Below are 61,289 nucleotides of genomic sequence, written 5' to 3'. Positions count from 1 at the left end.
AGAAACCTACTCAAGTAAAGACTTCTACTCACGTGGAAGAAACCTACTCAAGTAAAAGACTTCTACTCACGTGGAAGAAACCTACTCAAGTAAAAGACTCCTACTCACGTGGAAGAAACCCACTCAAGTAAAAGACTTCTACTCACGTGGAAGAAACCTACTCAAGTAAAATACTCCTACTCACGTGGAAGAAACCTACTCAAGTAAAGGCTTCTACTCACGTGGAAGAAACCTACTCAAGTAAAAGACTTCTACTCACATGGAAGAAACCTACTCAAGTAAAGACTTCTACTCACGTGGAAGAAACCTACTCAAGTAAAAGACTTCTACTCACGTGGAAGAAACCTACTCAAGTAAAGACTTCTACTCACGTGGAAGAAACCTACTCAAGTAAAAGACTGCTACTCACGTGGAAGAAACCTACTCAAGTAAAAGACTTCTACTCACGTGGAAGAAACCTACTCACGTAAAGACTTCTACTCACGTGGAAGAAACCTACTCAAGTAAAAGACTCCTACTCACGTGTAAGAAACCTACTCAAGTAAAAGACTTCTACTCACGTGGAAGAAACCTACTCAAGTAAAAGACTCCTACTCACGTGGAAGAAACCTACTCAAGTAAAGACTTCAACTCACGTGGAAGAAACCTACTCAAGTAAAAGACTCCTACTCACGTGGAAGAAAGCCGTGCAAGAGAGAGAGAGAATGCTCTTCACGTCTCACCAACAAGGAGGCAACAAGTTCGTGTCTAAGAAGAAGGTACCATTAAGTTTGTACGAGAGAAAATTGTTACCAAGGGTGAAAGGCAAGCAAACGTTAATGAGTTACTGAAGCCTGCTAGTTACATAAACAGAACTGTGAGCTGTTTTCGCTTTACCAAGCCAAGACAGTGCATATTTTAGGAACGGATCTGCAAAAGGTTACTTAATTGAATAACTCTTGAGAGTTTTGAAGCCTTTTGCATCTCGTTGTGCACTGAGGAAACAAGATGGCGGACGGCATGGCCAAGTCGGCTACAGTACAAGGCAGCACAAAGACGCGAAGCTGCGTGAGAACCCGTCAAGCAGGAAAGCGCGGTGGTGGCGGGACAGCGGCGGTGCAGGCACCTAGCCAGGGTGCCTATGGCTATATAGAGTCAGAACAGCCCATGGAAAAGCAGATCGCAGAAGTATCTGAAGATACAAGTGAAGATAGTAAAGATGAAGATGATGTTGATCCAGGAGACAGCATATCAGTACTATCAGTTCCACGGAGCAAAAACACAAATGAACAACGCTCCGTAACTGGAAATGACTCAATAGTTTCCTCTAAAAGCTCCACAATTTCGGCACGTGTACTAGAAGAAGCCGAACACGCAGCTCTGTTAGCCAAGGCAGCATCTTTAAAGAAGAAACAAGAAATCGAGCTTGAAGAAGTAAAGCTGATGACAAAGTTGAAAGCTCAAAAGGAACATTTGGAAGCAGAGACTGCTATTGCAGTATCCAGTGCTAAGCTAAAGGTGTTTGGTGAATATGTGGACACTTTGGATGGCAAGCATGAGTATTTCAAGACCAAGACGAGATCCAGCAGAACCTCAGGACTGGAAAAAGTATAGAGACAGAGCATTTGAGAAAGCCCAGCCGGCTCATGCTATTGGAGCATATGAGGACTCTAAATCAACTCCTTCAAGAGGTAGAGAGGCTGGTACAAGTACAGCATACTACAGACCAGATCCAAGTCAACACCACCAGATGCCTGAAAGGAATGCAATAGATCTTTATCAAGTGATGCAGCGTCAGAACGAGATTACAGAGATGCTTGTAAAACAGAAAAATTTGTCTCACCTTCCTCAGAGAGACATTCCTGTGTTCAAAGGTGATCCACTTGTCTACAAGTCCTTCATCAGAGCTTTCGAGCACACCATTCACAGTAAGACAGAGAGTAGCCAAGACAAGTTTTATTACCTGGAACAATTCACTAGTGGAGAACCACAATCTCGTGCGCAGTGATGAACATATGAGTCCAACCAGAGGCTACCAGGAAGCTACTTCAGAAGCACTATGGTGATGAGCTGAAGATAGCCAGTGCCTATATGGAGCAAGCTTGGCAGTGGCCTCAGATCAAAAATGAAGATGGAAAAGCATTGCACACATGCATTGTTCTTGATTGGATGTCAGAACACCATGGAAGATATTGAATACATGTATGAAATGGATAATCCCACGAACATGCGAGTGGTCATTTCAAAGCTTCCATATAAGATGAGAGAGAAGTGGAGAGAGAAGGCCTTCAATGTTCAAGAAAGACGAGGAAGAAGAGCCAGGTTTACAGACTTGGTGGACTTCGTCGACAAGCAAGACAAAGTTGCAATGGATCCGCTATTTGGAGACATGCAGGACACCAACAGAGGTATTGCCGGAAAAGGAAAAGACAAGACTGCAGACATAAAGACCCATCAGAAGAGTGGCCTTAAAGGAAGCAGTTTTGCAATAAGCGTCATGTCTTCTGAAGAGAGGAAAGCACAAGACTCTCCTCAGAAAAATAGTCGAGACAAGTCTGCTATTGCCTTCCAGAAACCCTGCTTGTTCTGTGAGAAGAATCACACACTGGACTCTTGCATTAAGATCAGAGAACAGCCACAGAAAGACAGAATTGAGTTTCTGAAGAATAAAGGACTTTGCTTTGGATGTCTTATACAAGGGCACCTCAGCAAGGAGTGTAAGAAAAGAATGACATGTCAAGAGTGTAACTTGAAGCATCCAAGCATGCTGCATGTCATTAAAGAAAACAGTGTCACCTCTAAAACGAATGAAGATGGCACCACTGAACAGAAGATAGCCTCAAGTGCTATTGCGTCCCTTAAGCATGAAACTTGTGGCTACACCAGGGCTGGAGACGGACATTGTATTATCGCCATCGTTCCAGTGAAAATCAAATCCAAACGAAGTGCGAAGAGTGTGGAGACACACACATTCATGGATCCAGGGAGTTCAGCGACGTTTTGTACTGAAACCCTGAGGAAACAACTCAACGTCAGAGGCAGGAAGACCGAAATCTTTCTGAGAACCATGGGTCAGGGGAAGTCGGTACACAGTTATATCCTGTCAGACCTGGAAGTGAGTGGACTTTAGGAGGGAGATTATTTTGACCTGCCAAAGGTCTTCACCCACAGTGACATTCCAGTGAAGAAAGAAAACATACCACTACAGCATGATGTCGAGAGATGGCCCTATCTGAGAGAAGTGCACCTCCCATGCATTGAGGCAGAGATAGGCCTGCTGATAGGAACTAATGCACACAAAGCAATGGAACCATGGAAGGTGATAAATAGTGAAGGTGATGGACCCTACGCAATCAAGACCACTCTTGGCTGGGTAGTGAACGGACCTATGAGAACAGGAGATGCCAATGGAAAATGGCAACGTTTCACAGCAAACCGTATCTCCATCTCAAACATTGAAGAACTGTTAGTCCAACAATACAACACAGACTTCTCAGAATGCTGTTGCGAGGACAAACCAGAGATGTCACAAGACGATCATCAGTTCATGCAATCTGTGACAAGGTCAGCAGAGCTGGTCGATGGACACTATACCACTGGTTTGCCATTGAGAAGTGAGAAGATGGAAATGCTGAACAACCGCTGCGTTGCAAGGCCGCGCATCAGCAGTCTCAAGAGAAGGCCGAGCAAGAACCCAGATTTCCATGAGGACCACAAAGGCTTCACGAGAGACATTGCAAAGGGCTTTACTGTGAAGGTGCATGGGCAGCTGGAACGAGAAGATGGAAGAGTGTGGTGTATTCCTCATCATGGGGTGTATAACCCGAAGAAAAAGAAGATCCGTGTAGTCTTCGACTGCACTGCAACATACCAAGGAACCTCATTGAATGAGCAGTTTCTCCAAAGACCTAATCTCGCCAACACTCTCAATGGTGTGTTGACCAGATTTAGAAAGGAACTTTGGGGTATGATGGTGGACATCGAGTGGTGGCCCGATGGCGACCTGAGTCAAGCCACAGAGGAGTACAGAATGACTGCGCACCTGTTTGGAGCCACGTCATCACCCAGCTGTGCATCCTATGCACTAAGAAGAACAGCCAAAGATGGAAGAACCGAATCAACACCAGAGACGGTTGACACAGTACGCAGAAACTTCTACAACCACGACTGCTTAAAGCCTGCGTCATCTGAAGACCGTGCTTCACCCTGTCAAGGGATCTCCGAACTGTGTGTTCTAGTGAGGGATTCAACTTGACAAAGTGGGTAAGCAACAGCGGAGTCGTCATCCCGTCTGTCACAAGAAAGAGCCATAAAGGTGGATAAGATGCTTGGGCAAGAACATCAAGTGCCGCTCAAAGAGTCTACCTTTTGGATGGATAGCACTACAGTGCTGAAGTACATAGAGAATGACTCCAGTCATTTCAAGACCTTTGTGGCAAACAGGATTGCTACAATCCGTGAGACCACCACACCTACCCATTGGAAGTATATCAGTACCTTTGTAAACCCAGCAGATCATGCTTCAAGAGGTTTGAAAGCTGATAACTTCATAAAAAGTGAAAAATTGATTCAGGAACCCGAGTCAAAACTCAGATGATATTAAGAAGTCGGCAACATTCAATCTCCTCAGTATCAAAGATAACTCTAATCCAGTGAACAGACTTGTCAATCACTACTCAAGTTGGTATAATCAGAAGAGAGCAATGGCATGGTTTTTCCAACTGAAAGTGATTCTGCTGCATTGAAGGAATCAAATAAAAGAGTATCGAGCTACAATCAGTAAGGCAGAAAGTAACCCCGAGAGGCAGAAGATACTTCTCAAGCAGTGCATGCAGAAACTCAAAGCAACACTGGAAAAGGAACTGCTTACAGTGGAACATTGGACCCAGGCTGAGATCGACCTAATCCGCTTCAGCCAGAAGAATTATCAAGACCATGCCAGACTCCAACAGTTCAGTCTGTCGTGTGTGTGTGTGTTAAAACTAAGTTCAGCACACTAGAGCGACCTATTACAAAGCTTTGTTACAAGAAGCAGCATGAAAGTATACGGATAAGATAAAAAGAAGGCTCAAGAAAGCCAATATGTGGCAGAAATACAAGAAATTATTATTGTTATAAGTATAGATTATTATTTAGAGTTTGTGGCTCTTAAGGTTAAAGTTAAGAGTAATTGGTATGCTCCCTTCCCTCGCCAATTAGGGGCTGGTAATGTAAGAGCCATAAGACATGAAGTGAGTGTATTATTTCTGTATATACATTTGATGTACATCCATCATACATTTGTTGACGGACTCGTTATATTTGATTTGGAATATCCCAACTGTGTAGAAACCCCCCTGTGGTTAGACGCTCCGTTGGTTGAACCAATGACGTCACTTCCGGTTTTTACAGTATAAACGGGGAGCTACGAGAATAGCCGGGGGGAGCGAGTGGATACAGTCTTTTGACCGTGCGACGGGGTGACAGTGCGTGCGACGAGGTGACACAGTACGTGGTGATAGAGTACGTGAACAGGCGATGATATAACTTTAGAAAACGCTCGTTTTTGTGCAACTAACAAAATAAAGAAACAGTTTGATTTAAGACACCTCAAACACGCGTCAGGCTTTTTACTCCCACAAGTTAAGGCGTAGCTTATTTTTTTGGTTCAGGAAAGCTGCGCCTACAGTCGGTATGCACTGCTGTAGTCATAGAAAGTACCACCATAGTCAGTATGCACTGCTGTAGTCATACAGTAGCAGGATACCAGCATAGTTTGCACTGCTGTAGTTAAAGCAGGTTACACCAGAGTCGGTATGCACTGATAAAGTGATTGTACATTCCACCACAGTCGGTATGCACTGCTGTCATGATAGCTGGTACCACCAGAGTCGGTCTGTAGTCATAGCAGGTACCACCACAGTCAGTATGTATTCTCTTTGGTGTTATTCGGTAAAGTCACGTAGGTAAAACAAATGAAAATAAAATAAACAATTTAAAAAATACGACGTTTCGGAGGCAACGCAAGCCACTTGGTGCAGCGATTTTGGCTGTGACTGGTCCCACCTGAAGACGGAAGCTTGCGTTGCCTCCGAAACTTCGTGTTTTTTAATTGTTTATTTTATTTTAATTAGTTTTACCTACGTGACTTTACCGAATAAAACCAAAGAGTATGAATCTTTGCAGTCACGAAAGCTTCAAATCTAGAATCGGTATGCATTGCTGCAGTGATAGCAGGTTCCACCACAGTCGTTATGCACTGCTGTAGTGATAGTCGATACTGCTATCGAGTTGGTAGATACTGCTATATAGAGTTAGTAGATACTAAAACAGTCAGTATATACCACTATGGTCAGTCAATACTATTACAGTCAGTAGATACTGCTATACAGTCAGTAGATACTACTACGGTCAGTAGCTACTGCTATAAATCAGTAGATACTAGTGTAGTGTTGTGAATACATTCACTACTGTAAGTGTAGAGACACAGATGTCTCTGGGTCGCACCAGCCACAGTGCTGGAGGAGTGCCGGGTGCCCCGATTGGACGAGCTACGGGCACGCGACCGGAAGCGGGCCTCGATTGGACTAGCTAAGGCCAAGTGACCTGAAGTGGTGTCTGATTGGACGAGTCAAGGACACGTGGCCAGAAGCTCGGGCACCATCCTTGATACAGCAGGGGGCAGGGCCGGGGCCAAGGGATGAAGGGGGATCGTGTTCGGGGATTCGGGGCTCGTTCGTGGGGATCAACTCAAGGGGTCGTTGCTCTTCGGTCATCGCTCTTCGCTCCTCGTTCGCCGTAGAGTCTTAGCTTGGGATTGTGGGTCAGGCAGTGCATATGCTGACTGGCCTGTTCGTTCAGCTAACTCACACACACATAGTGAAGTCAATTAACAGTATAGCCACACTGAACTGTAAAACTCAGTGATTAGTGAGGTTTATAATGATTAGTGAGGTTGTTTATTAAACGCGTTGCCTCAAACAATAGTGTGTGCGCCTCAATAATTACACACTACACTACTATAGAGTCAGTAGACACTGCTATAGAGTTAAGAGTTATTACTTTAGTCAGTGGATACTACTATAGATTCAGCAGATACTACTATAGAGTTAGTAGTTACTACTATCAAGTCGGTAGCTACAACTGTAGGGCCAGTAGATACTACTACGGTCAGTAGTTACTATAGTCAGTATATACTACTATACAGTCAGTAGCTACTAGTGGCTCAGTATATACTACCTTACAGTCAGTAGATACAACTACAGAGTCAATAAATACTACTTTGTTGTATATAGTGTGTACGTATATATAACTATGCGGAGGTTAAAAAAAATGAAGGGGGAGGTTCGACAATTTTCAGAAACCTATTATATCAACTATTTGACCCCCACCACAGTCAGTATGCACTGCTGTAGTTGAAGCAGGTACCACCAAAGTCGGTATGCACTGCTGTAGTCATAGAAGGCACCACCACAGTCAGTAAACACTGCTGTAATCATAGCAGGTACCACCAGAGTCAGTATGCACTGCTGTAGTCATAGCAGGATACCACCACAGTCAGTATGCACTGCTGTAGTGATAGCAGGTACCAACTCAGTGGGTATGCACTGTTGTAGCGAAGCAGGTATCACCACATTCGGTATGCACTGTTGTAGTGATTGCAGGAACCACCACAGTCGGTATGCAATGCTGTAGTGAGAGCAGGTACCACCACAGTCAGTGTGCACTGCTGTAATCATAGAAGGTACCACCACAGTCGGTATGCACTGCTGTAGTGATATCAGGAACCACCTTAGTCAATATGCAATGTTCTAGTTAAAGCAGGTACCACTAAATTCGGTATGCACTGCTGAAGTCATAGCAGGTATCACCACAGTCGGTATGCATTGCTGTAGTGAAAGCAGGTTCCACCACAGTTGGTATGCACTGCTGTAGTTATAGCCGGTACCACCACAGTCGGTATGCACTGCTGCAGTGATAGCAGGTTCCACCACAGTCGGTATGCATTGTTGTAGTGATAGCAGGAACCAGCACAGTAGGTGTGCACTGCTGTGGTTAGAGCAGGTATCACCACAGTATGCACTTCTGTAGTGATAGCAGGTACTACCACAGTCAGTATGCACTACTGTAGTGAAAGCAGGTACCACCACAGTCGGTATTCACTGCTGTAGTGAAATCAGGTACCACCACAGTCAGTATGCACTGCTGTAGTTAAAGCAGGTTCCACCAAAGTCGGTATGCACTGCCGTAGTCATAGCAGGTACCGCCACAGTGAGTATGCACTGCTATAGTGAAAGCAGGTGCCACCAAAGTCAATATGCACTGCTGTAGTGAAAGCAGGTACCAACTCAGTGGGTATGCACTGTTGTAGCGAAGCAGGTATCACCACATTCAGTATCCACTGTTGTAGTGATTGCAGGAACCACCACAGTCGGTATGCAATGCTGTAGTGAAAGCAGGTACCACCACAGTCAGTGTGCACTGCTGAAATCATAGAAGGTACCACCACAGTCGGTATGCACTGCTGTAGTGATATCAGGAACCACCTTAGTCAATATGCAATGCTCTAGTTAAAGCAGGTACTACTAAATTCGGTATGCACTGCTGAAGTCATAGCAGGTATCACCACAGTCGGTATGCATTGCTGTAGTGAAAGCAGGTTCCACCACAGTCGGTATGCACTGCTGTAGTTATTGCCGGTACCACCACAGTCGGTATGCACTGCTGCAGTGATAGCAGGTTCCACCACAGTCGGTATGCATTGTTGTAGTGATAGCAGGAACCACCACAGTCGGTGTGCACTGCTGTGGTTAGCGCAGGTACCACCGCAGTATGCACTTCTGTAGTGATAGCAGGTACTACCACAGTCAGTATGCACTGCTGTAGTGAAAGCAGGTACCACCATAGTCGGTATTCACTGCTGTAGTGAAATCAGGTACCACCACAGTCAGTAAGCACTGCAGTAGGTAAAACCGGAAACCACCAAAGTAGGTATGCACTGCTGTAGTCATAGCAGGTACCACCACAGTCAGTATACACTGCTGTAGTGATAGCAGATACCGCCACAGTCAGTGTGCGCTGCTCTAGTGAAAGCAGGTTCCACCAAAGTCGGTATACACTGCCGTAGTCATAGCAGGTACCACTACAGTCAGTATGCACTGCTATAGTGAAAGCAGGTACCACCAAAGTCAATATGCACTGCTGTAGTGAAAGCAGGTACCACCAAGTTTTCATTTATTAGGTATAGCCCTGTGAGCAATGCGGCTCTTAAGTCGGGTGCAACCACAACAAACAAAATTTGAACACAGAACATCCCAAAGCGATGACGCGCAACAGAAACATCCTGGAATAAACCAGCAAATATTCCACAAAAAAAAGTATTAAAACGCTGTGTGGTAATGTGGTGCAAGCCAACAACAATAACCATGAAACAATTTAGATTAACCATATGTTTTCGAATCACCAAAATAAAGCTATAAAAACAATGTAACAACAGTAATCATAGGAACTGTGATTTTAAATTTAACAATAAACGATATACATAACACGTACAACAAAACCTGCAGCCATAGCTGGCAGCACGACACTCCCAGTGTATGATGTGTGAGTGAGTCAGCAGCAGCGTGAGTGAGTGTATGATGTGTGAGTCAGCGTATGATGAGTGAGTCAGTAGTAGCTTGAGTGAGTGTATGATGTGCGAGTCAGCGTATGATGTGCGAGTCATCGTATGATGAGTGAGTCAGTGTATGATGAGTGAGTCAGTGTATGATGTGTGAGTGAGTCAGCAGCAGCGAGGGTGAGTGTATGATGTGTGAGTCAGCGCACGATGTGTTAGTCAGTGCATGATGAGTGAGTCAGTGTATGATGTGTGAGCGAGTCAACGGCAGTGTGAGTGAGTGTATGATGTGCGAGTGAGCCAGCACATGATGAGTGAACCTGTGTATGATGAGTGAATGAGTCAGTGGTTGTGCGAGTGTATGATGTCTGAGTGAGTAAGCGCATGATGAGCGAGTCAGTGCATGATGTGTGAGTGAGTCAGTGCATGATGTGTGAGTGAGTCAGTGCATGGTGTGAGTGAGTCAGTGTATGATGTGTGAGGAAGTCAGTGTCGGCTCCCTCTGCTTGCGCCATTGCCCCCCCTGGCTCCGTCGCCACCCCCCCCCCCGGCTCCGTCGGCCCCCCCCCTGGCTCCGTCGCCCCCCCCCCCCCGGCTCCATCGGCCCCCCCCCCGGCCCCGTCGGCTCCCCCGGCTTCCCCGGCCGCGTCGGCTCCCCCGGCTCTGTCGGCCCCCTCGGCTCCATCGGCTCCCTCCGTCGGCTCCCTCGGCCCCCTCACAAACGGCCCCTCCAGCCGCTGCTGGGAGCACGGCCCGGGAGCGCCCCGGGAGCGCGCGCGCCTCAGGCAGCCATCTTGCTAAGCGTGTGAGATGGAACACCACGACCTCATTCAATCTGTGTGACTTGGAATCGAACTCTTGAAACGATCTAGAAAGTTGCCCCTCATGTGCGTCTTAAAATTACAACTTTTTTGCCCCCCCCGGCCCCCTCACAAACGGCCCCGCCAGCCGCTGCTGTGAGCACACCCCGGGAGCACGCGCGCGCCTCAGGCGGCCATCTTGGGGCACATCTAAGTCAATACAGTGAGGGAAAAAAGTATTTGATCCCTTGCATGATTTTGTACGTTTTCCCACTGACAAAGAAATGATCAGTCTATAATTTTAATCGTAGGTTTATTTGAACAGTGAGACAGAATGATAACAAAAAAATCCAGAAAAACGCATGTCAAAAATGTTATGAATTGATTTGCATTTTAATGAGGGAAATAAGTATTTGACTCCTCTACAAAACATGACATAGTACTTGGTGGCAAAACCCTTGTTGGCAATCACAGAGGTCAGACGTTTCTTGTAGTTGGCCACCAGGTTTGCACATATCTCAGGAGGGATTTTGTCCCACTCCTCTTTGCATATCTTCTCCAAGTCATTAAGGTTTCGAGGCTGACGTTTGGCAACTCGAACCTTCAGCTCCTTCCACGTATTTTTTATGGGATTAAGGTCTGGAAACTGGCTAGGCCACTCCAGGACCTTAATGTGCTTCTTCTTGAGCCACTCCTTTGTTGCCTTAGCCGTGTGTTTTGGGTCATTGTCATGCTGGAATACCCATCCACGAACCATTTTCAATGCCCTGGCTGAGGAAAGGAGGTTCTCACCCAAGATTTGACGGTACATGGCCCCGTCCATCGTCCCTTTGATGCGGTGAAGTTGTCCTGTCCCCTTAGCAGAAAAACACCCCCAAAGCATAATGTTTCCACCTCCATGTTTGACGGTGGGGATGGTGTTCTTGGGGTCATAGGCAGCATTCCTCCTCCAAACACAGCGAGTTGAGTTGATGCCAAAGAGCTCCATTTTGGTCTCATCTGACCACAACACTTTCACCCAGTTGTCCTCTGAATCATTCAGACGTTCATTGGCAAACTTCAGACGGGCATGTATATGTGCTTTCTTGAGCAGGGGACCTTGCGGGCGCTGCAGGATTTCAGTCCTTCACGGCGTAGTGTGTTTCCAATTGTTTTCTTGGTGACTATGGTCCCAGCTGCCTTGAGATCATTGACAAGATCCTCCCGTGTAGTTCTGGGCTGATTCCTCACCGTTCTCAAGATCATTGCAACTCCACGAGGTGAGATCTTGCATGGAGCCCCAGGCCGAGGGAGATTGACAGTTCTTTGGTGTTTCTTCCATTTGCGAATAATCGCACCAACTGTTGTCACCTTCTCACCAAGCTGCTTGGCAATGGTCTTGTAGCCCATTCCAGCCTTGTGTAGGTCTACAATCTTGTCCCTGACATCCTTGGAGAGCTCTTTGGTTTTGGCCATGGTGGAGAGTTTGGAATCTGATTGATTGATTGATTGCTTCTGTGGACAGGTGTCTTTTATACAGGTAACAAGCTGAGATTAGGAGCACTCCCTTTAAGAGTGTGCTCCTAATCTCAGCTCGTTAACTGTATAAAAGACACCTGGGAGCCAGAAATCTTTGTGATTGAGAGGGGGTCAAATACTTATTTCTCTCATTAAAATGCCAATCAATTTATAACATTTTTGACATGCGTTTTTCTGGATTTTTTTTGTTATTATTCTGTCTCTCACTGTTCAAATAAACCTATCATAAAAATTATAGACTGATAATTTATTTGTCAGTGGGCAAACGTACAAAATCAGCAGGGGATCAAATACTTTTTTCCCTCACTGAATGCACTGCTGTAGTCATAGCAGGTACCACCACAGTCAGTATGCACACCTGCAGAGATAGCAGATACCACCACAGTCGGCATGCACTGCTGTAGTGATAGCAGGTACCACCACCGTCGGTATGCACTACTGTCGTGATAGTAGACACTGCTATCGAGTTGGTAGATACTGCTATAGAGAGTTAGTAGACACTAAAACAGTCAGTACATACCCCTACGGTCAGTAAATACGACTACGGTCAGTAGCTACTGCTATAGTCAGTAGATACTACTATAGAGTCAGTAGATACTGCTATAGAGTTAGTAGTTACTACTATCGTCATTAGATACTACTGTAATGTAGCTCTCAGAGACGCCGTCTTGTCTTCTGTATATTTATTAAGAATAAAGTCCAATGACAACTCAACACGTAACCGCGAGTGACTCCGTACACTTGGGTATCGACACAACTCTATTCTGAGACAACATAGCTTCCAGTCTCAAGACAACTTGCAGACAATTGAGACGACCCGATCCAAGGCGACGACGATGGCAGTTCCCCACACCAAGCAGCCCGAAGCCTCCACTCGCGCTACTACTTATCCTCCACGTTCTGGCCACGCCCTTATTCCCGAATTCTCCTCACCGCACCTGGCCCTGCCGTTCACCGCCCTTATTACACTTTCCAGCCATTGGATCCCATGCCCCCCCTCACGTGACCCTGTCAATGCTTGTCTCATTCATCATCAGCCCGTCCATTACACTACTATAGAGTTAGTAGTTACTGCTATTGAGTATAGCTACTGGAAGGCCAGTAGATACTACTACGGTCAGTAGTTGCAACAGTCAGTAAATCCTACTATACAGTCAGTAGCTACTATTGGCTCAGTAGATACTACTGTACAGTCAGTAGATACAATTACAGAGTCAATAAATGCTACTTACTTTGTTGTATGTAGGGTGTGTACAAATATATACCTACGCGTGGGTAGGTAAAAATATTTTTTAAGGGGGCGGTCGACAATTTTCGGGAACCTTTTATATCAACTATTTACCCCCCACTTTCTATAACTTTTTGGACTTCTGCAAGGCTCTCATAATTTTGTTGTTGGAGAAATGGATAGACAAACGGTCCACCGGGCTTTCACAATAGCTTAGTATCTGTGTATGTATATGTAATATTTTAAGTGAAGTTTTGAAACATATATTTTCGCCCGGGCAATGCCGGGTACTTCCCGCTAGTCTTATTTTTTAACCTATAAATGTCATTGTTTGGCTGTCTGTGTGTGTGGCCCAAACTTGTGAAGGATTTGGCTCGCAAACCATGGGGTTACATACAAAAATAGTAGCCTGGTACTACGCCATGAGCCCCGTGCTGAGGCAGTGCTATTCCGATTTTGCGTCCGTCACATTTAAGGTAGTTTAATTAGCGATTTAGCGCTGTTATCGGTTATTTATTAGCTAGCGCACCCGACCATACCAACTCACACGCGGTCGATGGGGGGGTGGGGGGGCTACCAAGTCACACGCGTTCGGCGGGGGTGAGGGGCCATTTCTCTTTTGTGTGGACACTGAGCGAGGTAATACACACGAAATTACAGCTCCCTTCAAACATACATCTATCTTATGTCTCTCATTTCTAGTACTGTTTTTCATAATACAGTGTACACATTAGCCAATGTTTTATGACAGTAAATATACACAATGTAACATGTTTTTTTCCCTGCGTACTAGCTGTTACGTTAAATTTGCTTAAGACAACAAAGTCCAGCCAATGCGTCTTTTTGCCCGCATACTTTCCTGTTGCGAGCAGGACTTTAAGTCACAAACTATTATTACTTTGTTTACATTTATATTTCACTTCTGTTTGCCGCAAATTTTATAAACAAGATGTTTCATTACAGCAAATATACACTATGTAACACGCTTTCTCCACCTGCATACTCACTGCTCTTTCATTTCGCTACAACAACAAAGAACAGCCATTGTGTCTTTTGCCTCACAAATTTTCCTATTGTGAGCAGGACTTTACTTCACGAACCATTATGAGTTTGTTCTTATGGTGGGCGAGGGACATGGTACAGTGAGGGAAAAAAGTATTTTATTCCCTGCTGATTTTGTACGTTTGCCCACTGACGAAGAAATGATCAGTCTATAATTTTAATGGTAGGTTTATTTGAACAGTGAGAGAATAACAACAACAAAATCCATAAAAGCGCATGTCAAAAATGTTATAAATTGATTTGCATTTTAATGAGGGAAATAAGTATTTGACCCCCTCTCAATCAGAAAGATTTCTGGCTCCCAGGTATCTTTTATACAGGTAACGAGCTGAGATTAGGAACACACTCTTAAAGGGAGTGCTCCTAATCTCAGCTTGTTACCTGTATAAAAGACACCTGTCCACAGAAGCAATCAATCAATCAGATTCCAAACTCTCCACCACGGCCAAGACCAAAGAGCTATCCAAGGATGTCAGGGACAAGATTGTAGCCCTACACAAGGCTGGAATGGGCTACAAGACCATTGCCAAGCAGCTTGGTGAGAAGGTGACAACAGTTGGTGCGATTATTCGCAAATGAAAGAAACACAAAAGAACTGTCAAGCTCCCTCGGCCTGGGGCTCCATGCAAGATCTCACCTCGTGGAGTTGCAATGATCATGAGAACGGTGAGGAATCAGACCAGAACTACGCGGGAGGATCTTGTCAATGATCTCAAGGCAGCTGGGACCATAGTCACCAAGAAAACAATTGGTAACACACTACGGCGTGAAGGACTGAAATCCTGCAGCGCCCGCAAGGTCCCCCGGCTCAAGAAAGCACACAAACATGCCCGTCTGAAGTTTGCCAATGAACATCTGAATGATTCAGAGGACAACTGGGTGAAAGTGTTGTGGTCAGATGAGGCCAAAATTGAGCTCTTTGGCATCAACTCAACTCGCCGTGTTTGGAGGAGGAGGAATGCTGCCTATGACCCCAAGAACACTATCCCCACTGTCAAACATGGAGGTGGAAACATTATGCTTTGGGGGTGTTTTTCTGCTAAGGGGACAGGACAACTTCACCGCATCAAAGGGGCGATGGACGGGGCCATGTACCGTCAAATCTTGGGTGAGAACCTCCTTCCCTCAGCCAGGGCATTGAAAATGGGTCGTGGATGGGTATTCCAGCATGACAATGACCCAAAACACGGCCAAGGCAACAAAGGAGTGGCTCAAGAATAAGCACATTAAGGTCCTGGAGTGGCCTAGCCAGTCTCCAGACCTTAATCCCATAGAAAATCTGTGGAGGGAGCTGAAGGTTCGAGTTGCCAAACGTCAGACTCGAAACCTTAATGACTTGGAGAAGATCTGCAAAGAGGAGTGGGACAAAATCCCTCCTGAGATGTGTGCAAACCTGGTGGCCAACTACAAGAAACGTCTGACTTTTCTGTGAATGCCAACAAGGGTTTTGCCACCAAATACTAAGTCATGTTTTGCAGAGGGGTCAAATATTTATTTCCCTCTTAAAATGCCAATCAATTTATAACATTTTTGACATGCGTTCTTCTGGATATGTTTGTTGTTATTCTGTCTCTCACTGTTCAAATAAACCTACCATTAAAATTATAGACTGATCATTTCTTTGTCAGTGGACAAACGTACAAAATCAGCAGGGGATCAAATACTTTTTTTCCCTCACTGTAAGAGAGACATTGTGCTTCGATACTAAGACAACATCATCAAACGAATTCCTGAGACAAACAGAGCATATGATGCCCTACAATACCCCATTACACTGTGGCAAGGCCAAGATGGGTACCACATCCAGATTTCTCAAATTATCAAAGCTACAGGACAAAGACATCCTCACAAAACTGTATCCTTTAAAGACTTCTATTCCTTCATGAGCATGGACAGAGAAGGAGGAAACCACATATTACGGTGTGCCAACCTCTTTCCCCAGTATGTTGTCGATTAGTATGCCAAAATTGAGAGTGAGCGACTTCTTTACATTCAACTAAATAAAAACACGCCTGCGTGTAGAACAGTATGCTCATCTCAGGGACTCTATCAATGCTGACGGAGATGCAAACGCTCAGAATGTGGGGAGATGAGTTATTTTGCCTTCATCCTTAACAGGTGGACCAAGATACATGCATGAGAAGACTCAGGATTCCATGACGTACATCAGGCAATATGGCAGGCCCGATCTCTTTGTCACCTACACTTGTAATCCTAAACGGAAGGAGATCCAGGTTGAACTTGATCCAAACCAAAAGCCAATAGACATACATGACATCATTGCAAGGGTCTTTATACCCAAAGTTGATGAACTCATGAGGCTTATTACGACTAAGGAAGGCAGCGTCTTTGCAAAGACAAGATGTAACTTGCACACCATTTAGTGGCAAAAACGTGGTCTACCTCATGCTCACATTTTGCTATGGATGAGGGAAAAAAATTATGCAAGTGACATTGACACATTTATCAGTGCTGAGCGACCTGACCCCCATCAAGACCCTGCCCTATTTGATGTGGTCTGCAAGCAAATGGTCCATGGCCCATGTGAGGAGTTTAATCCAAATTCGCCATGTATGCAAGACCACAAGTGTACCAATAAGTATCCACAAAACTTATTGAAAGACACTCAGTCAGGGCATCATGGCTATCCTCTATATCGTCGCATAAATACTGAGGATGGTGGATTTGAAACGACATAGCTCAGACGTGGCACTAACTCTGAAATGAAGGTTGACGACCAGTGGATCGCTCCATACTGCCCTCTTCTGTGCAAGATCTGCGAGGCCCACATTAATGTAGAATTCTGCAATTCTGTGAAAGCCGATCCTCTTTGTTCTTTCGGTAAAGTCACGTAGATATAAAACAACAATCTAAATTAAAAGCAAAAAACCACGATGTTTCGATTGCAACACAAGCGGTCTTCTCCAACTGAAGAAGACTGCTTGTGTTGCGATCGAAACGTCGTGTTTTTTTGCTTTTAATTTAGATTTTTGTTTTCTATCTACGTGACTTTGCTGAAAGAACCAAGAATATGAATTCCTGCAGTCACGAAAGTTTTAAGTCTAAATCTGTGAAAGCAATCTAATATGTTTGCAAATACATCAACAAAGACTCTGACATGGCTGTCTTTGCCTTACAAAAAGAGGGGCAAAGTGTGGATAAGGTTAAACTTTTTGTCCAAGCAAGATACATCAGCAGCAGAGGCCATTTGGACAATTATTGGTTTCCCCATCCATGAGCGTTCCCCCACAGTCGTCCATTTGGCAGTTCACCTCGAAAATGGTCAACGTATCTACTTCACCAAAGGAAATACCCAACAACAGGCCCTGGCTCCAAAAGATACCACCCTGATGGCATTCTTTGGTTTGTGCCAAAAGTGACCCATTTGCTGCCAACCTGCTCTACCATGAAGTTCCCTCCTACTATACATGGACTGCTAAAAAAAATGGAAGCGACGTGCTGCTGACGGTGAATCTGATGCCTTAGGAAGAGTTTACACGGTTAATACCAACAATCAGGAGTGCTATTTTCTCTGAATGCTTTTCCATGTTGTCAAAGGGCACAAATCTTTCTAAGACCTCAAAACAGTGGAAGGAGTTGTCTGTCAAACATATAGGGAAGCTTGCAATCTTCGTGGAATTCTTGAGAATGATCATTATCTTGATAAAGGTATGACAGAAGCTTCTGTTAGTCCCCTTCTCAACTGAGATTGTTCTGCATAATTCTTCAAGTTTGCAGCCTAACCCCATGAGACTCTGGCAAAAATACAAAGAGGGCATGAGTGAGGTCATCCTCCACAGAGCTCAACGAGAAAATCCAAACCTCGATGTCACCTTTTCTGATGTCATCTTTAACCAGGCCCTCATCCTCCTTGAGGACCAACTTCACTCCATTGGTGAAAAAGACCTCACGTCTATCGGACTGCCAACACCCTACAGGGATAACCTGCATGCCCTTGCTCAAGAGATTCCCCGTGAAATATCCTATGATGGAAAAAGAGCCAAAGCTGATGGATGCACAAAGAGAAGCCTACACGAAAATCTTGGAAGACATTGAGACTAAAAATGCAGGCATATTTTCCCTTGATGCACCTGGTGGTACTGGGAAGACCTTTGTTCTCAACCTGCTCCTCGCTAAGGTTCGCCGGAGGGAGAAAATTTCTCTAGCTGTGGCATCATCGGGGATTGCGGCAACTCTGCTTACTGGAGAAAGAACTGACCATTCCACATGTAAGCTTCCATTTGATCTATCCCGACAAGAAAACCATGTTTGCAATATTTCAAAGGGGACTGCCCTTGCACAAGTCCTGGTTAATTGTGAATTAATAGTGTGGGGTGACTGCACCGTGTCCCACAAGGGAGCATTTGAGGTTGTCAACACAACTTTGCAGGACCTCTGTGACAATTCCAGGATTATGGGTGGTGTAACTTTTCTCATGGCTGGTGACTTCCAACAAACCTTACCTGTTGTACTTCGAGGAACCAAAGCTGATGAGTTAAATGCCTGCATCAAGTCATCATTCCTCTAGAGGCACGTGATGAAACTGAGACTAACTACAACATGCGTGTATATCTCCATGGAGACCAAATGGCAGGCAACCTTGCTGAAGCTCTTCTTGACATTGGAAATGGCAGTATTGTTGCAGACGGCACAGATGGACTTATCACCATGTCTAAAGGCATCCTTTTCACTTCAGAACAGGAACTGGAGGAAAAAGTGTACCCAAACATGCAACAACACTTTCAAGATGTTATCTAGCTATGGGAGAGGGCCATTTTAGCTCCCAAGATATGATGCTGTTCACATAATTAATTCCATGCTGTTGCACAAATAACCTGGAGAGAGCAAGTCCTACAAATCTATTGACTCGGTGTTGGACTATGATCAAATTGTTCACTATTGAGTTGAATTCTTGAATTCTCTGCAGCTCCCCGGTGTTCCTCCACACAACTATCTACTAAAAATTGGGGTACCTGTCTTGCTATTGAGAAACTTGGAGCCACCTAGACTATACAATGGCACAAGGTTAATTGTCAAAGAATTACATTCAAATGTTATCGAAGCTACAATCATTACAGGTAATTAAAAAGGTGAAGACGTCTTTATCCCCATCCAGCTCAGCTTTGCAATGTCTATTAACAAGGCGCAAGGACAATCTTTAAAAGTGGTGGGACTGAATTTGTCAACTCCATGCTTTTCTCATGGCCAACTTTATGTTGGATGCTCTCGTTTAGGCAATGACAAATATTTACATTACTTTGCACCAGCAAGCAAGACCAGAAACATTGTTTACAAAGATGCTCTTTGATAGCGGGTACGGCTCAGCAATAAGTGGCAGTTTCTTTGTTTTGGAGAGGCCCTATTTTGTGTTTCATTACTTTGGAGAGGCTCTTGCTTTGGTTGGGGGCGTGACTCCCCTCCCACGTGTGCTGCTTTACCCCGCGCCTGCTGGGGGGCAGTTCGGCTGTCAGCGGGTGCTCACTGAGCCGCGCCCACACCTCGCTGCCCTGTGCGGACTTCACATCGCTTTCTTCCCGGGTCTCCTGCCTGCACCCGCGCCTGCCGGCCACCATTTCGGCGGCCTGGCTGCTGGCGACTGTTGGTGATGGCGCTCATGCAGCGTGGCTTCCTCGCCGTCCCACATCTCATCGCTCCATCCCCAAGTCGCCTGCCTCCATGCCTGCCACGTGTCATGTCGGCGGTCTGGCTGCCAGCGGTTGTTTGCGGCACCGCCCGCATGCTGTTCTTATTTCGCCATGGCCATGACCTGCCCTACCTCCCTTCTCCCCATTTACCCGATTTATCTAATACAAATTATAGACCGTCTGTGCTTCCTCAAGTGCCTTACTACAGTACTATTAAAAACAACAGTAATAAAGACTACAGTACAAATACTTCCGTCGTTTTATACCATTAACCATTTACTTATGACTCATAGCATTCAATACAAGACAAAGGCATATCATATAAGTTAAGTATGACCTTTACCTTTGATTACAGTGTGCTGATCCTCAAAGGTGCATTAACAATTGTTTGCATTTTGCCTCTTCATTGGTTCTTTACCTAACATGATACTGATTACTGCTGGCCGCTCTCCGGATGACGTGATTGCTAATACTCCAGGGTGATTTCAACAAACTACAACATCAGCTAGTTGCTCTTAAACTAGTCCTAAATACCTCCAAAACCAAGGTGCTATTCTTCTCACCGGGACTAAAGCAGGAAGTTATTTTTCCCAAATTACATTCCTTAAATAATGATCAAATAGAGCAAGTCAAGATCTATAAGTATCTTGGGGTCATCCTGGATTCAAAACTGAATTTTGAAGATCACATTGATTATATTGGTAAAAAGACAAAAATAAAAATTGGTTTTCTGTATCGACACAAGCACTGCTTCCCCCCTATGTTCCGTTTGGAATTGATAAAAGCTACCATACTGCCTCTACTTGATTACTGTGATATCGTGTATAAATCAGCCCCAAGTACTGTACTGAAGAAGCTTGATTCCAATCACTCGGCTTCAAGATTTGCATTGAACTGCCCATATAGGACTCACCACTGTGATCTCTACATTGGGTCAAACTTAACATCTCTTAATGTTCGACGGCGTGTACACCAGATCTTATTTATTCACGATGTACTTACAAAAAAATCCGCAGACTACCTGCTGGATCTCCTCTCTGTTTCAAAGAATAAATTTGACCTCAGGTCTTCGCTCATCTACCAGCTTCACATTCCCTATTGCCGTACAAAAACCGGAGGAAGGGCCTTTGCTATTGATGCCCCCAGGGTCTGGAATGCTATTGCTAATAAACTGCAACTTAAATCACTACCTATGAGATCTTCACTCAAAACTGCTCTAGAGGAGTTGTACACCCCTAGCTGCCACTGCTATTCAGTGGCCTAAAATAAAATAAAATGTTTCGCTCCGGATGACCGCTGCAAATTATTATCTGTATTTTGATTTAGTGTGCTGATCTTAAAGGTGCATTGAAAATGTGATACTCCGACTGATGCTCCTGTTGTTTGTGGAGTGACTCATGCAGCCAGCTGTGGCTCTAGGGTTTGGTGTTACATGTAATTTATGTAGTTTATTGTAAAAACATTCGGTCACAGTTCCTATGATCACTGTTACATTGCATTTATGGCTTTATTTTGGTGATTTCTAAAAGTTTTTTGGTTTGGCCATGTTTTTGTTTATTGTAGTACGGAGTTAGACTGATGGCCTTAATCTAAGTTTTCTTGTTGATGTTGTTGTTTGACTTGCATCCCACTGGGATTTTTGCACACATCGTTGGTGTATGGTGCTATTTTAGGAATATTTAGATGTTTTTTCCTGGATTTTCTGTTTGCACATGCACAAAGTCACTTTAAGATGTTTTCTTGTTCATGTTTTTGTTTTTTTGTTTGTTGCGGTTGCACCCGATTCAAGAGCCGAATGGCTCACAAGGCTATACCAAATAAATGAAACTATGAAACTAAACTATGAAACGTACATAGAAAACGAATCTTCACTGAGTTAGTAAATAGAAAAGTTCAAATGTGTGTGTAAATCGAAGTCTGTGTGTGTAAATCCATGTGTGTGTGTGTAAGTGGATGTGTGTGTGTCAGAGGCTATGTGTGTGTGTGTGTAAGTCGATGTGTGTGTGGGTCGATGTGTGTGAGTCCATGTGTGTGTGTGTTAGTCGATATGTGTGTGTGTAAGTCGATGTGTGTGTGTTAGTCAATGTGTGTGTGTGGCAAAACAACCCCCTACCTCCTCGTGGTGCCGGACGGGCAACGTCGTGGACAGTGCTGTGGGGGGGGGGGGGCAATTCCGATTGGCCTTTCCCCTCAGGGCGTTTGTAACCACCACAGTGGATAAATGGGGGCTCTGGACGGGTGCGCGGAGCTGGTAACCCCTCAACCTTCAATAAATTACCACAAAACCACGTAAAAAATATCTAATTAATAAGCTTGTGCCGGAGGCCCCGAGGGGACAGGCGTCTATGACGTCTCCTGGCCAAACCCCATTTGGGTTTAACCAGGCTGGATTGTGTGAGGAGCTCACAAATCCTTGAAAGATCTGGGCAAAGTCCCATCGGTGAGCTCCTCCGGCAGGCAAGGTTGCGTTGGCTGGGTCATGTAGCCCGCATGCCCAGTCATCGCATGCCTAAACAGCTTTTGTTCGGCCGGATAGAGGGGGATAAACGGGTGCAGCACGGGTTGGAGAAGAGATGGAGTGATGTGGTACAGGAGGATATGGAGCTGAGTGGACTTGCCGATGACTGGTACCAGCGGTATCAAGATCGGCCTATGTGGAGGAGGCTCGTGAAAGACGCCTCTGGGCAGTTGGAGGCAGTCGCCCTCCAACAACAACGGAGGGCGGAGGAGCGACGCTCACAACAACGAGCGGAGCGCCGGGTAGCTAAAGCACAGCAAGTTGGCACAGTAGGGGGCATAGGTGGTGCATCAGCCAGTCTCAGTCAGTCGACCCGTGGCACCTGGGTCTGCCCCGTGACCTCTTGCCAGCGGGCAATCGACACTTAACGTGGCCTCAAGGTACACATAGCCTGCACAAGCGTCGTGGTGATGTCACCGCCACTTAGTGGCGAATGGCGGTTGTTGTGTGTAAGTCGATGTGTTTGTGTGTGTGTCGATGTCTGTATGTGTCTAAGTCGATATGTGTGTGTATGTGTCTTTTTCGCCCGGGCAACGCCGGGTACTTCCCCCTAGTATGAGGTTACATTTCTGACTGACAAGCCCGAACAAGTTCTGCTTGGTAAAACACTCAACATGTGACTTAATCGGTTCTGATACAGGATGCAAGGTTCTGCTGACTCCATTCAGAAAGCTGTATCTCCACAGCATAAGTAAGTTGGAGGCTAAGAAGTCGTTATCCTTTTGCCAGGTCTCTCAGCTGTTGGACAGCCAGGCGACGGTGGTGCATGCCTGTAATCCAGCACTATGGAGGCGAGGTTTGGTGGATCACTGCACAAATGTAGTGAAACTCCCTTCCCGCAGTCAGCGAGGAGGTGCTATTCGCTGGCTCGACCACGAGAATGCAGTACAGCAAAAATGTGGACTCCACCGACTCCATCTGAATTGGATAGTGTTTTCCCCTCGTCACGAATGGGTTTTCTCCATTTTCTCCGGTTTCCTCCCATATGTAAACACGCATTAATTGGTTGATAACACCTTCATACATGGAGAACCACAGAGCTTGGATAATTCTTAGAGCCAGCTCACCGCGTGGCAGCCTTCCTGCTCGTCTGTGGTCCTTCGCCCCTCTGAGTCGTTCTCTCTCTATGAGAGTGAACAAATACTATGTGGTGCGTTACAAGTTGAAATTATTATATGATTACAATAGACAACCTCCATGGTTGGCTATAATAGTATTATCATCAACCTCATCTGGCTTTAGGTGCTTCTCTTGCTTACCATTGTCTGAGCGCCACTTCAATGGATGTGTCCAATACCTCTTGACAATAGCAGACTTGTAATATAATCGGCGATTGTCCAAAAACACGTGTGTGTGTTTTCGCGTCGTACTGCGAGTTGTTCAGCACGATGCCAGAAATTCCGCTCGCATGTGCTGGGAGCTTCTTGAGGAACTGAACTGAAAAGTCCTGGCATCCTCGGTAAACTGAAATAGCAACGAGCAGTGCGGGCTCACTGTGCAGACACGGGCAACGTGGGTGATGTCCACTGCAAACACGGGAGGGCGGCAGCTGCTCACACCTCCACCTCCACGCTGTCGCCCTGGCCGCTTGGCTCGTTGGCCAGATTCACCTTCTCGGTGCGCGTGTGCCACACGAGCACCTGCGGAGAGACGGAGAGAGGATGACGACAGACGCAGAGCAGGTGAACGAGCAGATGGATAGACTGACACGGTGAGTGAGAGTGAATAAAAAAGAACAAATATTACATGGGTAATCTCTCGAGATGGAATATTTAAATGACAAAAGTGTCCTGGGTAACGAGTGACACATACAGTACATAGCCTATACAAATAGCTTGAAATCTCTAACGTAAACAGTCAAAGGCATTCATGCAGTATCAAGAATCAGAAGAAGCAAATTTTTTTTATAGACTTTAACTTCACCGGACAGAGTTTAAGATGTGAACGGGATTAACATTCGGAGGTCCTCTTCTCTTTTGGCGGCAGTACTGAGGCAGCTAATGGTGTAAATTCCACATTCCTATAGCCCATCCATTGGGCACTGTTGAGTTCAAACTGAGTGGTGCAGACTCCCCTAGTGATGCTCATATCAACAACTACGGAGGGGCGATGATTATGGTGATGGCGATGGTGGTGGTGATGGCGATATCGAAGATGATGAAATTGATGATGCCATGGTAAGTTGATGCTAAACGATTGAAAAATTAAGCAGTCCCACCATGAGTTTAAGCCAGGAGACACTTTCTACTTCGACTTGAGTCTTAAAAAGTAACGTATGATGAAAATAAAATCGTGCAAAATTTTTATTACACATATTTAGACAGAGTATTTCAATCCTGGAGGTTGCCACATTGTTTAATAAAGGTGTATATACAGTATAGTACTTCAGATGTATCTTCAATTGCAAACGCCAGTGTCGCTTGCTGATAAAGTCATTGTGTTAGAATGCACATTGACGTTCTGGCCAAATCACCACCTTCAGAGACGCGGCACTTGTTTGTGAAAATTGGCAAGAGAAATTCATTCGCCCAATCCCGAGAGAGAAATTGGAAAACGCAAAATGCGGGGAGGATGAGGGCGACAGAGTGCGGGACCTCACGACCTCGCAGTGCCTCAATAAATGAAGTGATGTGAACCCCCGTGAACCGGTGCAGGCAAACAAAGCTTGCAAGGACACACGCTCAGAGCCCGACGAACCGCAAGGGCACGCACCTCGATTGCATTGCCCCCTCCTCTACAGGCAAACGGCAACAGAGAGCTATTGCTTGCTCACACCACTGATGGCAGAAGGGCCTCCGATACAAGGAGAGCTCCTTGCTTGGGTCATCTTGGCCTACTCTGTCACGCTGGCCAGATGTCTTGGACTAGGTGGTCGTACCCACACTAGACCCGATTAGCACCTCCAATTAGCACGCTTGGCTACATACGTGAGAAAGAAGTTCAACATACATACACCGCACCAAATACGGCTTGCTTTCTGACTAACCATGATCTACGCATTTACACTGTTGGGTGAACACAGAAGGGAGTGGGAAGAGGGTGCGGGTTTAAGACACACCTTGCCCCATTGTTTAAACTGCCGCGCCAGGAAATCGAACTCTGGATCGCAAGTGCAGTGCCCTGACTGTTACACCGTAGCAGTGTGCATATACTTGAAGAGAAGTGTTGTTAAAACATTAATTGATCAAATGTCCCAGTGCAAGACCCCCTGAATAAAATGTTTTGAGACTCAGCGAGGATGTCCGGGATAATAAATGTATATGTAATGTGAGGCACCACGGTGGCGAGATGTTAACTACCTCGCCTGGTGTACAGGGGGTCGTGAGTTCTATCGCGACCCTGATGCCTGTACATTTTAAGTCTGCGTGTTCTCCCCATGGTCGCGTGCATTTTCCTCCGAGTCCAGTTTTTCCATACACATTTACAATACAAACATCCATTTAGAGTATTTGGCTGCTATACATTTCCACATGATAAGCCACTTCTTTGAACTAACATTTGTGGCCAGGTTGTTTCTGAAACAGAGCTATATAGGTACAGTGGGCCTTACCTGGTCAAATTAAAATAGTTGATAGTTTTTATAGTTTATACTGTCCTTCATATTGGTCATTTATTTTCTCACAAGGTAACAGTCACTACATGTGCCATGCAAGCAAGGATGCCACCATATTTGATAATGCGAAGGTTATATAGGTTCAGTGAGCTTTACCTGGTAAAAAAAATAGTTGAAATATGGTCCATGCAGGCTGTTGCTGTGATATTGTTTAGTATGCATTTTTCTCACAGTTTCACTGAATGAAGCAGTGCTGGCAAGGCATTACTTTTGCTTTTAGATGCTTTACAAACCCAACATGTTCCGTGCTTCTTCTTCGGTTCTTTCGGTAAAGTCACGTAGAATGAGAATAAAATAATAAAATAAAATAAGACAATAAAATTCTCACGACGTTTCGGCCACAACACAAGTAGCCTTCTTCAGGTGAAAGAACAGAACTGTCGGGACGACAGAGCTTCAATTAACGCTGCTAAGATTCGCAGCGTCTTTTAAGCTCGGTAAGAGGCGTGGCGAGCCTTGAAAAAGGAGTTCACATATCAAAGCTGGAGAATTTAGCATTTAAAAAACTGAGGGATTAGCTTGTGACAGAAATAGCTGTGTTAAAGTCAAAGTTTACATATCCACACAGGTATTTAGTATATGGACGCTAAAGGCCTCCAATTACCAACTATTATAAAGTAAACCATAGCGTCTTTTAAGCTTGGTGAGAAGCGTGAAGAGCCTTGACAAAGGAGTTTACATATCAGAGCAGGATAATTTAGCATTGAAATAGCCGAGGGATTAGCTTGTGACAGAAATAGCTGTGTTAAAGTCAAAGTTTAAATATCAACAGAGGAATTTAATATATGGACGCTAAAGGCTTCCAATTACCAACTATTATAAAGTAAACCATAGCATCTTTTAAGCTCGGTGAGAAGGGTGAAGAGCCTTGACAAAGGAGTTTACATATCAGAGCAGGAGAATTTAGCATTGAAATAGCCGAGGGATTAGCTTGTGACAGAAATAGCTGTGTTAAAGTCAAAGTTTACATATCAACAGAGGCATTTAGTTTATGGACGCTAAAGGCCTCCAATTACCAACTATTATAAAGTAAACCGATGTGAAAAAAAAAAACTAAGTCTATATCACATCAATATAATAAATGTACTTAATATATTCTTCAATAAGCTGAGCTATTAATCATACAGCAACTGGCTATACATTACACGATATAATGAATACCATATAGTAAACCAATGAAAAACTAAAATATAAGCTCCTCAATGTTGTCAATAAACTCTATATACTCTCCAATCAGCTGAGCAACTAACAATAAGTCGTTATATATGACAATGTTATATGGTGAAAAATGGCGTTTTTTCCCATTCCCTCAATACCAGCACCAAGGACAGCGACATTCAGGCAGACGAGTCAATCCATGCTCGGAAGGGAGGAGGGGGGAGGGAGAAACAGTCACAATGCCAGCGAAAGAGCTGCGGTCTGACGGTCACCGTGAAATACAATTAATTAAGAACCAAAATGGTTAAAACATCTTTCCAAAGGTTACTAAGCCAGAATCCATCTTCTCGTTTGAGATTGTCTCTGTGTTTGTATATGTGGATGGCCTCATGAACGAATCTCTCATGGTAGCCGGTTGGCTTGCAAAGAACCTCCGTCTTGGAGAAGTCAATGTCATGTGAACCCACTGAATTATAACAGTGATCTGCCACGGCAGAGGAGTTCGTTCTACCGTATTTCAAGTCTGCTTTATGTTCGCGGATGCGGTCCGAGATATGTCGTTTGGTTTCCCCAATGTAGTTACTACCACAGAGGCACTTTAGTTTGTAAACGCCCGGGTACTGTATGTCTGGAACAGCATCTTTTACAGATGGAACCAGATCACGGATTTTATGTACTGTGTTGAATCGGACCTGGATCTTGTGTTTATTCAGGATTTTGGAGATCTTTTTAGTAACCCCTGCAATGTAGGGTAAGGTGATGGTTTTGAGTGGCTCCTCAAGAGGATCCTTCTTCATGACTGGAGTGATGGCTTTGCGGATTGTGTAGTTGGAGTAACCATTAGCCCTGAGAGCCTGGTGTGCGTGTTTGAGTTCATTGGCAATGTGTTCCTGGTCGGAAATGCATTGGGCTCTATGGTATAGAGTCTTGATGAGGGAGTTCTTATTGATATGTGAACTCCTTTTTCAAGGCTCGCCACGCCTCTCACCGAGCTTAAAAGATGCTGCGAATCTTAGCAGCGTTAATTGAAGCTCTGTCGTCCCGACAGTTCTGTTCTTTCACCTGAAGAAGGCTACTTGTGTTGTGGCCGAAACGTCGTGAGAATTTTATTGTCTTATTTTATTTTATTATTTTATTCTCATTCTACGTGACTTTACCGAAAGAACCAAATAATATGAATCCTTGCAGTCACGAAAGCTTTAAATCGAAATTTAATGTTCCGTACTTGTTTTAATGCATCTCCCTGCTCATGTGAGCATGTTGCAATTTTCAAGATTCAAGTACATTTTGTTCAATCAGATGAGACCTCGAGAGACAAGGACAGCCTCATTGGACAATCTCGTAAATAGTCATCAGAATACTTCATCTCAATTTCAACAATTGATAGGCTGATGGTGGGTTGGTCATTTCATTTGTTCTTTGACAAGCGGCCATTCGTTATATGTTGGTTAGCAAGATGCTATCTTACCATGAATATTTGTTTGTTTTTTAATCATCAGAAAGGGTTTTATTCGCCATGTAAGTTCACACCGACACGGAATTTACTTTGGCAGGATGGTGCATACATTCAACATATAGGAATCTAAAATCTTAAATAAGTTTTAAACAAGTCTTACTATAATAAGGGTTAAAAGTCTAACACTAAGGGGCTGAAGTATATTCTCGTGTGAGTAGTACATATTGCTCTATTTATAAGACAATCATTTATGTTCTATGCAATACGTGTCCTGACTCTTGCCATGCATACCATGTTTGCTCACTGATTTGTATTGTTTGTGTGTACTTTTAAAAAAATGCACCTGGATTTTTACGTAAATCCTGTAACCTTGTTTGAAACTCTGTTTGCTTTATGGAATAGTAAACACATTTTTTTATTTTACTATATAAATGAATAGCCCAATGACGTGGCTGATCACGTGGAAATTTAGAGCACCCAAAATACTCGAAACGCATGATTCTAATTTTGGAGGGAAAAACCAGAGGACCTGGAGAAAAATCCACATGGCCACGGGGACAATATTAAAACTTCAAATATACAGGCGTCAGGGTAGGGATCGAACTCACGACCCCTGTATATCAGGCGAGGTAGTTAACATCTCGCCACCGTGGCGCCCCTACCCCCCACATCTGCTGTCAACACAGGAATCCGGCATTCAGAGCTTTCTAGCTCAGCGGGACCCTCCTGCAGCAATCAACTCAACTCGACCTCCACTGGTGACACAGAGCACATGGCTGAACTTCTGCACCTTGGTGCAGTTGCGAGCCTTGGGCTCCAGCTCCTGCATGGTGGTGATCTGACGCAGAAAGTCCGACTCCTGCATCCCAGGGCGACCACCCCGGCGCCGAAACTGCACGAAGGGGTTCTCCAGCAGCACCTGCAGATTCACAGCAAAGCCTGCATGCGCACGTGGAGACACACGCGCACATGAATACACAAAGCCAAAGATCCCCCGCATAGCTTTAACAGACTGTTGAGGCAAGTGTTGCTAGCGAGCATATATGAAGGCCGGTACGGCACACGAGGGGTGTGAGTGGCCAGCATCACGCCTGGCCCCCTTTGTCTCCTGAGTGGTGACATTTATGCATTGCACCAAGTATTCATTTGTGGCTGAGTCGAGGCCCAACAGCGGTTCATATAATCGTCGCTGTTGTTGGCCGTGAGTGGGAATTGAACTCGAGTCGCTATGTTCACGATGCAGCGCGCTAACCGCTACACTACCATTACCCCCTGTGGACAGGTGCATACATATGTACATAGATCTACATATCAACTTTAGGCTGTTGGAACAAGTGCTGTTGGCAAGTATCTACTATTAAGGCCAACATAGCATTTGTCTCCCCAGTGCTGATGTTTATATACTGTACCGGGTACTCATTTAAGGCTGAGTAGACCTATGGGAGGCCTAGGGCAGGTTCAGATATTCACAACTAATATTAGCTATTTCCGAGATTTGAACTTAGGTCTCTAAGATTATAGTTTAGTGTGCTAACAACTGCGCTACTGCTCTACTTACAAGAACAAACACTCACATACCCCCTGCTTTTACAAAGCACGAGAGTAAGTTTAACCAGGCTGGGTGGCCTTGTTGACCAGATGAATGTGGAATGTTTACTACTGAATGCCAACTGAAACATTTATTTATTTGAGCAGGGATATATATGTATATAAAATTAGAACTCCTAGATAGAAGTAATATTCATGAATAATTCGTATATTGTAAGGGGGTGTGGTAGTCAGCTCAGTCCTTCAATATTCCTGAGTCAAATAAAATCAATACCGTTTTGCGTGAGGTCAACAGTAGTCACCTTACGGAAAGACTGGCGCCTCAACCACTCCGTAGCATTATCCGTGAAATCCCAAAGCTGGCTCGGAACCACCGCTGAGGATGAGCAAGGGGGACACTGACCACGTGGGACTCACCACCGAAGGAAAATCGATTGGACGTTTGATATTCGTTTGACATTCGCAACAAAAGCACTTTGGCCACACCATTCCAACTGGAAAATGAAGCAAAGTGCTTGTGGAAATGTGTGGCGCCATTTGTTTCACAGTGAATCCTACCAAAAAAATCTGTGAAAACCTATAACAAATACTATAGCATGCTATAACGCAATAATGGCAAAAAAACAAACCATTTAGTCACACAGAGCAATAGGTTTTGCCGCACATTCTCAAAAGTGATTTCCTTCATATTTCAGTTGGAATGGTGTAGCTAAGTGCTTTGGTTTATTGTTATAGCGTTAGAGAGTTATAGGATTTGTTATGGGTTTTCACAGATTTGTCTTAGGATTCACAGTGAAACAAGTCATGCCACACATTTTCAAAAGTGCTTTCTGTCATTGCAGTAGGAAAGTGCTTTGATTGCGAATGTCAAACGAATATCAAACGTGCCGTAACCCTCTACCACAGAACACAGCCAGTAAGGTTAGTCATGTAAACAACGCGCCAGTTACATCATTAGACCTCCTTTGCCGATACCAAAATGTAATAATAGGGTTTTTCCCCTTTTTGTCTGGCAACAAAACTGAAACCTTTTTACGAGGATTCATGTCTGCAATAACCACAATACCTGCAGTCAAAATGCAAACAAAAAACATACTTTTCTAGATTTGAAGCTTTCGTGACTGCAAGGACCCATACTCTTTGGTTCTATTCGGTAAAGTCACGTAGGTAAAAAAAAAAAATCACGACTTTTCGGCCACAACACAAGTGGCCTTCATCAGGTGAAGGGACAAACTGTCCAGCGGACAGCGTTGGAGTGAAGAAAGCCAAGTGCAGGTCGCCTCCTTTTAAGCTGTGAGGGGGTAAACAGAAAACGCCTTGACAAAGGACGTCTCTGACAGAATTCGCGAGCACAAATCAGACTTGAAACACGGCAGGACGAATTCTTCTGCCATAGCTGATCACTGTTACAACGCTGTGGGTGATCATGATATAATTTTCTCCAATACCAAAGTCCTTTGCAAACCGACAGGTTATCATCAGAGATTTATCCACGAGGCGATTCAGATTTACAAACACAGACACAATTTCAACCGAGAAGATGGTTTCAAATTAAGCAATCATTGGAAAGATGTTCTAAATCGAACCAAACATTAAACTAATTTTCAGTGGTGCAGTATATTTATTCAGGTGGTGGCATTCCAAACTCCCAGGGTGGTGTATTATCATATTGTGCTAATTCCAAGCGTTGTCAGTGGTGTGTTTTATGCTAATTTCCTTTGTCAAGGCGTTTTCTGTTTACCCCCTCACAGCTTAAAAGGAGGCGACCTGCGCTTGGCTTTCTTCACTCCAATGCTGTCCGCTGGACAGTTTGTCCCTTCACCTGATGAAGGCCACATGTGTTGTGGCCGAAACGTCGTGATTTTTGTTGTTTTATTTTTTTACCTACGTGACTTTACCGATAGAACCAAAGAGTAAAAAACATACTATGATAATATATGCATTGTCCTTGAAACGGCTTTCTTTTGAGCCTCGACCCAATTGGTGCTCGACCAGATGACGCCAGGTATTGTGGTTAATGCAGACATGAATCCTTGTAAAAAGGTTTCAGTTTTGTTGCCAGAAAAAAGGGGAAAAACCCTATTATAACGCGACAGTTAGTTTCTACTTCAGCCCACCGGTGTGTTGGGAGTAAATCCACAACATTTACAATTTACTCTCCAACACACCGGTGGGCTGAAGTAGTAACTGATTGGCGCGTTGTTTACGTGACAAATCTTACTGGCTGTATCAGGTGGTGGAGGGTTACGACACATTTATATTTACACAATCTAACCCAAAAACCTTTATTATGAATATTGGTCGCGAAAGCCTATGCGTAAAACCGAATATGAAACGTCCGACCGATTTTACTTTGGTGGACTCACCGGCCATGTCGGTGGCAAAGGGCCGGTCTGGCCGCCAGCCCGTGTACCAGGCGACCACACGTCCCGCTCGCACCACGGGCCGCTCGTACCGCCGCCCACCCACCAGACCCACCGGCCACACGGACACCTTGCGCGTGTCCCGCATCTGCACGACGACGGACAGGGCGAAAGTGCCGTCAATTCCGGGCGCAAACCTCCAATGACCGCGGTTTGGCTACGTACACGGTGCGAACGAAGCTCAGCATGCATACTGGGCATACAAACACCTCGGCGATTCAGCAGCATGCAACCCAAGTGATCAGTGGCGTACATCAGTTGCATGCAACCCAAGTTGGACGTTTGCATAAAACTCATGCATGCTGCAACTGAACCCTTACGCGTGGATCCAGGTCTAGCGAGTGTCTGCTATGGTCACCATTGCACGCTGAACGAGGAGGTGGTTGAGGCCAGGGTTGTAGGTTGATGTTGACCAGATCTTTCCTGGTGCTCATTTTTAGGCCGAGTGGACTACTGTTATTTTGCATTGCGTGACCATGAGAGGCAGTGAACAGCTTGTTGAGCCCTTCGTCTAGCGGTTGATAGATCATGGCCGATAATGGTGGTGGGACGGCGGTTGAGTCGATCATTCCTTTGAGGTCAATAAATGAGTACTGTTTTGTGGAAAATTTCCATGGATAGACTTGTCCCCACCATAGGAATGTGTAATTTCCACGAGTGGCTCCGGGCCGCTAACTGGTATGAGCATCGCTGTACTGCTCATTTGAGCATGTAGACTCTTTGATCTTTGAAATTAAAATGCATTACAACCAAATTCGCATGTCTTGTATTATCTGCAATGTTACTCTTGAACAATTAGTGGAAACTGACATGCGGATGAATGGGAGCTCGTACAGTGAGGGAAAAAAGTATTTGATCCCCTGCTGATTTTGTACGTTTGCCCACTGAAAAAGAAATGACCAGTCTATAATTTTAATGGTAGGTTCATTTGAACAGTGAAAGACAGAATAACAACAACAAAATCCAGAAAAAACACATGTCAAATATGTTATAAATTGATTTGCATTTTAATGAGGGAAATAAGTATTTGACCCCCTCTCAATCAGAAAGATTTCTGGCTCCCAGGTGTCTTTTATACTGGTAACGAGCTGAGATTAGGAGCACACTCTTAAAGGGAGTGCTCCTAATCTCAGCGTGTTACCTGTATAAAAGACACCTGTCCACAGAATCAATCAATCAGATTCCAAACTCTACATCATGGCCAAGACCAAAGAGCTCTCCAAGGATGTCAGGGACAAGATTGTAGACCTACACAAGGCTGAAATGGGCTACAAGACCATTGCCAAGCAGCTTGGTGAGAAGGTGACAACAGTTGGTGCGATTATTCGCAAATGGAAGAAACACAAAAGAACTGCCAATCTCCCTCGGCTTGGGGCTCCATGCAAGATCTCACCTCGTGGAGTTGCAATGATCATGAGAACGGTGAGGAATCAGCCCAGAACTACACGGGAGGATATTGTCAATGATCTCAAGGCAGCTGGGACCATAGTCACCAAGAAAACAATTGGTAACACACTACGCCGTGAAGGACTGAAATCCTGCAGCGCCCGCAAGGTCCTCCTGCTCAAGAAAGCACATATACATGCCCGTCTCTTGTTTGCCAATGAACATCTGAATGATTCGGAATGATTCAGAGGGTGAAAGTGTTGTGGTCAGATGAGACCAAAATGGAGCTTTTTGGCATCAACTCAACTCGCCTTGTTTGGAGGAGGAGGAATGCTGCCTATGACCCCAAGAACACCATCCCCACCGTCAAACATGGAGGTGGAAACATTATGCTTTGGGGGTGTTTTTCTGCTAACGGGACAGGACAACTTCACCGCATCAAAGGGACGATGGACGGGGCCATGTACCGTCAAATCTTGGGTGAGAACCTCCTTCCCTCAGCCAGGGCATTGAAAATGGGTCGTGGATGGGTATTCCAGCACGACAATGACCCAAAACACACGGCCAAGGCAACAAAGGAGTGGCTCAAGAATAAGCACATTAAGGTCCTGGAGTGGCCTAGCCAGTCTCCAGACCTTAATCCCATAAAAAATACGTGGAAGGAGCTGAAGGTTCGAGTTGCCAAACGTCAGCCTCGAAACCTTAATGACTTGGAGAAGATATGCAAAGAGGAGTCGGACAAAATCCCTCCTGAGATGTGTGCAAACCTGGTGCCAACTACAAGAAACGTCTGACTTCTGTGATTGCCAACAAGGGGTTTGCCACCAAGTACTAAGTCATGTTTTTCAGAGGGGTCAAATACTTATTTCCCTCATTAAAATGCAAATCAATTTATAACATTTTTGACATGCGTTTTTCTGGATTTTGTTGATGTTATTCTGTCTCTCACTGTTCAAATAAACCTACCATCAAAATTATAGACTGATCATTTCTTTGTCAGTGGGCAAACGTACAAAATCAGCAGGGGATCAAATATTTTTTCCCTCACTGTATTAACATATCTATAAGATCGTTGTTGGTTTGCTACGATTACATTAACAGGGTCCCTGTGCTTATTTTTGGCTTGCAACAGATGCTGCTCTGCATTCCCTCGGTGCTCAGTGTTAATTATTTGACCAAACTCCAAAGGCGCCATTGGAGGTTACAGCTGCAGCATTGTCATTAGCATGTGGTGACACACATGGGAAATGCAAATACAATGAGACAGCAACACTGCCATTTCAAGTTGGCAATTTAAAATAAGTGCGTTCGTTTGTGTCCCTGTATTTCCTATATTCGCCTGCGTCTAGTGGTAATTGTATGGTCACCAATTTCCCGTGCAAGTCACAGTTTCGAACAACACGTAGACGTGCAAAAGCACACAACCGCTATGCTCTATGCAACAACCATCAGTATTTTCTGAAGAGGTGCATTGTGGTCCTCTTTCCTTAGGCCACCGTCACAATGAATGCGAGCAAGCAAACCGTGTCAGTATTCCGCGCCAAACTGGGGGCGGTCGCTCTCATTCCGAAACTCTCGCCGCGTTGCAGCAGCTCGTGCGAGGGAGCGTGTTGTATAAAACGTGCGTTGTTGAGAGGAACTCGTTTTGAAAACATTCAGGACGTTAAATCAAACGCGACGAGAAAACGGCTTCGTTTTAGATGAAGACTGCCAGAACAGCTTCCTAAAGCTATGTGGTCTGACAGTGATTGTATATCAGTGTGGACAGCCGAATTATTGCACTATTATTATTTGACTAGATCTCCTATGCTGGTCATCTCAATGAGTGAGAATTTCCCAACACTAGTTCAGGGCTGTACGGAGATGAACACTGATCCAATGGGTATGGAACTCTTTCACTCGATCTCTATCTGTAATGTTGGCATCCACAAGAACGCGCCCTTGGACGTGAGCACGGGACAATTTCCTCGAGCTGACCAGCAGGTGGCAGGAAGCGGACACCGTAAGATGAGACGCAGTTTAACGGCACGGTCCCTGTGTGTATTTAAATAAAACAAGAACACATTTCACGACTCAAACAAACGTGGGGGTGGTGCCCATCCGCACTGGCGATGTTCAGTCAGTAGCGGAAATTCCACGTTCCTATGATGCACCGGGCTGGAGATGTCCTCCGTTGTGTGTTACGAAGGGGAGAGAAATTGGACAGGAGGCCCCATTTAATTAATTTCACCGGGGCGAATACCAAACACGCTCCACCACTGATGCAATAAAGTACACATTTGTGGGATGACACCAGTGTTTTTTTTTACTTACCATGGAAATATGGAATTTCCATCATATGTTTGAGGCCACCAACGAAGATAAGTGCCATCACACACTCGTTTGACAATCCCCAATCCCGTCAGCACAACAATTAAAACAATTGTTTAGAAATACCGCTGGCAAGTAATTGATCATGGCTCAAGTTCTAATTGGCACGGGCGGCGTGTCTAAATTTAGCTGGATGATTTAAACCCCAATGTAAACTCTCTTTATATTTTTAAAGCATTTGTCTCCCGAGATGCAGGCAGATTAATCTGATGCCTTGAAGAGGAGGATGAGTCGTGAAGACATCAATTGATTTCGGGTGGCATCAAATTAATTGCCAAATAGAATTTATGCATGTACAGGGTGGCCCAAAAGTCAGAACACATCGGTTATTTCATATATTTATTTTAACACATGATCAAACTGAATTTCATGAACATTAATGAATGCATTAATTGAAGCAATTGGCGGGACCCCGGGGTCCCATCACTGCCCCGGGGTGGGAAAAACCGCGTAGCGACACGAGTCTCGCCTTACCGACAACAAAACTAGTGTCAATCGATTGGCCTCGTCGAGAGCTACTCGGGGCACTAAGTTTCGTAAAAAGTTGAAAAATTACATAAACACGTTAAATTCACTGCGGGGGCGGGCTCGCCTTGGCAAAGAAGCTGAGGATCGACGGCTGACCGGAGGGCGTTGTCGCCGCACGCGACTGCGGCGGACGCCCGGGCTTGCGTTTGGCCGGTGGGGTGGCGCCCATCGTGTTGATCGCCGCCTGCTGGCGCTTGTTGGCGCGAGTCTGGGCGGGCGGCGCGTTGCTGTCGGGATCACGAGTGGGCGGACTGAAAAATAATAATTATTGATCTGATTTTTGCGGGACCCCGGGGTCCCGCCAAATGATTATCTGTTGAAATTAATTGTATTTTTAAAAGTGCAGCTGCTTTCTTTAGCGTACATAAAATCGAATTGAACTCGTTCGTCTTTCGTCAATTTTCTTCCCATTTTTTTTTATGTCATCTATGATAACAGATTAATTATTAGCTGAAATAAAAAAAACAATTAAATGTTTTAATGTCGGTGTTCCAAGTAAAATTAAATAACCCTATGTGTTCTGACTTGTGGGCCACCACAAGTGTGTGGGGAGCGGTGGCACAGCAGTGAATGCATGACGTCACAATCTTGTCAAACTAGGCTTGACGCGTGGGGAGGTGAGGTAGCGTGGTTGGCATGGGCCCTGGTGCAAGAAATGAACCGGGATCCCCTTCCCGTCGTCGTTGTCCACCCCACTCCCCACTGCGTAGGGCAGTGCTTGGGCCCCTGTGCCTGGACAAGGCCCATGCCCACCCTTGTGTGCATCGCTCTGCCATCATAGAGACGACGCAGGTTTTATTTCTGACCACGATGCACAACACAGCAGTAAATTACGTCTGCACTCGTCCTGGGATTTACCCTAGATCGAATCAGCCTCAAATGAGTATCCGGTGCAGTGTGTGAACACATCGACGCTGGGGTGGCAAAGGTGGTGGTGGGGTGCGACGCTGGCGTATTGACTGCGACGGGGGTGGGCGGGGGGTGGGGAAGAACGCCCGGTTGTGCCGAGGCCGTAAGTGGACATCCCAGAGAGCTGGAGCCAACCGCGACCGCCGTCCGGATCAAACGAAAGCGGGAGCGGCAGCGGCGTCGAGACGAGGCGGCGTCGATGGCACGGGCCACGACGACGACGACCTCTCTCGACCTCCGCGACCTCACCTCGTGGAAGAGCTCCAGGCTGTAGGTGTTGTCGTCGTCGGCGAAGTAGACGACGGCGGGGAGGGGCCCGCGCGCCCCCTCGCCCCGCAGCCAGCGCAGCGCCTCGTTGCGCTGCTCGCTGGCGCGGGGTAGCCCGGTGCGGCGGTAGCGGCGCGGCGTGACGGCGCACAGGTGCGTGGCGCCGGGCACGCCGGAGCGGGCGAGCAGGGCGCGCACCATGGGCGAACGCGACGGCGCGTCCTCCACGAGCACCCAGTGCAGCCACGGCACCTGCCGTCGCGCGCCCGAAATTTAAACGCGCGGCTGTCGTCACGTTCTGGGCGCATCGCACGCACGGTTATCTGGACTCATCTGGGCGAATGAACAGAGTGGATGGATACCGCCGTGGTGTGAACGGTCAGGGTACCGCACTTGCAATCCAGAGTGTCGCCATATCGATTCCATCTACAGTATCACCGTGCTAGTTGAAGCAGTAGGGTATGACATTTTTTTTGTGTAATCGCTCATTGTCGTAATTGTGCAATCAGCCATGTAAGTTGTCTGACGTTTGGCTGTAATTTCTCTTTCTTACCCCAGTTTGCCCATGAAAAATGAATATCTTCACCGCGACTCACTTATTTTGTTATCTAATGCTCTTGCTATGACATGCAGCTGTGGTGTAGTTATTAGCACAGAGGACTGGCAAATCCAGAGGTCGTCAGTTCAACTCAATCTCAATGACGCGGCAGTTGAAACTCCGGGCGAGTTTCTCAAATAACCCCACACTTGTCCACCTCGCAGTATAGAATTCTCCACCACAGTCGATCGGTAGGTCGTGCGTGGTGGGGTAAAGCGTGGGTGCTCCCACTTCTTCCAAGACGGTCTGGCCAGCGTGAAAGTGTAGGCCGAATACCCGCTCTCTTAAGATCCCCGTAGTCAAGGCCTTTCTGCCAAGAGCGGTGTAAGTAATCGCAGGGCTGCACAATTACATTTTTGATCTTTAGACAAGTGAACCAAATAGTAAATTTAAAAAAAGATCAACATTGAGGTGGCCACGTGGGCGGGTGCGTAATGTGTCAGAGGACCCTGCTGGCAATGTTGGGATCCTGTGAAGGCACTTGGATCTGTAACGTAACTTCCGTGCTCTCCACAATGCACGCGACGTGTGCGTCTACATATAAAAAAAGGATCTACAGAATGAGTTTATCATTTCACATATAAAACAGAATTCTCAACGAGCGAGGTTATGGATGATAGGCCAAGTCAACCCTGACCGGTATTTGACCCGTCCACTCGCTAGGCGTTTGCTCTGAGCGCAGCGCCACCACACGCGGCACATTTAAAGTGGTCAGGGCACGGATTAATGTTCTCGTGGAAAAGTAGCAGAGGCTACGAATTTTAATTGCAAATGGCATTTGCATCATCTTCCGCTCCAGTCTCAATTACTGAATTAGCAGTGAACACACGGAGATGTCGGGGTGGCATTAATTCAGAGACCCCCCGTGACCCCTCGCCCCACGCAGTCCGGGTGAAAGGTATTCCCAGCAGCAGCTTTGAATTGCAGGAGGTTGTAACCCCCTCGTGGGATGAGACATTTGCAGCTCAAAGATCACACCTTGATTTCCCAGTGTAGTGACGTGAGATAAAGATGGAATACCTAATATAGACAATGCAAAAAATTATTTCAATTTGTTTGGGTTGACTGTGATTTGTTGTTTCACTCTGTTTTGCTAACCTTGTAGAAGAGGTACAGTGGAGTGCATAATGGCCACGTCAGAGCAATCGTATGTAATCCCTTAACGCAGGATATTTTTAATCCTGGGGTGACCACGGTTGACATCCCACAACACGGATCTCATTTTATTAACCTCTGCACTCTGATGTATTATTTAATGTAAAGTGTGATTGTCTCATTGATTTCGTTGTTCAAAAGTATTTCTGAAAAGGCCGACTCTTTTGATGCAATCAATTTGCCAGGTGATGCACGCCTGTAATCCCGCGACTTGGGTAGGGTTGGTGGATCACAAAGAGACTGAGTGAGATAGCCACCGACACTGCAATGAAATATAAACTGAATTCAACCTTTCCTATAAAAGGCAGTATAACAAGTAGGCTGCTAACAGAGTGTCTCATAAAATATCTGTTGGCCAAACAATTGTTTTGTTTGACCATACATCACCACGCTGGTCAGTGGGTGGAGGGAGTGCAGGACCGATTCAGATATTACTGACCACTGATGCTCGCTGTGGCCAGGAATCAAACTCAGGTTGCCAGGTCCGGAGTGCGGTGCACTCACCACTACAACACTATGTCAAGAAAACGACGATTTATTTTAAACGTGTTTTATCTGTAAAAGCTTTGTTGACACAGCCTCGAAGTGTTGAAGGCTAAAAAGTGGCCAAGCCTAAAGTAGGTACATCTTCCCTTGTGACAAAAGAATTCATTCATACTCTCTGTCACACACACACACAAAGACAGAGATCCCCTGTGTAGCCTTAACAGAATATTTGGGCAAGTGCTGTGAGCGAGCACTTATGAAGGCCGGCACGGCACATGAGAGGGTGGATGACCAAGACAACTTCCGGCCGCATTTGTATCCCCAGTGCCAATACACTTTGGTTCTTTCTGTAAAGTCACGTAGGTATAAAATAAAATAAATTAAATCACGACGTTTCGACTGCAACACAAGCAACACAAGCAAGCATCACCTGATGATGATTGCTTGTGTTGCAGTCGAAACGTCGTGATTTAATTTATTTTATACCTACGTGACTTTACCGAAAGAACCAAAGAGTATGGATCCCTGCAGTCACGAAAACTTCAAACCCAGTGCCAATGTTTTACATCGCCAGCTACTCATTTGAGGCTGAGTCGACCTAGGTGAGGCCCGTGACGGATTAAAATATTTCTTACTGTAATTGGTTATGATCGGGAATTGAACTCGGGCAGCACAGCGTGCTAACCGCTACACTACTGCTCCCCACACACTCACACGTATACTATCTGTAAATATATTATGGACGTATCTGATTTTAAAAGTGGAATAATGAATTTTAAATTGCCTCTCGGGAAAGGGGTTTATATGGCAATGCTTCAGGCGACAGGCATTTATCCGCTGAGTATCTTTCATTTGGATTTCACATTTTGCTACAGGAGCTGTGAAAGTGACATACGCAAGATGATTCTGTAACTAGGTCAATAGAACAGACAACTTGTATGTATTATTATAATTCACGTCCAAGAGCCAATGTTGCCAAATCCTTGAGATTATATTGTAGAGAAAAACAATAGATTCTCAAGCATTAAGTGCAAACTCTGAGCCCCAATGATCCAAAGCAACAGCTCATCGTATCTTCATTCCTCCAAGCCGAGTAATGTATAAAATACATACAGTACCGTGATGTACAATTACTTATCGCTGAGGCTCAATACTCTAATTTCAACATGCTCCTGCTTATGATGTTTCGCAACATCCTCATTCAGTTTGTACACGTTGAAGGAAATGGGAATGCCTGGAGAAAACCCACGCATACGAGAGGAAAACACTCAAACATTCCACCCTGTTTGGTCCATAACCAAAGTAACGTTCTGACCTGCCTCCACTGGGCACCTGTGAAAAGAGCTTCATAGCTCATCGGATTCCTCCATGATAAATACTGATTCTGGAATAGATGTACAGGTAGCCCTGGATTTACGAACGTTCGGTTTACGAAATTTGGCGTGAAAGCAATTGATAATTACGAACACTTTTTGATTTGCGAAATCTAAATTCCACATTAATGAAATTTCACTCTGGCACGGGCCATGCATCAGCCACAGCGTCACGGTGTCCCGACAGTACAACGGCAACGCCTCCACGTCACCTCCTCAGTCATTCCAAAATGCAGGGGATGTTTTGGTGAGTTCCCAGAAAAGGTTAATAATTTGTTTTGTAATTAATTGTTATTCAATCGTACTAATTATTTGTTAACATTTTTTGTATCGTCAAAAAGCGATATAGGTCAATATTTTTACATTATAGGAGTAGGAAACACATCCATAATTTTTAGTCATAAACGAATGAGAAAAGGCATTCCAATTTACGACATGTCGTTTCACGCGTGTGTTTTTGGAAGAACGCATCCCTTTCGTAAATCGAGGGTCACCTGCACTGCATCTTATTGCCCTGCAGGTTGGAGAGTCTCACATGCTACACATTACAGTGATAATGGGATGCACACTCTGGTGGGGTGGTTTTATTTAAATTGACAGCCCCCCCTTGCCAATCCACTGCTGGATAACGGCCTCCCCACGCTGTGTTGGGTCATGGCGAATTGTTTAAGCATACTTCACCATGTTGATGCTTAACTCTTACGTCTGGGGTATTATACTGGATTAACCAGAACGAAATGGGGAACGAGATACACGTGAGCAAAGCGGATTCTCCTCTGCTTAAACTAAACTTTTTATTTCACCAGATAAGGCCCACTGAGCTATACAGCTTTTTTTCAGAAGCGATTTGGTCACATGTGATAGCTCAAAGAAGTGGCTTATCGCGTGGAAATTTAAAGCAGCCAAATACTTGAAACGCATGACATTGATTTTAAATGTGGAGGGAAAGACCCGACGACCCAGAGAAAAATCCACGCGACCACGATGGGAGACGAAAACTCCAAATATTCAGCAGCACGCGTCAGGGTCGGGAACAAACCCACGACCTTCTGCATACCAGGCGAGGGAGTTAACATCATATCCTAGCCACCATGGCGCCACCCAAAACCACAGGAATTGATGGCGATCTGCGACTCGCGGTGGTCCCAATCACGGTCCTTGCTGCCGTTTGCAGCATTTCCCCTTTCCATCTGAGCTTTGCTCCAGAGGTGTAAAGTACCCACACATGACGCCCACCACGCGCGACCTCCACCCATCGACCAACTGCGGCATACCCCATTCATACTATAGCTGGGTGGACCGAGGGAAGGGGAAGAGAGATTCAATCGCCTTAACAAACTTGGCAATTGCTTCAACTGCCGTGCGGGTAAATCGAATAGAACCGGCTCGCTAATCCAGACCGCTCACCATTACACCCCAGCGGCAGGAGCAGCCTCCCAAACGCTGTCGTGTGTGCCGGTGTGAGCTGCGGTAGTTTAGTAGCGATTAGCGCGCTGCGCTACGAACCCGGCCACCTGAGTTCGATTCCCTGCTCACACCCAGCACCAGTGACGATTATCTGAACCGGTACTGGGCCTCCCCTATGTCGACTCAGCCTCAAATAAGTACCTGGTGCGATGAGTAAACATCGTCACTGGGAAGACAAAGGCAGTCGGGCGTGGTGCTGGCCGCCCACCCCCTCGTGTGCCAGCCTTCATAGGTGCTCGCCCGCAGCACTTGCCCCAATAGTTGAGGCTATATACGGGGGATCTTTGTCTTAGTGTGTCCATAGACAAGCGAGTGAGTGACAGCAGGGCAGCGAGGTTCACCTGTCTGAACGTGTTCGCAAGCCTCGTGAGCTCCGCCTTCTGAGCCGGCCGTGCGTACGTGGGCGTCACCACGTAGATCACTGCTGCAGGTGTCCCTTGAGCTGCCGCTGATACTAACACTGCCGCAGCTGCAGCGTGAATGGGAAGAGGAGGAGGTGCAGGAGGAGGAGGGGGAGGCGGCTGCGGCACCGATAGAGGTCGAAGCCTCCAAGCTGCTGCTGCTGCTCGTGCCGGCACTGCTCCTGCCACCGCCGCTGCTGCTGCGGGCCGTGCGAGAGGTGACGGTGCGTGCGGCCGCAGCTTCTGCAGCTGTAGGTGCCGCTGCTGCTGCTGCAATATCCTCTCAGTCGGCGAGGACGTGGACGTTCTGGGTCCGGCTCGGTTCAAATTGAAGTCGGCCACGAGCAGAGCGACCAGGAGCCAGGGGAAAGCGGCGAGGAGGCGGCTGATCCTGTAGGACCTCATGATGAGACCGCCGGCAACAGTAACACGACCACCACCTGCTGCTTATGTTGCTGCATGGGCTGGAGATCACACAGAGGTGGAGGCTGGGGTTGAGCTGGGCTGGTGGGCATGGCACACGGAAGAGGATACTGTAGCCCAAGTGCACCTCCGTCACGCCCATTCATTAATTCACTCTGCCACCCTACCATCCAATCGTTCATTCATCGTCGCCTCCATTCATCCACAGTGTAGATTAATTGATGTATCCGTCCAATTCATTCATCAGCCAAGTTCTCCGGACGCCTTTGTCTCCGGTTTTTGTTTTGCGAAGCGACGTCATGCGGACGATTCAGCCACGACCCGTGTATGAATGAACTCTGGGACTAGGCTCACAATGCTACCGACAGTTCATACGCCGCGCCGTGGTGCCGAGAGAAGCCGCGCGTACGCGTGGGCGTGCGCACGCACGCACATACACGCCACTATTGTAACGCTCCCATCTGCGCCTACTCCTGCCACGGTGCGTGCGGTAGGTGGAGCTGTGTGACTGGAGTCCCCTTGCAAATGCATCGAGCGCGAGAGACCTCGTAAATTTATATGATAAGGAAGGGGAGGCGACGGGTGGGGGAGTGGGGCGGGGAGTGTCATAAGCAGGGGTACACGCGCACACACCCCTCTCTAGCCCCCACCACCACCCCTCCCCCGAGAGCAGGACACTCAGAACACCCCCGTGTGTGGCTGTTCCAAATGATAATACATCACTTTTATACGGCGCCTTTCGTTGGGAAAGCACTCCGAGCTGCCTTGCAATCACCCGGTGCTCAGCTCCCCTTCCTCGCTGCACTGAACTTCGAGTCGTAATGGAGGGGGGGGGGGCGCAGTGGTTGGCGCACTAAACATTTGAATCCGTCTGAGTTTGACTCCCGGCGATGCCCAACAACTCCGCGTCGAGTGATGTCTAAACTGACCCTGGTTCCAATCCACACTCCTGGCGGACGTGAAGTATACAGTGCAGACAACGAGCTGTGAATTATCAACAGTACAACGCCTTTAGCACGTACGAGGCTTTGGCGACCAATATTGGGGGGATTAGATCGTGTAAATATAAATGTGTCGTTTAACCTGCCAACACCTGACATAGCCAATTAGTAAGGCTTGTCACGTAATCAAAACGTGTCAATTAGTTACTAGTTCAGCAAACCGATGTGTTGGAGAGTATACCCACAACATGTAGAATTGTAAATGTTGTGGATTTGTTTACGTGATTAATCTTACTAATTGTCTGTGTCGGGTGGTGGCGGGTTCAACGACACATTTATATTTAGAGCGATCTAACCTGGAGTTCAACCACTGCCCAAACACCCTGTTATCGTGACCTGCAATCCTATTAACGTCAGGTATGTAACCACGACGTATCACTGACCTTCAAGACTCATTTCAGGAAGGTCAGGCATTCCATAAGACAACCATTATTTACTTGAACAAATTAATCCCGTACTCTCTTTTTTAATCCACATCAGATGGACGATTGGCTGAGTCAGCCCCTGAACCGGATTTGAATTCGAATACAGTACGTACCATTGTGGGTCATGTGCCCTTAGCCACTTGTGACCCAGATACCCTACATGTATCTGATCTCGTCGCATCTCGGAAGCAGCTTAGCACGGTTGAGTCTGGTTGGTGCTTGGTTTGGTGCGACTTTCCGTGGCCGGGTGTTGTATGCGTAGGGCTGTGAAGTGGCCAAGAGAGAGCAGTGCGGCGTGATGAGCCGTCATATGCTTTGGTTTTCTCAGAGTTCACTGATTCCCCCCCCCCCCCCACAAGAGACCGAAGACAAATGAATGAAGTTACCCAAACATCGAGATTGAGATTCCCTCTGAAATAGAGTCCTGGGACTCGGCGATGCTTTCCCGGGTAAAATAATCAGTCTCTTTTTTGTATTCTATTTGCAGTGCTACCCAGGCGATTACAGTGTTAACATGATTCCGTTAATCTTCGCACGGCGGCGCGAACCATGGTAACTCCAAACAGATGTGCAGCGGCGCGCCTCTGTGAATAGGAGAGGGCAGGAGCACTCCTCTTCGAGGAGCAAAATAATCTAAACACAAATGCAGCGGCCCACCGGAGAGATAAGGAGCAGTGTTTGGCTTGAGAGACAGCCAGATGTGATCCCCCGTAATATTATGTCTGACCCGACGACTGCCCCCCAACCCCCACAGCTAAATGGAATTCCCAGGGCGAGCCATTCCGTCAATAAGACACGTGCAGTGGCTGCGCGGCATTGGGATAAATCAATGCAATTCAAGGGGTCTTTATTTAACCAGTTCAGGACCTATCGAGCCTCTCTGGCTTTCAGTTTTTTTTTTACAAAGGTAGACAGGACATCTGCTCAAACATGAAATTTCGCTCAGTCGTGCAGTTGCAACCTTTATTTTACCATAACGGTAAAGGTGCAGCCCTGCAATTACTTACCCAAGGCACTGCTGGCAGAAGGGCCCTCCGCGAGAGGGAGCTCTCGAGAGCCCCCTCGAGAGGGTATTTGGCCTCCTCTTCCACACTGAGCAGACACATTTGTTTAATGTACTCCACTACACCCGACCTGGCAATTGACGAACTGCGGTGTACACACAATATGACACCACGGCAGCATCACGCGCGTGCTATACTTAATGGTAATTAAATGCTGTGGATTGTTGGTCACATTTGCCTTGTCCTCATTTCACAACACAGGCAGCGGAGTAAACAAATACATTCTCATTAGTCCAATATCTAAGGCTCTGGCGTGCCATTATGGCGTGCTATTACGTCTCCAGCCTGTGTACTTTCTGTTGACTACAAATAACATCTTTGAAAAGGTTCGGATGAAAAGGCTCCCCATTAACAGCCGCCACCGCGCTGAGCTAACGGCAATTTAGGGGGCAGTGCATTTTGGGCTGTGAACGGCACCGGCGACACGAACACAACCGCCTTAATTTGACGAACGCGTTCACAGACAAATCTTTCCCATTGTATCTGTCACTGCGCTGCCGCCTTCCAACTGCAGCATTTCCTATTCAATATGCAACTTGTATATCAATACGCGTCACGTACGGTGTGTTGCCTTTGTAAGCAACAACAATAAAAAATTTTAATCATTTACAGCCCTTTGTATATCCACTACTGGATGAAGATAAACCCACTTCATGTCATCACGGAGGTAGGTGGTGGAACATTCTTCACCATACTCGGTTGTGTGTACTGGTGAAGGGGGTAGACCATGGACAGGACTCACACTCAGGTTACTGGCTTCCAAACTCGATCCCCTTACCAAGGTGCCACCGCTCCACCCCGTTATCTGATACCATATTTGATTAATGGGATTTGAGATATTTTGCAACTGTTGTGCTTTTTTGGCCACGCCTATTTTAAGTATTCCAGGGTTATCGTTAAAAAAGACAGAGTGTGCATATAGAGATGGTACCTGGTTTTTAATATAGATGTGTGTCACCGTCTTTATTTCAGGGTGGCAAACAACCTCTCACAATCAAGTGGCTTCCTATTATCAATAAACATTTGGCTTTCAGGAAGGAATTGGACATTGTCAATACAATACAATACACAAAGCTGCTGTGTATTTCTTGGATGGCGAGACTCAGACGATCCACGATTCGTCCCCTTGCCAATCCGACGGCCCTGTGACGGGTTCCTGAATTGTAGGCGTCGCTGTGGTCGTCGTTTCAGCTCCGTGCATTTGCCGACTCCGTGGAAAACCTGTCCATTTGTCGTGTCCACAACCGTGAATCAAACCTGATAGCTCCAATGGAGCCGCAAGCATATCCACATCCTCCCCCAGACCATTCAGTTGTAACGTGCGGATTGGGCCGCATTGGTCAATGCAGCAGACACTGCGACTCTGAGTAATGCGGGGTGCAAATTGCTCTGCCGAAACTTGTTTGGGAAAATATCACAATTTAGGAAATGGCCACGCTTTTACATTCGGATAAAAGCCTCTTCGCGGGTACAAAATAAAATGATTTCTCAGAATTACGCACTGCTTAGACAGTTCTAAACACAATTTGCATTCGCCAAGAGATCATTTACGATTCGCATTCTGTCCCATTGCGGATTAAAGTTCAAATGTTTCCTAACGTCCAACTTTAATTACACACGAAGTGATGCTGTAAGTGAATCTACAACATCACGGCTATTTGTCCATTCATCTACAACGTGGATTTCATCGCCCGGCGTCAGTCTGGGGGGCAATCTTCATGTTTGCTCGCGATGCCCACGTCTCCGTGTCTGTTTTGATCGTTTTAAAGATCGTGCCCCCCCCCCCGCCATCTCTCTCTATCGATGTTGACTCTTGCTTGCCACAGCACCGCACCATGCCCATCCACACAAGCCAATATTTGTTACCACGTCATCATTTTACAAACTTTGTTTCATAAATGAATTTGACACTGAATAAAATTATAGCTAACATGTTAGGCAATGGCACTGCTTTCTAAGCAGTGAGAACAGATAGGCTATAGAGGGTAGCAATTAGATAGAATGAAAAGGCGTTTTAAAAAAAGGTCAGTGTCTTTATTCTCAAATGTGAGTTGAGGTGGTACTGATCTCAGCGGATATGCATGAGTCTATGGTGGGCATTCCACGTTACTATGGCAGTGGCGAAGTAGAAAATAAAAAAAACAAAGCAAGACTTATTTTTTAACTGCTGGAGAAATGCGAGGCTAACAGTTGTGAGCACGTCTTAACAAAGACAACGATCACCCGTATAGCCATAACAGACTGTTGGGGCAAGTGCTGTTAGCGAGCACCTGTGAAGGCAGGTGCAGCACACGCCCGGCCAGGTACTCATTTGAGGCTCATTCGACCTAGGGGAGGCCCAGGACCGGTTCAGATAATTGTCACCGATGTTAGCCGTGAGCGGGAATCGAACTCTTGTCGCCGGGTTCGCAACGCAGCGCGCGAACCACGACACTACCGCTCCCTACACACACACACACACGGAGGCAGACACGCACAATGCAAACGGACGCACGCATTAAAACAAAACATGCCGATGCTGTGGCAGGTATAATCTTGACAGTAAATCTATGGGCTATGATTATCCAGCATGCTGTGTGCAGGGGAAGGACGTGTTTAGAATTTATCTTCGTTAGGCTGCGTTGCGTGATCGCTCAACAGTGCAGCTGCGCGGTGATTCCTGCTCACGCTGTGTTTGTGTTGCTGTCAATGCTGTGTGTCTGCGGTAGTGCAGCGGTGAGCGCACTGTGTTACGAATCCGGCCACCCGAGTTCGATTCTCGCTCACGACCAACACCTAGTGACGATTATCTGAATCGGTCCCGGGCCTCCCCTAGGTCGACTCAGCCTCAAATGAGTACCTGGTACGGTGTGTAAACATCGCTACGAAGGAGACAAAGGCGGCCGGGCGTAGTATTGGCCACCCACCCCCTCGTGTGTCGTACCAGCCTAAATAGGTGCGCGCTAAAGCACTTGCCTCAACAGCCTGTTATGGCTATATAGGGGATCTTTGTTTTTGCTCTGTGTCGATACAGGGGGAGCCACCTGCTGAATTACCAACAAATCACGCATTAATTTCCGCTAATTGCAATTCGTAATAATTGTTTGGCAACGTTGGAAGAAAAATGCTGTAATTTTAATTCTGTAATTGCACTAGGGAATTGAATAGAATATTTCTAGACTAATTTTCTAGTACAATTCTACATTTCCATAATAATAAAATGGGCAAACTATCAGGGATAATAAAAAAAACATTTGCAATTCTGTTTCGTTTGCTGGCTTTAAGACTGAGCGTGTTTTCTCCAAACACCTCAAGCCACGGCTCTGTGTTGATTAATCCCCTTCCGTGCCGTGCAGATGAGAATATAATGTGGCAAGAAAGTCATGTCGGTGTATGGGGCACGTGGGCAGGGTGGTGGGGAGCAGGCAACCCGATACAGGCACCAGAGTGGCACCTAAGGGTCGGAAGACCTAAAGCCCGACCGTATTGTTGATATTGGAAGGGCGGTCCTTGAAGGATGTGGTCAATTGTGATAAGGTGGACGTGATGATGACGGCCATTGCAAACAGTAGACCTTGGGAGTTTACTCTGCAAAAGCTGAGAGATCGAGCAGAACGATGGACGCGATGCTGGTGGTTGGTGGTGATGGCACTGGTGGCACCGTTCACAGCATCATCTTATTCTCTGAACTATATAAGAACCTAGCAGATAGAGTTTGACAGCATAGTTATCTCTGGAAACATAAAATCGCTTACAAATTTCACAAACACAATATAAAAAAAACAGACAAAGCCCCTGAACACGCGGCGCTACAGAAAACTTGTTGAGGCTGTAAAATGCATTATCTTGCACAGGCGTGGAACGAAACAGCTCATTTTGCAGCCAATAAACCCTGAGACAGGTGATGTATACACGGTGTTCTGTGTGGAGCGGCAGACAAAGCAAGCGATGTACACTCGGTGCTCTGCGTGGAGCCGCGGATGAGTTACGAGCCCAGAGAGCCGGCGGGAATAATGAGGCTTCACTTTCTGAGATGCTCTGCCCAGTGGCAATAATAACTTCCGAGGTAGCCACTGGGAGGCAGCATATCAAGTAGGTTTTCAAGATTACCTGTGCGATCTTTGAGCATGTTCCTTTTTGTGTGAATTATATGCATGGGTGGGGTTATCTTTGAATTTCTCCCAAATGGCCAAACATTCAAACTAAAACCTTCCTGAAAAAAATTCCTTGAGCGTAATCTGAGTTTTTTTTTCTGTGTCAAGGTCAAGCCATGAGACATTCTTGCTAATGCAAGTGTAGAGGTGTTAGCTACTCACTGTTCGGTAACCTGCATTGCCACTAGGTATCAAAGGGGCAGTGCAGCGCTACCTCTGTGTACGTAACGGTTGGGGTCAGACGAGGTGAAGTGGGTCGTAGCCACAGTTTGGTAAGAACCAATCAGACAGTTCCACGTGGAAATGTGGGATTGGTTACACCTGGCCACAAACGGGTATAAGAAGGGTGACCGCGCAGAACGCGGGGAGTTCTCTCCCTACACGAAGACCGAAGCCCGGGCTGAAGATAGAAAGGACCCTGGACCCAGCCTTCCAGCCCTTCTGAAGGCTAAGGCTCGGCGTATCCAGTGGTCAAGATCCAACGGGCCAGCGGTGGGTCAGATAGCCTCCCCTAGGTCCCAGCCGGAGGACTCTCGGATAGCGGTAGACGTGTGAGTAAGTCCCGCCAAGATAGGAGGTTGTACCTCCTTAGGTTAGGAAGAGACCTGTGTGTAGGTCACGCTAAGTCCGGAGGCTGTACCTTCTTCGGGTATCGGGTGAGGGGACCGTATACCCCTCTGTGTGTTAAGGACTGTGTAAGAGAAGTATTACAATAAACAGAGTGCCTCACAATATGTTGATTCGTCATTATAAACACTACACAAGCACAGAGCGATGCTCATTTCAGTTCCATTGGTGGCCCTGAGCCAGAGTTGGAAATTCCACATTCCAAGGATGGAGGGCCAGTTTTTTTTCAGAGGATGACCACAGCAGACAAACTAGCATACCAAGTGTTACCAGCAAAGTTGTTTCCTTGGGAAACTTTACATTAGGAAGATGTATACCAAGGCCATAACCATGGAGTCAACATTGGGGGGGACCAAATCTCCCAGGGGGTCTGGGGGTCCCCCCCACCCAGAAAAAAATCTAAATTTGAAAACTAACACATGGGATGGACTTTTTTTTTACAATAATGTCTAATAGTGTATTGTATTACATTGCTCTGTTTTTTTATTTTTTACATTTTCTTGTTTCATTGTATGTAATGGCAGAGATTAGGGATTCATAAAGTACAACCATAACCACAATAACAGAAATCTATGCATTGTTATATGAAGACAAGTCCAGATATTGTGGCCAAGGTTTAGCAAATTGTTGTTTTTATTTACATAGCATCGCAATTATTATTTCTAAATATTTTTTATAGCAATATATTTGGAGGGGACATTTTGAGCATATTTGAATATTATTATTACGGCCTTGATGTATACAATATATTACGTATACAATTCAATGTGTGGGACGTTGCCGTGGCATGTTGGTTAGCGAAATAAACCTGCTGTCCAGAGGTTGCTGGTTCTGTCTCCTGGCACGGCATTTGAATCCATGGAGCAAGATTCTTAAATTACTCGCCTTTATCCGCCCAGCAGTATAAATATATGCGTCTTGATTTGAAGCTTTCGTGACTGCAGGAATCCACACTCTTTGGTTCTTTCAGTAAAGTCACGTAGGTATACATAATAATAGATCACGACGTTTCGATCACCACACAAGCAATCGTCTTCAGGTGGGAGAGAGAAACAGGCTGCTGAAACAAGTCCTTATATATAGAGAGCCGAGAGAGGGGGGTTGATGCGAGAGCTGCGAGAGCTGAGGAGGTGGCCATTGTATTGTGAGAGATTAGCATGTCAATGTAAACGAGCCAACGCAACGGTTTCTGAGCTCGTCTCTGTGTGCGTGTCTCTCTCTGTACGTCTCTCTCTATATATGACTCTCTCTCTCTGTGTCTCTCTATATGTGTATCTCTGTGTGTCTCTCTCTCTGTGCGTGGGTATTGCCTCTCGGTGTGTGTCTCTCTCTGTGCGTGGGTATTGCCTCTCGGTGTGCATCTCTCTCTCTCTCCTTCCCTCGATGTGGTATTGTCCCTCGTCTTGTTCCCCTCGTTTTCTAACGAGCTGGATGTCTCACTAGCACAGCCATTGGCATGTTAATCTCTCGCAATACAATGGCCACCTCCTCAGCTCTCGCATCAACCCCCTCTCTCGGCTCTCTATATATAAGGACTTGTTTCAGCAGCCTGTTTCTCTCTCCCACCTGATGACGATTGCTTGTGTGGCGATCAAAACGTCGTGATCTATTATTTTTTCTACCTACGTGACTTTACCAAAAGAACCAAAGAGTATATGTGTAGTGTTCGACTTTACGCGGACAACTTCTGTCTTTCTTCGAACACCGCTTTATTTACAACATTCGACATGTCCTCCACACTCCACAGTATCCTGGTCACCACGGCTCGCTCGCCGTGCTCCGCTCGTCTCGCTCACCACCTTTGTCTCCCCACTATCACCTCACTTGCTTCGCACTCAGCGACTCCGCACACAGCGTCTTCCCACACAGCGACTTCGCACACTCCGCACACAGCATCTTCAACTCCGTTATCGCTACGCTCTCTCCACTGCTGGCTATTCTCTTCAGCTCCTCCGCATACAGCGTCTTCACGCACAGCGACTTCGCACACTCCACACACAGCGTCTTTAGCTCCGCTATCGCTACGCTCTCTCCACTGCTAACTACTTCGTGTTGCTTCAGCTCCGCTATCGCTACGCTCACTCCACTGCTAACTACTTCATCTTGCTTCATACTCTGTTCCAACTCCGTTTCCCACTCTGTTTCCCACTCTGCTTCCCACTCTGTTTCCCACTCTGTTTCCAAACTCTGTTTCCAAACTCTGTTTCTACTCTGTTTCTACTCTGTTTCTACTCTGTTTCAAAACTCCACGTCTTCCTCGTCCAGCTCCCAACTCCAACTCTGCCGCTCTCTCTGTGTCTCCCCCAATTTATCCCCATTCTCATTATCGCTACTTAATTGGCCCGCGTGCCTCCACACGCTTCGCGTCCTCAAACACCTGCCTTTCTCCAGACATCTCGACGCCTCCTCGCCCTTGACAACAGCCACAGCCAATCACCGCCGTTGCTGATCCTCTGGCTGAATTGGCCCAACCGTTACCTCATCATCCCAGCCTTTGCACCTGGCTATCCTAACACGACCCACACAGTTTTCGCCTTCTCCACAGGCTGACCCAAGATAACCCCACACTGTCCGTGTGATCATGCAATCGCGCAGTTTTCACAACACACCTTCATACTCCACTACATATGTATGGATGTGGAACGTCGTTCTTGCCATACGTAGCCAACCGTGCAAATGGTGGGAAAAAGTGTGGATACTCCCACCTCATTCAAGATCCTCTCCAGAAGGGTCCACGAGGGTTCCCTCTTGTGGAGGCCCTCCTGCCAGCAGTGGCATGAGCAAGAAATTGCAGGGCTGCGCCTTTGCCGTTTTCATCAATATCATCAGTCATAGTCAATCCGATGCTGGATAAGCCTCCCCTTTGCATTCAATACAATTCAAATGTAATCAGAACGTGTATTTTGGGAGCCTTGGGTCCAATCCCTGCAGGATTGTCAATGTTGCCGGTGCAAGTGTGCTGACACGGCCATTATGACCTCCCCCGGAGGCGATCAGCACCTCCGTTCGTAGCTGTTGGCGTGAGATGTTAACAACTGTTGAACGAAGCTGTTGGGGCATTAGGATTGCCACTCCCGGCAGTGACAGCCACATCAACGTGGTCTGCGGCTGAACACGAGGCACCGCCCACACTATTTTACACGGTCACAAGAGCTTTTTAGGCATTCCATCAGCAAGCTCCTGATCGACGGCGCATCGCTATGAAATGGAGATATTTTTTTTTATTCTGCGATTTGCCACAAAATTGGGCCAGAATTGCATTTCCCAAAAGAAATCTGTGCAGCCATCGTCACTTAACCTTCCACTGCATAGACAGCGGACGACAGGCAGCGAGAACATGAGCTGATAAACTCGGGCGATGCTTGTCCAACATCGGAGGCGATAAAAATTGCGAAAGCTACTCAGGGCAAATGAATAAAGCAACTGTGATTTAACTCCAGAAGCGAGTGGGACTTTTAATCCAATGTCGAGAAGCGCGCTCGTAAATGAACCGCACACCTTGTGGCCTGCATCTCTGTAATGCGGCGTGTGATGTGAAATGCGATTATTTACAGAAAATGATCACAGTAGTTTTTTTTATCTCTCCCATATCCCCCGTATAGCCTTAACAGACTTTTGGGGAAATGCTGTTAGCGAGCACTTACAAAAGCCGGCACGCCACACGAGGAGGTGGGTAGCCAGAGCTCCGCCTGGCCGCCTGTGTTCCGCCAGTGTCGATGTTTGCACACTGCATTAGATACTTATTTAAGGATGAGTCAACCTAGGACCGGTTCAGATAATCATCACTGTTGTTGGCCGTGAGCGCGAATCATCAAGAGTAGAACATCATGTCATGATCCCCTGTCCAGCCTCGTAGCCTACGGGGACAAGTTGACAACTATGTATATGTATGTTGAACTTCTTACGCACTGTTCATAGCCAACCCTACTACTCGGAGGTGGGGCGGAAATGCCGGCAGCTGTGAAGGCTCGCGCGTCGGGCAGCACCACACCGCGCTGCTCGAGGGAAGGCTCGCGCGACGGGCAGCACCACATCGCCACGCTTTGACCTTTAGCATCGTCACGTGCAATAGAGAACCCCGACGTGTTTAGATAGCTCAGCATCGTGGGTATTTACCAGAATGCTACGGCAGCCTCAGAAGAGTTTTACGTGTAGAAAACTCACGGGCAAGTGTCTTATTTACAAGGAATTTTGACGTACAAAATAAAATTGCTATTATTCGGTTTTCTCAGTTCACCTCCGAGTTATTGCGATCCGAGATGACATTTCCTCAATTCGCTGCCCAATCCCCAAAAGTAAAAAAGAGTTAAATAGCCCTGAAGGCCACAAAATATGTCCGAAGGCCCGAAGGCCTATTTTGTGTTTATTTTTAGTGTAATGACTCAGTGGCACGCAACGGTGTTGCGTCCTCTCTGTAGGTTCGAGTTAGGTTCGGACTAATATCGCGAATACTGTTGTCTGCCGGTGTTATGCGCGAATTTACTCCACTTATCCGCAGAGATCACGGATAATTGCAGGTAATGGGAGTTGACCTGTATCTCCTTGCCATTTCAGTCTAGTATCGTGAAGATTCACCCTTCCAACAATCCCAAATAATAGCCATGATTAAGGGTCACAATCGATTCAAGGATCGACTTATGTATTGCATTGTGAGTTAGTTCTTGTAGGGGTCAGATGACCCAACAATATACAATATAAACAAATAAAATGTTATAATTATTATTTCATGTCGGGTGAGCGATAGTAAAATACTTCAATCTATGCATTAATGCATCTTTTTTGGTTCTTTCGGCAAAGTCACGTAGAATGAGAATAAAATAATAAATTATCAATTTTTAAATGATCAATTTATTATTTTATTCTCATTCTACGTGACTTTACCGAAAGAACCAAAGAAGATGAATCCTTGCAGTCATTAATGCATCGTTACATCCCTAACGCTAACGTGGATATCGAGGGATTATCACCCTGGGCGAACATGTCTCGTGGACCCGGCGGCACTACGATTAGCAAGTGAATTCGCCATCAGAAGGATGTGAGTTCAAATCAAAGTCGGAGGTCGACTCTGTCCATCATCCACCAGGGTCGATAAAACAATCACAGGAACATTTTTTGGAAACTCAACAGTCATCATCGTTGTTGTGTTTAGTTTGTTGTCCTTCCCCCGCACCTCCACTTAGCACGGTTTGGCTACTTAAAGTGCAAAAGAAGTTCAACAAACATACATCCTTTCGACAGACTCCGTCTCACTGTTGAAATGTGCAATTTCCGTCAAGGGCTCAATGCCCTTGTTAGAGCGGTGAGTGCCACCTCAATGAGTATTTTATCTCAGGGAGAGGTTATGTCTTTGTAGTTCCCCGATGAGCTTCCAAGTTGCTTCTTCATAGAGAAGCACCCAGCATGTGCAGCTAAACGTCAAACAACCTGAGAACACATCGGGGAGCTATGCAACACAACAACAAATGCTGTACACTAGACATTGATCTACGGGCCACTTCAAAAGTTATCAACTGGACGTGGCAAATCTAATGGGGAAAAAACCCCCAATCCAAACTGTGTTACGTGTAACTGATTCTACGTGAGTAAAAATACCGACCTCTGTGCCTCGCTCTCCCACCGAGGAGCAGGCCAGGACTATTATCACTGCACCCTTGGAGCTTAATTAAAGCTGCAGCTCAGCGAGCAGGAGCCCGGATCGCCACGGAAGACCCCGTGTGTAGGAGGCCGATGCGTCGTTCGCAGAGATGACGTGAGTGTGGAGGGGAGCGGCTCAGCCATGCTCGTCTGAGCCTGAGGCAGCAGAGTGGAAGGCTGCTGGTAGCGATCAGTGCTTCAATTCAGCAGGAACAATCCAGAACGCTGTTGCCGTGAATGTCGGTACGCGACATCCACCTCGCCTTGTTTTTGCCTTATTTTGTCCGCGTGAGAGAAAAAAGAAAACTTGTTCAGATGATTGTAGGAAATAGAGCGTACAATCATGTAGAATTTCAAAATCTATTTATTCTGGGCGGGCATACCTTGGAATCGAGTGGTAGGTACCACATGCCGTGAATCCCTACTCCAAGCAAGCTTGCTGCTCTGCCCACTGTAGGCACGAGGTGGGTGCGATGCACTGCGGTCCTTAAGCGTGTGGGTTAACGCGCAAATTAATGACAGTCTGGAGGAACGATCCCACGATGCTCTGCATGTGGGGTTGGGACAAACTCCGCTTTGTATTATTCAATCAGTTACCCCGACGAGGTAAACACCGCTCCCCGCCCCTCTGTCTGCGGGAGCCGCGTTGCTGCGCTTGCGCTCTGCGGGGAACCCTTTAATTGTGAATTATTATTATTATGGCGCGCCGCCGTGGATCCGTGTGACGCCACTGTGCACGCGCGTAATGAATGTGGATAAACAAACACGGAGACGAACGGGATGCGTACACGCACGCTGCCGCGATAAAATGTCCCGTGAGCTAAGGGGCCGTCCAATAAACGACGTCACGCGATTTTGAACGATTTTTGACCCCCCCCCTAGTCACACGGCGTCAGAAAAAGTCAGACCCCCCCCCTCAAATATGACGTCACAAAGCTCTGCCCCCCCAAAAAAAAATATATAAAACATGCTTCAAATGGCTTAAAACTATTGTCATTGTAGTGCGTATTTAATGTACCGCTGCACTCTGATGTTGAGGGAGAAAATATTTATTAAAAAGTATATTTAATTAAGTAGAACGTGTTGTCTATTTATTTAAAGTTGCGCATTTTGATGTGACGTCACATTTCTCAAACTCCCCCCTCGTCACACATCGTCACAAATGTCTGACCCCCCCTAGGTGCGTGACGTCATTTATGGACGGCCCCTAACACGGAAAACAACCGAGACGCCGTTCCGAAGCCGAAGTTATTCTTCCCATGGTCATCTGGGAAGGGCATTGCTGCACTCGATCCCACCCGTTGGTGTCGTCGTCGTCATCATCGATCCCCGCATGGGTGCCACGCCGGCGAGATGTGAACTACCTCGCAACAGACTCAAAACAGTGTTGTTGTTGTTGTTGTTTCAGAAAGCCTACTTCAACGTGTGATCAATGCGCATTCCTGATGGACCGGACTCATAACAGTGCGCAATAACAAATGTTATTACTTGCTTACGTGTGCATGCAGGAGGTTGCGGGTTCGATCCCGACCCTGACGCCTGCTACATATTTGGAGTTTGCATGCTCTCCCCGTAGTTGTGAAGATTTTTCTCCGGGTCCTCCGATTTTGTTCCCTTAAAATTTAGAATCAACATGCATTCAGAGTATTTTGCTGCTAAATATTTCCACATGCTGATATGTCACTTCGTTGAGCTATCATTTGTGGCCAGGTTGCTTCTGAAAAGGAGCTATATAGCTCAGTGGGTCTTACCTGGTAAAATACGAAAAAGTTTAGTTGAGTTGTATGGAACAACTCTCTCTCTCTCGCTCCTCAGACCACTCGTTCACGGTGCTAAAAAATAACTTTTCACCTGCAAATGATTATTTGACTGGAGATGTTGAAGGCACTGGGAACCAGGTGTGGTGACAATGGGGTTGTATCCAAGTGTATCTGGATTTTTTAGATTTCACTTTCAACCGAACAGTCGCCCTTTGTTCTGCAACACCCTCGCCTTTTGTTTCAGATTGTAGACTTGTGAAAGTAGGCTGATTGTGGTCAGATTGTGGACTTGTGAACGTGGGCCGATTGTGGTCAGATTGTGGACTTGTGAAAGTGGGCTGATTGTGGTCAGATTGTGGACATGTGAAAGTGGGCTGATTGTGGTCAAATTGTGGACATGTGAAAGTGGGCTGATTGTGGTCAAATTGTGCACGTGTGAAAGTGGGCTGATTGTTGTCACATTGTGGACTTGTGAACGTGGGCCGATTGTGGTTAGATTGTGGACATGTGAAAGTGGGCTGATTGTGGACTTGTGAAAGTGGGCTGATTGTGGTCAGATTGTGGACTTGTGAAAGTGGGCTGATTGTGGACTTGTGAAAGTGGGCTGATTGTGGTCAGATTGAGGACTTGTGAAAGTGGGCTGATTGTGGTCAGATTGTGAACTTGTGAAAGTGGGCTGATTGTGGTTAGATTGTGGACTTGTGAACGTGGACTCATTGTAGTCTGATTGGAGACTTGTGAAAGCGGGCTGATTGTGGCCAGATTGTGGACTTGTGAAAGTGGACTGTGAGCAATAAACGAAAAATAAAGAGGTCGATGAGCAGCAGTTAGGAGTGTACTTTGAAATTTGACCTTGATCATAAAAAGCACCGTATCTAATGTACCTAAAAAACGTTTTTAATCGTTATGTACTGAAATTAGAATAATACGGGGGTTTTGGGGGGTTACATTGAGTAATATATACATTTGTAGTTAAACCCGCCACCACCCGACACAGCCAATTAGTAAGGTTTGTCATGTAAACAGAACGTGCCAATTCGTTACTGGTACAGCACACCGATGTGTTGGAGAGCAAAGCCACACCATTTACAATCTGAGTACAACGTTTCGCTAGTAACGTTGTGGCTCTGCTCTCCAACACACCGGTGTGCTGTAACAGTAACGAATTGGCATGTTCTGTTTACGTGACAAAAATTACTAATTGGCTGTGTCGGGTGGTGGCGGCCGACACATACATATTTACGCGATCTAACCCAAAATGCCTGTATTATGGATGATGTTGGTCGCGAAAGACTACATGTTAAACTGAAATTAGGATTACGTTTGGGAATTGAATAAAAACTAAACAATTTTTTTACCAGGTATCGCCCCCACGTAAACTATATATGTAGCTCTTTTTCAGAAGCGACCAGGCCAGAAATGATAGCCTAACAAAGTGGCTTATTATGTGGAAATGTATAGCAGCCAAATATTCTCGACGCATGTTTCTAAATGTTTAGGGAAACACCGGAGGACCCAGAGAAAAATCCATGCGACCATGGGGAGAACGTGAAAACTCAAAAATATACAGCAGGCGTCAAACCCACAGCCTCCAGCATACCAGGCGTCACCCCCCAAGTGGGCGCGGTGGGCGCGGTATCCGTGGCACAGGTGCACGGAGCCCAACCCAACCACATTCACCACACACAGATAACCCTGAAGGCACATGCGTCCACACCACCATCACCGCCGCCGCGGTACTGTGACCGCGGACATTTCCACTATCGCCACTAATGTGCAAGAGAACATTGTGCGCCGCTGTCGGGCGGAGGATTTTAACGACATTCCGTGATATCTTAGAGCCGCTGCGCCGCCACTCGCCTGCTGTGTTGTTGTTTTTTAATCCGAGCGATTCCATATGTCACGTGTCAGCGCTGCTCTGACAGCATGCGTCCGCGTGGAGGTGGTGGAAATCGTGTGGCGATGGCAAATTGAAATTCTATTTCCCCTCGCCTTCCATAGGAGTGCGTTTATGCAAAATGCTGACCCTCGGCCTTTTGTATTAAAGCTCGGTTAAATTATAGCAATGCACAGCACTGATACGTTATCATAATGTAATGCATGCGTGTACACTGCTCCTGTTTTCCATTATGCATTGCGTTTTTTGTTATCAAAGATCAAAATTGCTCTGTTTGCCACTGTCATTTTTCTATCTCATATAATTATTTATTTGCGATTGGGAATGACATCTACTATTGTCGATGTTTTGCAAAAAGCCACGCACAGAGATTGTGTCACCCCAACACAAACCCCAATTGCTCAGAGTTTAAAAGGCACATCTTTGTATTCTGAGAAAACTAGTTAAATTTGTTTGTCACGTTCCAAGTGGATACTAAATTGGGCAAATAACCTACGATGCGTGATGATTCAGATGCATGGAATAATGTGCGGCCTTGATGCATTCACGAGCTCTGCCATCAAGATCAGATTTCACTCCGCACATCGTGATTGTAATTGGCACATGCAAGCACGTAACGCTGATCATGCAGGTAACCATAACCAGCTATTAAACGTATATTGTGTTTAAACTGATGTACTCATTTATGAATCTTATTGATACAGTGAGGAAAAAAAGTATTTGATCCCCTGCTGATTTTGTACGTTTGCCCACTGACAAAGAAATGATCAGTCTATAATTTTAATGGTAGGTTTATTTGAACAGTGAGAGACAGAATAACAACAAAAAAATCCAGAAAAACG

General features: G+C 46.1%; 1 protein-coding gene across 2 annotated transcripts; it reads right to left on the bottom strand.

Annotated features, from left to right (window-relative positions):
- Nucleotides 1-10,235: 10,235 nt before the first annotated feature.
- On the bottom strand, nt 10,236-44,479 carry LOC116941534 (galactosylgalactosylxylosylprotein 3-beta-glucuronosyltransferase 2-like). Of its 2 annotated transcripts, XR_012941590.1 has the most exons (6): nt 43,424-44,479; nt 37,986-38,255; nt 32,487-32,631; nt 29,363-29,511; nt 23,840-23,985; nt 10,236-10,371 (listed from the first exon to the last, which is right to left on the bottom strand). XR_012941590.1 is itself a non-coding variant. In XM_032952684.2 (5 exons), exons 1-5 carry the CDS (start codon nt 43,886-43,888, stop codon nt 23,899-23,901), a joined length of 1,116 nt encoding a protein of 371 aa, XP_032808575.1. In that variant the 5' UTR covers nt 43,889-44,477; the 3' UTR covers nt 12,561-23,898. The 2 variants fall into 2 exon arrangements, 1 of the variants encoding a protein (XP_032808575.1); XM_032952684.2 differs by lacking the exon at nt 10,236-10,371 and having other exon boundaries at nt 12,561-23,985; nt 43,424-44,477.
- Between the last annotated feature and the right edge of the window lie 16,810 nt (nt 44,480-61,289).

Source organism: Petromyzon marinus, chromosome 12, assembly GCF_048934315.1.
Source record: "Petromyzon marinus isolate PM22_M1 ecotype Great Lakes invasive population chromosome 12, UKy_Petmar_22M1.pri1.0, whole genome shotgun sequence".
NCBI lineage: Eukaryota > Metazoa > Chordata > Hyperoartia > Petromyzontiformes > Petromyzontidae > Petromyzon > Petromyzon marinus.
Note: the sequence above shows the minus strand (reverse complement) of the source record. Positions and strands in the feature narration are given on the sequence as shown.

Coding starts and splice junctions, on each gene's coding strand:
- LOC116941534 (XM_032952684.2), bottom strand. CDS start 43,888: ATGAGGTCCTACAGGATCAGCCGCCTCCTCGCCGCTTTCCCCTGGCTC. Junction 38,256..43,423: donor TTGCGAACACGTTCAGACAG/GTGAACCTCGCT, acceptor GCGCGACGGCAG/GTGCCGTGGCTGCACTGGGT. Junction 29,512..32,486: donor CTTTGCCACCGACATGGCCG/GTGAGTCCACCA, acceptor GTGCGCATGCAG/GCTTTGCTGTGAATCTGCAG.